Here is a 72,089-nt window from a genome sequence, read left to right as displayed (position 1 = left end):
ATTTAAAAACAGTTTCCTATTTTTTTGTTTTTAAAACAGAAAAACCAAAACAGAAATAAGTTGTTTTTGTTTTTTTATTTTGGAAACAATTGAAACACGGAGAACAACTTTTCATTAATGACAAACTTGTAATTACATGGTTCATGAGAATGAGAATAGAAAATATTATACACTTATACGATGTGGGATCCGGCATCTTGGTTGGTGGTCAATGGAGTAGGATTTGGCTGCGAGCTATTTGGATTGCTACCGTCCCTGCTTCTCTCCGACTTTCATTCCAGCCTTTTGCTTCCATGGTGGAGAGTGGAGACTACAACTTGGTTTGTGGCTCTGGTGCGGTGGCCACATTTCTTAGGGTCAGTCCGTGCATAACGGTCATGCGCTTGGGGAGGGCGGTGAATGTAAGGCCCTAAGTTCAATTTGGAACAATTTTATGAAAGTTTGAATAAAATTGGAGTTTTAGCTAATGTTTGATAACTGGAAGATTAGAATTGTCAACTTGTACGAATTTTTAGAGGGTCTTAACGACTTCATTTGGGAAAACTTCCTTCATGAGAGTTGTAGCCCTTTAAGTCTAGAAAATTCTCGAAGTAGAATCAGGTCATTCCGACCTCTGGAGCTCGAGATAGCCGCATTTTAGTGATTGTCGTTCAGGCTGTACAGTACCAGCGAACTAATTGAGGTGTTTTTATTTTAATTCCGATTTTGCTTCTGTTTTTACATAAAAGGACTTGGTTTTTAATTGAGTTTGGACCAGATTAAGAGCTAAATTGATGGGTCAAGGGTTTGGGCATGGTTCGGGCTTGGAAAGAAAATTGAAACCCTAGCCCACTAGGTTGTGTGTGTTGCGGGTTCAAGAGGGGTAAAGGGGGGGAAACTAGTTTCTTTTCCATTCAGTTCTGAAACAGAAACCCTTGCACTCCTTACGTAAAGAAAACAGAAGAGAAAAGAGTGAGAGAACCACCCCTTGCACCCTTAGCCACCGCCGACCAAGCCACCACCGCCACCTTGTGCGCGCGCGAGAGAGAGAGGGAGACCTGCGAGAGAGAGAGAGCTCGAGTAGGAGGGAAGAGAGGGACGTGGACAGCAAGCAACTGAGCTCTGAACCTGCATCTTTTCTCCTTTTCAGACCAAGAACCCAAGGTAAGGGCTGGTCCTAGGAATGGGTAGGTTCCTTAGGGAATATGCCATGAATTGCCATGAGAAACAACTTGAGTTTGTACTGTTTTTGCATGATTTCTTGTACATGCTTGCTTGCTGGAATTTTTCTCTTGAACAGCCATGAATATGATCCTGAACGTGGTTTATGATCTGAGTCTATGATTCTATGCGAGTTGCCATGGTATTTGTTAAGTTTTGTGCTGTTTTACACTTGTTATAACATGATCCTTGCTAAATGTTTGGTTCTGAAATTTTGAGTGGATATTTGGGTTGTTGGGGCTGTACCATGATTGCCATGATCAAGGGGGAAGGAAGGAAAATTATTTTGAAAACCATAGAGCCATGGGAGGGTTCGGCCGAGCCCTAATTCTTGGGGGTTCGGTGAATTTTCCTTCCGTCTTGATGATGTGAGTCGCATGGTACCTTGCCGATGAACTTGCCATGATATGCTATGCTTGAGTGAATGATTATGCGTTGATGGTTATGCGTTCTTTAGCAAACTATATTGTTTATTGAATAAGTGTTCAAGGCTCGCTCATCCAGCTGTAATTCCCTTAGGCGCTTGGATTGTTGTTTTATTTCTGCGACATGAAATTAAGACTCTAGGTTTGACTTTAAAGCCTTAAGAACAAAGAGAAGGAGAATTAACAATGTTGTGACTCGTTTGCAAGTAAAATTAATTAGCGGACATAGGTCAGGTAGACTATGGTCCATGAGAACGATGAGCTTGCACGCGAGGAAGTTATTTGGGGTTGACTGCGGTCTCCCGTGAACCTTGTGGGCCGGTGTGGCTTCACGTGATTTGGTCGACTGCGGTCACCGTGAACTTTTGTGGATCATTGCGGCTCCACGTGAATTGGTTGACTGCGGTCACCGTGATAACCGTGCCTCTGCGGAAGCACGAAGATGGCCATGGAAGTTTTGGTGGGTTGTGTGAAGTGAGGTTCCGTTCGGTGATCTACTAACTATAGGAACCCTAATGTGAAAGAATTAATTATCTAATTTGGAAGTTGAATCATTTTATTTATTTTGCTATGTGTTTTTCTTTTAGACCTGACCCTGCCTTTTGTGTTATGTGTTATTTGGGGGGGGGGGGTAGATGACGTCCACGACGACGACGCACGTCCATCACTGGACACTGAGACTTGATAGTCAGCTTGACGATCGGGCCTGGAGGGCCGACTCCTCCGGGACTCGAAAAGTCTATGTCGGGGATGTGAGCTTCATGGGGATGGACAGGGACGAAAACTTGGTGGAGGTCCGAACGATTGAAGGGGGAGTCATGGATATGCCCTATCCGCCTGCTAGATTCCACCAACTTGAGAACGAGGGATTCGGGGAGTCGCCAGCTGAGTTCGTGCCCTGTGACGAGTCTGATGCTTCAGTTACGGGACCACGTCGATATGGGGGAGGCGCACGGTGGATACACAACAACTTGGTTGGACCAAGACCAAGAAAGAGAAGACAGGCTGTTGAGGACGAGAAACCAAAGGACGACCCTGCAGAGCGACCCGGACAGTGATGGCATGACTGGGGGACCCTATGAGAGCGAGCATTCATTTTAGAACCTTACTTTAATTTGTTAAGCTTTATGGAAACTTTGATTACTTGATGTACACAGTTTACTTTCACCGTGGTTTTTCCCACACTTGGGGTGTGGACACGACATTTCTTTTATTTACAGTTGGTTTTATGACAGTGATAGATTATGTTCGAATCCGTTCATGAATTTAATTCAAACCGTTTTTCATTAATCCGTTGTTTCTGGTTAAAGTTGTAAATCGGAGAAACATTAATGAGGTTTCTAAAACGTGGTATTCAAGAGTTTTCTAAAGAGAAAATGATCTTTTATCACCTAATCAAGATAAGTAATGAAATCGGCGAAAATTATTTGTGAAAGTTGGTTACTGTGTGACACTCGAGAAATCGGGGCGTTACAGTGAAGAGGATCCAAAGGAGACTGATAACGGGTTGGTGGATTTGTCTCCTTCTTCGGTTTGACTGGTGTGGCAGTTGCAGCTTTTGGTGGCGCGCTTTTGTGCCATGGGTGGTTTGGTTGATGATGTGCAATGGTGTTAGATACGGAGGCCATCTGGGCATGCCTTGTGGGATTGGGCTTATCCTAGTGGGAGATCAGAGTTTTATTACCCAGTTTTTGGCTCTGTTGTGGTGTCGGTGGAGCCTTATTTCTAGTCTAGTGTTGGAATGACCGAATCTCTATTGCATCAAGGCATGGGGAGTACAGCTTTGCATTTTTGCGGTTTTGTTTATTTTTCACTTATCGTAGCTTTCTATGTTAGGGTTGGCATTTCCATGTTGTAGGGTTACTTTTTCATTATTTTCATTGTTTTTTTTTCTGGGAAGTACTTCATTCATAGAATCAAAGAGAATACATCCGCTAATAAAGCTGAACTAATAGCTGAGGGAAACATCTCCCACCAACACTTGATGAGATATTCAGAGGCCATTGATGCTAGCAAATGAGCGACTTTGTTACAATTTCGACTACAGTGGATCAAATCAAAAGAGACAAACTTGGAAGCTAAGAGCCTACAATCTTGCACGATAGGTTCCAGTAGAGAGTTGTGTTTCTTATTTCAATAGCATGAGTAGAGCTCCTTCGAGTCTGTTTCTAGCACAATGGTGTCCAACTCAAGTTTCACAGCAGCGTCCAGTGCCCAGCGAGCTGCCAGGGCTTCTGCAACCGCAGGGTCAGATCGTGAGGACAAGAAATTTGTGGCTGCACCCGCATACATACATTCACCGTAATGATCTCTAATCACTAAGCCCAAGCCTTGACCATTCTCCCCAGACCAGCATGCATCAATGTTAATTTTCAATACCCCAACTCGCGGTTTCAGCCACCCTTTTCACTAAGCGTAGGCTCCGGTGATCGTCTCCCCCCCTCACGGGTTTTCGCGCATTAGCTTCTGTCCAGTCCCTTAACATATCAGATACCATGTTCATGACCACCCTCCGTTTGTCTTAAAATAACTGTTCATTTAGAATTTTAAGAAAATATATTAAGAGTGTTGTTAATTTTATTAATTTTTAGAAAAGTAAAGATTGTTCCGTATTTTACTCTCTAAAATGTGTTTTACTCAACAAAATCAGAATCACTTTAAGTCCGAATCTCAAAAATCCATAATCACTTTTCAGATGTCTTCACCCCATACGTCGGCCACAACCATGAGAGGTGCGGAAACCGTTGCTGTCTAAATCGAAATCCCATTGGAGGACAGAAAATCAAGGTTTATCCAAGCAGCGAGGAGAGAGAGAGAGAGGGGGTTAGAGAGAGAATGAATGTGGGTTGTCTGTGTTGTTTGGAGAGTGAAGAGTGAGTATCTCTCTCTCTATGCGCTAACCTCTCTGAAAGATGAAGAATCAAAGATGAAGAAGTATGAGATTAGGGTTTACTGGTGTGTTGATGATGAACCAGCATCAATAGAATATGAACCAACAATGTCTGTTTTAATCTTCAAACTATATCTCACTCATGGTAAAAACTCATATTAACCAGAGGCAACTTTCTAACAAATTGCTAAAAACCCTTCTCAAAATTAATATCACAAATTATTTTGAATTTATAGAAAAAACAGAAATTGATGGAAAATAAAAAATCTGGTATAATAGTTACCACATATCTCTTTTCTTTCTGACATACCACATGCAGGGACCACACCCACATTTTGCCACTCACACGACAGAATTCACTAATTAAGTAATACAAATTACTTCTATTCTACGGATGCTAATGATAAACCCATTTCTCACACAAACATTTCATTACAAAATTTTCTATGTGGACAATTGAACCTCCCGGACTTAAACATCAATGATATATACACACATCGTTTTTTTAACACTTCATTTTCACATATTTTTGTTTCCATATTTATCACATCTCATACTTTCTCTCTCTTTTACTTTTTCTTTTCTTCATATCTCTCTCCTCATTCCACCTCTTCTACCTCTTATCCACTATCACCTCTATAAGAGGTGTGTAAGTAACATTTTCCGGATTTAAAACTAAAATCATCCTGAGCCCTCTTGACTCTGAACCACCAGGTTTTAAAAATTAGAAACATCATGGGGTTTTCCGGATTTAAAACTAAAATCATCCTGAGCCCTCTTGACTCTGAACCACCAGGTTTTAAAAATTAGAAACATCATGGGGTTGACTATGAACCAACCTCCACGTTTTGAAAACCGAAAACAATATCCTATATGCTCACCTAACTAGAAGCTAAGTCTAGAACCTACAGATTTTGAAAACCAAGCAAAAACATGACCCCTACCTACGTAGCTAATGGACCTTCAGGTTTTAAAAAAACAGAAAACAAAAGAAGTTTATATGCTCACCTAACTATAAATATCCAGGTTCTGTTAACCAAAATCATCATATGACTTGACTCAATGAATCCCAAAATTCCTGTGCCATCTTGACCTCTAGCTTTTAAAAACTAAAAACATCAACCCTCCATGTTAAGTTGACTATACAAGCATCTTTCCTGGCTGACTCATATTCTATTCTATTTCTAATAGGAAAACTTTCTGATCAGATTATGGGAGAACCTAATATGCACCATTTTTAGGTGGTGTAATTTTACACCACCTACTTTGACTTGGTATAGCAGGTCAACACATTATATTTTTTAAGAAAAAACATCATTAAAAATTTGTCATATATTAAATATCTTTAAAAAAAGATGTATTGACCTGTTATAGTAGGTTAAAAAAAGTGGTCTAAAATTAGACCACTTTAAAAGTGGTCCACAATAGGGGTCACCTCAGAGAGATTAAACAATACAAAACTTACTTTTCTTATAATTACACTTTGCTAATTAAATGAATTATCTTGTCTCTAGTCAAAACCCAAGTCTGAGGTACGGATAAATAACAGGTTTGGATCAACTTTTATTTTCTCATAATCTATTATGGCATTCCAAAACCATTCACCAAAGTTTTTCTCTAAAATTGATTTTAGCATAAAAGTCAAAAATACAGAGTTTACCTTCTCAGAGCAACTCCAACCCTTGGTTCCTTATCTGGTTTCTTAACACACTATTCAGCACTATTCTGCACTATTCCTGTGGGCCCGTACTGCCACATCAGACTTAAGAAACTCATAAGGAACTGAACCAGATTTTGCTCCAACCCATGGTTTCTTAAATTACTATTTGAAGGGTCCCACCCGTGTCCCACCATACAACATAAATTAATAATATTTATTTTCACACAATTTAGATTTAAAATTTAATACTAAATCAATTAAAAAATAATTTAATTAATATTTATACGAATTTAATTTAAATTTACTTAATATTTAAAAAACCGGTAAACTCAAAAAAATTAAAAAAAAAAGCCCAAACGGGCAGAAAACCGGGTCCAGCCGGTCAAAACCGGTCTGGACCGGTCCCAAACGGTTGGATGACCGGCTAACTATAAATACTTCCTTATCACTCCCTCCCTCATAACCCTAGCGCCGTTTCCCCTTTCTTCTTCCTCTTCTCTTCTTTTCTTCTTCCTCTTCTCTTCTTCCTCACCGCCTCCTCACCGCCTCCGATTCGCCACCTCACCGCCTCCTCACCGCCACCAAACCCTCCTCACCGCCTTCTCATCGCTACCAAACACCCACAACCTCAAACAAAACCCACCTCTCCGCCACCAAACACCCACAACCACAACCACAACCAAAACCACCTCACCGCCACTGACCCGCCACCAAACAACCTTCACCGCCACCAAACCCGCCTCACCGCCTCCTCATCGCCACCAAACACCCACCACCGCAACCAAAACTTACCCCAGCCGCCACCAGAGCTTCAATCTGGATCCAAATCGCCCCTCAAGCACTGGATCGGAGACATGCAGGCCTTCTTCAAGCGCCACCCTCCGCCACCGCCACAAGATCGCCCCTCAAGCACATGCAGGCCTTCTACAAGCTTCTGTAATTTTTTTTTTTCATTTTTCTTTGTAAAAATTTATTTTTCTGAAGCCTTGTAATTAATTTCTATTTTTATTGTTTGAATAAAATTGTGATAGTTCATACAATCTGTTAACACTGTTTCTTCCCTCTGTAATCTGTTGGAACTGAATGTGAGAGAAAGTATAGTATTTTATTTAAGAAACTGATAAAGCAGAGTTGCTTGCAGAAGCAACTCTGCCCATTTTTCCTTAGCTAAGGAACCGTAAGGACCTGTGCTCCAATGGGTAAGAAATTGGTCCTTGGTTTCTTAGCACCTCCAACCTGGTTAAGAAACCAGCGTTGGAGTTGCTCTCATGTTCAGTTGACCATTTCTCTAAGTCTCTGTCTGCTTCAACTACTAAATTAAGGTCATAACTCTCGCTTATTTTATCAGTGAACGTTGTAAAAGAATGGGAAATTGAGAAAAAAGTTTTTTTTTTCCATCTATCTTGGGTGAAGCTTCATAGAATAACAACATGCAAAGCATCTTGAAAAGTCAACTTACTTGTCAAAATAATATGTTGTCCAATGAAACTTCTTTTATATTAGATGTAAACGCTCATATTATTTTAAACTTGATAATTTAAGAAAGTTCAAAGGTTGTAAGCAATGCATTCCACAATATTGGAAAGTGGTAAAATATATGAGGGTTCGGAATAATAGATGAAACAATTCTTCAATGAGTTAAAGAAGTTGATAATAATATTGATTATATTGGTGGCTTGCATTTAGATGTACCCATTGAAAAACTAGCACTACTAGAAAAGTGTTGAGGTGAAAAATAAAAACCAAATTAGCATCAACAAAAAACCAACTTGTCCCCGAGGGTTAGCTCAAGTGGGAATAGTTATGGGACATAAAGGTTGGGTGTGATGAAGGGTGAAGAGTCCAGCGTTCGAACCCTGAGGAAAGACTAATTTACTAACATTAATAACAAATAACATTTGCCTATAAAAAAACAAAAAACCAACATAATGAGGTGAAAATTGAAACTAAAGCCAAATTAGTTTTATTTAAGCATCAACATCATAAATCATGTTAAATGACTTCAAGCTAATGATTTAGCATCGCTAAAGTGGTTGACGCCACATGTAGCATTGGTTAGCCAATTGACGCAACAAACTTGACACTAAGATGCTAGCTAATATATTTTCATTACCTTCAGTCGTATAGGTCGATCCTAATTTAAACTTGCATGTTAGTGTCAGCTATAGAATGCAATTGTTTTGTTTCTTCTTGTGTCGGCCTGGCCGACACTAACTTATTGATATACAGATTTGATCATCATGAGTATAATAACAGAATCTCATGAGGCTTGAATGGGTATAATAACAGAATCTCCTTAGCTCTATTAACCATGGTTGCCAGGATTCGGGAGTATTGAAGATACTATGGCATAGGGCTAAAGCAAGATTATCCACCTCAGTGTGAATTTCAGGGTGCCTTGTAATAGGTGAATTGAGACGCCTCAGAGTGTCAACAATCAAACTAAAACTACCCATATCAATGTGTTAGTAGATATTGACAACATAAATGAAGAAGCTTCCAATCCATAGGTTAACTGTTGGGGAGAGTCACGGCGAGGACTAATGGGTCAAGGCCGAGAGGAGACACCAAGGATATCTTGGACACCACATCTTAACCTAAAACCTTAAGACTTTAGGTTTATGGGTCACATCTCTTATAAACTCTCCCTCTCACCTTGACTTCTCCGATGTGGGACTTGACTCCAACACTTGATTCCAACAATCTCCCCCTCAAGTGTGAGTCCCTCAACCACATCACCCATGGTCCTCCCGTCTGTGGAAGCTATCCACCTTTTGCACCGTCGTTCGCTGCCAACGGAACCCGCCGCCTAACCACACTGCTAGGAAGACTTTCGACACAAGGAGTCGTCATGGTCCCACGAACCATCAGCTCTGATACCACTTGTTGGGGAGAGTCACGACGAGGACTCATGGGCCAAGGCCGAGAGGAGACACCAAGGAGATCTTGGACACCACATCTTAACCCAAAATCTTAAGACTTTAGGTTAATGGGTCACATCTCTTATAAACTCTCCCTCTCACCTTGACTTCTCTGATGTGGGACTTGACTCCAACACTTGATTCCAACAATCTATGGATTGGAAGCTTTTGCGAAAGTTGTCCAGCCGTTGGTAAAGCACACAACATATTTGGTCACGCATTTCGGCCAAATTTCCTACCTTTGCGACTATAGAGTAGCATATAGCTCCTTTGTATTACTTGTGGCATGAAGCATGTGGTACCAAGTACAACTTTTAGGGTTACATTGTTATCCTATTTATAGTGGATTCAATTGATCTCTATTTTACAATAAAATCCTAAGAAATCATATAACAATCCCTTAAAACCTTTTACAATCCACATTAAATCAAATCCTAATAAACTAAAGATTTTAGCCCAAAATATAATGAGCCAAATCTCAACAATCTCCACCTTGGCGAATTCCGAACTCCCCTATGAAGATCTGCTGCTTTAGTTTCCTGATTCTGATTTCTGGGATTGAACTCCACCTTGCTCAACACCCTGTTGCTTCACTCCTCCACCTTGGCATCCATCCACTTCTCCTTTCCTGGTGTGGTCATCGCCTCTTTAAAGTAGACAGATCTCCACCTTGTTCCGTGTCTTTCAGATCTGTCGGTTTCTCCTCTCACAACGACTTCTGCAATCATTGTTGACCTCCCTTCGCAGCGAAAGATATCAGCCGTCACTATGGTTACTAACCATCGGCCCCTCCGCAGAAGTTACCCGACCGTTACCATGGTTACTAACCATCGGCCCCTCTGCGGAAGTTGTCCAGCCGTTACCATGGTCCCACTAACCATCGGCTCTGATACCACTTGTAGGGGATTCAAGCACCTCGATTGCACGGAGTAGTAGAGCGAGAAATCACAGATAAAGCACACAACATCTTTGGCCACGCAGTTCGGCCAAATTGCCTACCTCTACGGCCATAGAGTAGCTATAGCTCCTTTGTATTACTGGTGGCATGAAGCATGTGGTACCAAGTACAACTTTTAGGGTTACATTGTTATTCTATTTATAGTGGATTCAATTGATCTCTATTTTACAATAAAATCCTAATAAATCCTATAACAATCCCTTAAAATCTTTTACAATCCACATTAAATCAAATCCTAATAAACTAAAGATTTTAACCCAAAATATAATGAGCCAAATCTCAACATTAACATTACACGAATAAGTAACCTGGATAATGAGCTTGAATCAGAATACATGACTGTTTCCAAAAACTGAACATATCACCTTAGTTACATCACAAATATTAGTAGATCACTTGTGCGAATGCATGGCCCAACCATAGATCTAACTCATTTTATTCTTTTCTCTAAGTTGTTAGGAGTTTACAACCGTGAGATGAGATGCTTGTATATTTTGAAAGTTAATTGAGCAAGCATCATCAAATATTTGCTCAATGAAGTGCGCTCCACTAGTCCAATTTGGTTAGCGAAAGTGAGAGATGATATTTTTATCTCTCTTAGACGAATTAGTTGTTGATCAAGGTGATCCACGATCATCTTTTTCAGCTTAGGAAACATATTCTACAAAAAGGTGCTAATTAGTATCGGCTTCTTAAGTAGGTGAAAACCGACGTTAGCGGCGATTTAACGTCAGCCTCAGGACTATTGTTGCAAGTAGTGAAGCTAACTGTAACTTCGGCCACATGGCCAAGGCTAATAGTTAGTGCCGATTTAATGATGCGTGTCAAAATTGTGCATGATCTTTCATATGTTTTCGGCATGATTTTGTACCTTAATTAATATTGAATCACCTCTATAGAACTTATGTGTTTTATGTTAAATGTGCAATAGGTCGGTCACATGGTGGAAAAAGTGAAAAAGAGAAGGAAAACAAGGAAACAGGGAAGAAAAAAACGAGCATTTGGTGAATTCTGCAAGTTGTGGGCTTTGAGCACTCTCTATAGAATGGTTATTCCATCGTTAGATCGGGAAGAAGATTTAAGATGTTGTTCACAACATCTAGATATTCAATCTGAAAGGTTGAATCGTCATGTAAATTTCTGAGTGAAGAGAAAAGGCCGATTAAAGTCAATGCGATTGTGTAGGATTTTGGTTGTATTTAAGCACGGTTGTGGTGATGTTAAGCATATGGCAGAATCATGAAACAACATCAAAATAAGCCCAAACGCTTTTTTAAATATAGGGAACGCTCCTAGGTCAAACAATTTCATTCTAATTCACTACACCCTAGTGCTAAGACCTTCAGAGTTTTGTGGAGGCAGAAGAATGAGGGAAGAAAGCTTCAAAGGTAAAGGAGGTCCAAGCTTTGTGTGCCTTCGATTTTTATCAGATTTTCAATTTATGACTTGATGTTTTAATCTTAACCATTCATTGTTAAATCCAATAGGCAAAATGTAATCATCTCATCTCTCATAAGAAATATTATTCTCACTTAATACGTTCCAGACTAGTTTATTTTAGCAGGCAAGTTAAATTGTATTTCAAAAAAATAAATTATTTTAATAGAGAAATAACATAATCTTTTTATTTTGATTTAAGTTAATTAGTAAGACAATGTAATGTAACAACTGGCAAAACCTGATGCGCAAATTCTTAGCATATGGTAGACCCTTGCAATCTCTTACTAGACAAAGATTCATGGTCATGTAGATGACGATGATAATGTTGGTTGCATAATTGCTTCCATATCAGGTGGCCCAAGAAGAAAGCTTAAGAAAATTAATGCAAGCTGTATTTTTGTCCCATGCTTAATTTGTTCACGGAATGGAACCCTTGCTCTCAGTGGGACCTGCTATTTTTCTTTTCTTTCACCCATTTAAAAAATGTTTTCTTATAGTGTCTTGACATTTTGTAAAATAAAATAACATTTTGTCAATTATTTTAACTCTTTTAAAATTAAAGTTTGTAGATATTTAAGCAATTGCTAATAACATGAGGTCAAGAAAAAAAAATACACAAAAGATGATGCTTTTTCCAATTACGGCCTACAATAAAGTCCTGCTTGATGTTAGTTAGATTCACGAAATGAATTAAACAGGTCGTTTTATCACAAAAGTTGAGTTTTAGTGTTTTACTCATTTATGCTACTATCGGCCTAAATGGATAAAGTAAATAATTAAGGTTTTTTTTAATAAGTAAAGAATTAAGGTTCCTCTTATAAAAAAAAATCCTTTTATGTTCGATACAGCTCATAATTGAAAGTTAGCCAAAGCTTTGTTTATAAATAAAGAAAGAGTTATTTGTAATACTCACAATCACAATCATAAATCAAAATACAAATTTTCTGCACTTTATTTTAATTTCCCGTTACTTTTACTTATTTCAACCTTTATTTATTCCTTAAATCATTTGCTTTAAGTTTTATACTTATTTACTTAGTCATTTCAGTTATCTCATTAGTTGTTTTTCTGTAGTTAGTACTCAACTAACTTTAACATCATTTCTCAATAGTAATAACTAAAAGGTTTTTGGAGTGTCTTAGGAACATGCATGCATTGAGGAACATAGTCTCTTCCTTGAGTAATCGTTTGTTTGTGAAATATTTACGTTGGTTTCTCAATCGAAACACGCTACTATCACTATACCTAATTTATTTGAATCAAAAAATTGACACTCCTAATAAGGCACACATTGTTATTTAGAAGTTTCATCTCCAAACCACGACCAACGTTTGCATATGCAACTAAGGTCTAGACGAAAAATGAAATCTACCAATTAATAATCACATGACAAGTAGCATTCTTACTCTTACATCTGGTATTACTTACACCACGGCGCAAGTGATGACTGTAGGAGCAGTGCTTGACGTTGCAGGCACATTGTCGCATCTACATTAGCTTAATGATTGTCCTTGCCTACACGGAAGCCTTTTACATGGATGAGATAGGGATCAACGAAGGTTCACTACTACAACCAGTGTTATTAAACTCGGACCGGTGATCGACTCGGTCGGGGTACTGGGTTGATGGGTCAATGGTCGAACCAGTGAGTCATTGGTTGAATCGTTTGACTCGGTATATGCTAAATTTCATTTTAAAATATTATATATGTACATATATATTAAACTATTAATAACATATATACAATATCTTTGTTAACAACAAATTTGTATACAATATTTGTTATATTTGAATCGTTCTTAACGGTGAAACTTTTTAAAAAAATGCTTTATATATATTTGATTGTGCCTCACGTCCCAATAGAATTATATATTTAATGGACTATATGTTTTTTGTTTTTGGTAAAAATGGACTTTATGCTTAAAAAACAGATATTAAATAAGATTGGGCCAAACAAACAAGCTCACAAAATTGAAAACCCTAGAAGATTGTGCCTCTCTTTCTTTCTTTTCCCTGGCTGCTGTCATTTTTCTGCAAAAGATCTGAAGGACCAAAGCAACAGGATTACTTTTCCAGCACCTTCTTCTCTTTCTTATTTTTCTTCATATATGACCTTGCACTAATGCCCAAGCCCTTTCTGATAAGAAATACAAGCAGTCTCTTCTTCTCCTTCGTTTTTTTGGGTGACGCTTCTTCTTCTCCATATGCGTTCAGTTCTTGGAGCTCGCCGAAAATCTAGTCTAGCTCAGAGGCGTAGATTCAAGTTGTAATTAAAGAAGCAGATTCAGCTGAAAAGTGGTGGTTGATTCCATGAATAAAAATGCAGGAGAGAGTAGAACCAGTTTCAATCTAAACCTTCCCCTCTATCTTTCTTTTTTTGTGGTTTATTTTTCTGGATCCATACAAGGGTTGAAAAAGATGCATGAATCTGAACCCATTTTGCTGTTAGAATTTGAAGATTTTTTTTATAAAAAAAAATTTAACCGGTCCAACCGTAGCTCCGGTTCGCCGGTTTTAATACCGACTCGGCCGGTTCATTCCGGTTCAAGATGAGTCGCTTGCATGGCCGATCCGATGCTCGGCTCGAACCGGTCAATGGTCCGGTTTCCGGTTCAACCGGTCGAACCGGCCAGTTCGAGCCGAGTTTAATAACACTGACTACAACGACTACCTCTTTCATACGACACGAAAATGAAATGTAAGTCAACGACATCATCTCGCAAGTATCTAGCAACTAGGCTGAAATTGTTATTGTCCATAGCGAGTTGCATTTTGCTAGAGAAAAGTCACAACAAAAACAACATGACTCATCATCTCACGTTGTACAAACAACACCCCACGTGGGGGCAACCTGTTATGGAAGGAGGAATTTCAGCACCATTGCAATTTCATCATGTTGTGTCGTGTTGGAGATTATGTCTAGTGTAGCTGTTTCGGGAGACGCTCCAGTCGATCACCCCTAGGTCAATCATGTTGTCTCATCACCCTATCAATTACAAGGACGATCAACCCTGACCGACCAACCCAAGTAACTAAGGACCAGCAACCAAGACAAAGACATAAAGCTAGAGAATTTACTAACTAATCATGACCGCTCGAACCGTGCAATCTCAAGCTCAATTAAAGCTAAGGCTTGGAGAACATGAGGGATACATTATCTATCTTATTTCTAAGGTCCCTAGAACCCACGTTCTGATTTGAGCGTCAGAATATCATCGCAGGGGCCTCTCCCGGGCATGACAGACAACAGAGCACCTAAAATCATTATCTCGCCGCCTTTCACACCGGAGTTTCATCGTTCCTCTTCAATCAACACCCTTCCATATGATTTCGTCAGATTTGTCTATAGCAAAGCACTTGACGTCCAATAATCAAAGAATTATAAAATCTTAATATGTGTATATTGAACATTATATAAATGTTGTCTAAGTTCGTTCGTCTAATTTTTCACTCCAAGCTTAGATGACAAGTTTATTTTCTATATCTTTTTGGGTACATCGTTCTATATAGGGATGGCAATGGGGCAAAAAAAACCCGAACCCGCGGGTACCCGCGGATAAAAATCCGTCACGGGTATAATAACCCGCGGGTTCGGGTACCCACGGGTTTGAAAAACGGATATTTTAAATATCCGTCCGAAAACGGGGCGGGGCGAATATCCGCGTACCCTACCGGTGGGTACCCGTTAGAGTAAAATTAGATAAATGCCCTTACTATTTACTTAAGCCCAAATTAAAATTTTAGGGTTTCATTCTTCTCCATTCACTCTTTCCCTCTCCTTCAGCCACCGTCAGCGCCGCACACCACCATCTCCTCCCGCCACCGTCAGCCCATCTCCGGCGACTGGTACTCCGCCACCGTCAGCCCATGTAAGTTTGTTGATCCTTTTCTTTTTATCTGATATGATGTTAGGAAGAGCTTGTGTAATCACTGTTTGGGTGTGTGTGGAGAACAAGAAAAATCTAATTTTGATTCTCTGGTGAAATGAAGGAAAACCCAGATGGGGGTTTAGAGATCATATGGGTTTGCTTCAAAATCGGTTTTTTAACCTGGTCTGATATTTAAGATCTGCCATACGACATTAGACAAGTATCCACTCTTAGTTAAAAATCAATGTTGGATCTTTTATCTGTTTTGGTCTCTTTGATCTCAATGTTTTGAATTGAAAGTATATTAAAAGACATATTTTTCATATGAAGTATATTTCCTCCTTCAGCAGTTTGCTTTTAGATCAATATTAATGAGATCTTATATGTTAACATTCTATTGAATACTGGGTAATGATCTTATGTTACCTATTTTTCCTGTTTCAATAGTATTATCAAAATGTACTCTGTATTTGATTTTCTTTAAGAAGTATGTTGCATAGGGTGATAAGTTTATACTTTAAATCAGAACTCCACTAAACCACTATCCCATTGTTCCAACCGTCAAACCTTAAAAATGATAGTCTATATATAATATATGTCGTTTCAAAAATAAAATATATAATATATGTCATATGCAGGTAGGGCTTGCAGATTCAATAGTCAAGAATAAAATTCTGATCCCAAACTAGAAATGTCATAATCCTTTAAACGTGAAGCAGTTCAGTGCACTTGAGTGAATGATTGGAATGAGGTTTAGAATCAAAGCATAATTTACAGTCCATTACCATATTTATGATGTAGTCATGTAGATGTTATGCTCCGTTTCTTTCTTTTTTAAGCATTATTTGTTTGAAAATCAACTTTGTGATTGTAAGTTGTAGCATACTCTTTATTTGGTGTTATTCTTTTCCCCAGTGTCCCTTTCTTTGAAAGCCTTTATTATATTTAGGCTTAATTGCACTTTTGGTCCCCCACGAATAACAAATGTGCATTTTTGGTCCTAAACGTTTGAAAATAGCAGAATCAGTCCCACACGTTTGTCTCCGTTAGCGTTTTTGGTCCCTCCGTTAAAATTCTAACGGAAGTTACTTATTGCACCCCCATTTTACTATTCTCACCCCTCACTAGGACCAGAAATGCACATTTATCATTCGTGGGGGACCAAAAGTGCAATTAAGTTTAAAAAATTAAAAAACCAAGAAACCCATCAACCACTTCTTCTTATTCTTCTTCTCCCAATTCCCATCTCTCCTTATGCTATGTTATCTATCCATACCCAGGTGTAGGTTCATCATTAACTTCCAATGAGAACCTGTAAGAAAAAATAAGTATAAGTTTGAAAACTAACACTACGTATCTCACATGTTTGTGCATGATGAGTACTTGCAGGCCCTGGCAATAAAGACTTGCAACCATGTGTGTGAATGGATAAAAGATGTGGAAAATGAAATATTTTTGCTAGGAGTTAGCCCCTTTTCATTGTGATTGCCATGCAAATACTGTAAACATGTACAATAATTTTAATTTAATACAGTGATGCCAACAAGAAGTGGAAGCCATTGTGGATCATTAAAAGGAAATATTTCTCTAATCATTTAAGAAATTGATGGAGAAGAAGAAGTGATTGGTGGGTTTCTTTGTTTTTTTATTTTTTAGGCTTAATTGCATTTTTGGTCCCCCACGAATGATAAATGTGCATTTATAGTCCCAGTGAGGGGTGAAAATAGTAAAATGGGGTGCAATAAGTAACTTCTGTTAGAATTTTAACGGAGGGGACCAAAAACGCTAACGGAGACAAACGTGTGGGACTGATTCTGCTATTTTCAAACGTTTAGGACAAAAAATGCACATTTATCATTCTTGGGGGACCAAAAATGCAATTAAGCCTTATATTTATCACACGTTACAAACATGCTTTCGGTAAGAATGTTTCACCCTAAAATGAGTATAGATGAGTATATAAGACAAAATAATACACTATAGAGGTAAAGAATAGAGACTGAGTTCTCCAAGCTATGCGTCAAGAACAATAAATGACCCTTTGTACCTCGAATAGGCGTTTTTAGCAATCGAAATCTATTATGTTCCTGATTTTTATTTATGCAAAAATCTTATTTTCCTGTTTAGTTTCTCATCCCCAATTCCACTCATAAAATTATTTGGCTTAATAGCATTTGTGGTCTCTCACTTATCACGATTTGACAGTTCTGACCCCTTAAAAAATTTATTAGCATATAACGTCTCTCACGTTTACTAACGGTTGCAGTTTTGGTTTTTTGTCAACTTTCATTCAATATTTAATAGTTATTAATTAAAAAAAGGCTAGAAGAACAGTTTTATGTTTTTTAATTAATAATTTTATGGTTTATAGTTTTTTTAATTAATTAATTATTTAATAAAAACCCAAAAATTGGATGGAAGTTGACGTAAAATCAAAACTGCAATAATTATATAGTAAACGTGAGGGACGCTGTAGGCTAATAAATTTCATGAGGGACCAAAATTGTCAAATTGTGATAAGTGAGGGGCCAAAAGTTCTATTAAGCCAAATTATTTTTGTTAGTTAAAATTACACATATAAAATTTTAATTATCATATTCATATTCTTTTTGTCCCTAAATAATAGTAACTGGTAAGAATTGAGTGACATATGAGTTAGTAATAAGAAGGTCCAAAGACAATAATAAATATCTATAGAATTCATTTATCTATAAGTGTGATGGACGAAAAAATTCTATTGGTGTGGGACATAGATTTCGATTGTTTTGGGCTTTTCCTGAATTTATATTTGTCCATTTCCGAGTCAAACAAACCACAATAATAATATTTATAATAAAAATGGATCAGGACTACCCTACCCACCATTATGAATCTTCAGTCTATTCACGCCCTCAAGCTCCCCTTTTCACCTGCTTTGATGCCAATCAAAATCAAAATTGCTATAATAATGGATAATCGGATTACGAATCTACAAATTCAATCTATTCATTGTACCCAAAAAAAAATTCAATCTATTCACGCCTTTCCTTTTTAACCAAGAAAAAAGAAAAAAATCTATTCATGCCTCCGGATGTCTTTTTTTTTTTTTTTTTTTTTACATCGGAGAGATAATTTGTATCCGTCTGAAATTGATCAATGGACCTCTCCTACCCAACCCATATTTCCCCAAACTCCTACTACTTGAGTTATCATATGGGGACAGACGCCCCCTTTTAAACTTGCTTTAACTAATATGATTAATAATAAAAATGTTGGAATAAAATGAGAAATATGAAAGGAAAAAAAAGCACGAGATGTTATATATATTATTATAACATGATAAGAAATAAAGAGAAAGATAAACACAAAATTAAAAAGAAATAAAGTGATAAAACAACAAGGAGTGAGTGAAGTATTGCTCCATCAATAAATGAGAAAGCAAATCTTTTTAGAAACATAGAAAATAAAATGAGGCAGCAAATAAAAATTAATAATAATATTTTGAAATTGTAGATAATAACTAGTAGTATTAGGCAATTTACTCAGATTTCACCATTCTAACTTTTTATTTTGTTTTTAATGTTCGTGTCACTTCAATTATCATATGATAAAATAGTAAAATATAATTGGATGCGTGTAAAAAAAATTTATACTATTTATTCTCTCTAAATTTTAGGGGTCCAAGCAAAGAGGGTAAATCTATAAGTTCAGGTTCTGGATTAGCATTAGTGTGAATGCCCCAAGTGTTGGGCCAAATTTTTCTTATAAAGGATTACTTTATCCCTTATGTTGTTGGGATTTTCTAAGGGTTTCATAGCCTATTAACGGTATTAAAATGTGTCATGATTAGTTTATTAATTAGGATGACGTCATTAACTCAGGTGGAAGTTACATCCGACATCCGCCCTCATTTATTGTGGAGGAGTTATGATATGCACATAACTCATAAGCTTCTGGGGATGGGATGGTACGGTACGTCGGCCTAAGTCGGGAGTCTGAGGTCACTTGGCATTACTATATTCAAAGGGTACATAACCCCCATAGTCCAAAGCGTTTAACTTAGTGGATTTGAAGTGTAGGTTGTCCTTTAGAGTTTGGGATTACTAAAGTTCGTTGGTACACGACTCCCAAAATCCAAAGCATTTAGCATAGTGTAATTGAATTGTAGGCTGTCCTTTAGACCGAGTTTGGGATTAATAAAGACAAAGGGTACATAGCCCCAAAAGTCTCAAGCATTTAATTTAGCTTACTGAACTTGAAGTGTAGGTTGTCCTTTAGCCTAGGGTTGGGATTATTATAGCCGACATTATACACTATGAATAAAAAATTTATTATTCAACCCTTTACTGATTAGTGCACTGATCATGAGGAGAGGAATTAGTCTCATGTCTATTAGCTGTGGGGATACCTTGGTCATAACAAAAAAAAAATTTAATGGTATCATCGATCGATTAAGATAAAACTCAAAGGAAAAATGACATTTAGATAGCTGTTTTATTTTAAAAAAATTGTAATCTTATCTTATTAATACTAATATAATTTAACTAACATATTATGTTTCGACTAGGATCCCCAGTTTGAACCTAATTGCACACTCTAACAGTCTGTTTGTTAGGTAAGAGATAGAGAAGAGAGAAATAAGGGAGAGAGAAGTTGAGAGAACTACCTCCGTTTGGTTGCCAAGTGAGAGAGAAGAGAGATTGATTATTACGTGGGACCCATAGCTTTTTCTCATCTTCTCATTTTGAGAAGAAATGGGGAGAGAGTGGGCATGATTTTTTAAATTTACACTAACACCCCTCACTAACTTCAGTTAATGCTTTTGGTTATTTTTTTTTATATTTTTACATTAATGGGTAAGTTTGTCTTTTGTGATAAAATAATATTATCTCTTCTCTTTCTCTACTCAACCAAATGAAAGGAGAGAGATTCTACATCAATATTTCTCTTCTCCATTCTATTTCTCATATATTTCTCTCTACTCATCTTCTCTTTTCTCTACTCTCTCTTCTCTGTTAGAATAATGCAATTAATATGGAATTAGGGCTAGGATTAATGCTGATTGATCCAGTATTAATGTAGCTGAGTTAGTGGGTTATTAAAAGCCCATGATTAACTTGTATAAAAGATATAATGGGTCATTAATGTGTTGACTACTCAATTGAATAAACAGATTACGTTTTCCCCCAACTCTCTATCTCTGTGTTTTACTCTGTCTCTCTCTAGTTTTCAGTGTGTTAAAACTCCAACAAATTGGTATCGAGAGCTATTGTTCGATCTAAGGGTCACGACGGCGGCGACGAGGGTTGCGACGGCGAAGAAGATTGCGCGGTGGCGATAGGGTGGTGCGATTCAAGTTCGCAGCGACGATATCGTCCTCTCCGGCAAACCACACACGGTGGTTGACACCATTCACCAGCACCGATTCTCAATCTTGAAGCCATTCACTTCTCATCTTCTTGCGATGACATCCACAGGGAACTCAGGTTCAGGGTTCTCAGCAAACATCCCAATTCTTGATGGAAAGAACTGGAACAAGTGGAGTGTCAAGATGAAAGCTGTGATAGGGTTTCAAGAAGTTCTGGAAATTGTGGAAGAAGGGTTCACAGCGCCGGCACAAGATGCTCCTGAAGCTGCGAAAACGTTGTTCAAAGAGCAAAAGAGGAAAGATTTCAAGGCTATCTGCTTACTTCACCAAGGAGTAGATGATGCACACTTTGAGAAAATCTCAAGTGTGAAATCCTCAAAAGAAGCCTGGGGGATCTTGGAAAAATGCAATGAGGCGTCAATATGAGTTGATGCAAATGGAGGCTAATGAGAAGATAGCACACTATTGCAATCGGGTAGTGAGCCACACAAATGCAATGAAGGCATGTGGTGAAACTATCACAGATCAATCTAAGATGGAGAAGGTTTTGAGAACCTTAACACAGAAATTCGATCATGTTGTAGTTGCTATTGAGGAATCCAGGAAGCTTGAAACCTTGACAATAGATGATCTTCAAGGATCATTGGAAGCTCATGAGCAAAGGCTCAGGGAGAGGACCACTGAGAAGTCTGGTGACCAGGCATTACAAGCACAAACCTTCAAGAAGGGTGGCAATGGAGGAAAGAGTGGTTACAAAGGTCGAGGCAAGGGCAAGGAGTTCTACAAGGGTGGAAGCTCAAAAGGGATTCAAAGCAATTATCAACAAGATGGTGGTGAGAAATCTGAGCAAAATCATCAGGACAACACTAAGAAAGGTGGAAACAAGAACTGGCGTGGTACAGGAAAGAAGATTGATAGGAAGAAGCTCAAATGTTACAATTGTAACAAAATTGGGCATTTTTCGAATGAGTGTAAAGCACCACCACAGCAAGCTGATCACAGAGGTATTCAACATGAAGAAGCACACATGGTGAAGGAAGGATCTGAGGTAAGTAGTGATGATCAACCCCTTACTCTCATGATGCTCACCAATGATAGTGATAGAAATATAAAAATATGGTACTTAGATTCTGGTTGTAGCAATCATATGACTGGAAATAAGGATTGGCTTGTTAATCTTGATTTCACTAGAAAAAGTTCAGTGAGATTTGCTGATGGGAGAATACTACATGCTGAAGGAACTGGTGATGTATGTGTTAGAAGGAAAAATGGTACTAATGCAATCATAGCTGAAGTCTTGTATGTTCCTAAGATGGAGAACAATCTCATAAGTCTAGGACAGTTGGTAGAAAATGGCTTTTCTATTGACATAAAGGACAAGTACCTAGATGTGTATGATAGATCCATGAAGAAGATCATTAGATCTCCTTTATCAAGGAATAGGACTTTCCAGGTTGATGTCAAAGCACTTGAATCCCAGTGTTTATCAGCTTCTGTTTTGACTGAAGATACTTGGCTTTGGCATCTCAGAATGGGCCACTTGAACTTCAAGGATCTTGCACTGCTCAAGACCAAAGGCCTTGTTACAGGATTGCCAACCATTTCTGTTCCTCAGAAGATTTGTGATAGTTGCTTAGTCAGTAAGAAACCTCGAAACTCTTTCAGTTCCTATACAACTTCCAAAGCAATGGACATTCTTCACATGGTGTATTCAGATGTGTGTGATCCTTTTGAAGTATCTTCCTTAGGTGGAGGCAAGTATTTCATCACCTTTATAGATGATTTTAGTAGAAAAATCTGGCTTGATGTGATACAAACCAAGGATGAAGCTTTTACAAGGTTTAAGATCTTCAGAAACTTGGCAGAGAAGCAATCAGGAAAGTTCATGAAGATATTAAGGACTGATGGTGGAGGAGAGTTTACTTCCACAGAGTTTGAGAACTACTGTCTTGAACATGGTATTATGCATGAGGTGACCGCTCCTTATACTCCTCAGCATAATGGAGTGGCTGAGAGGAGAAATAGAACCATTCTTAACATGGTAAGGAGCATGATTAAATGCAAAAATCTACCTCACTGTTATTGGGGAGAAGCTGCATCAATTGCAGTGTATGTGCTCAATAGATGTCCTACCAAGAGATTACATGAAAAGGTTCCGGAGGAAGTATGGTAAAAAACAAAGCCTTCTGTGAGTCATCTAAAGATCTTTGGTGCATTGGCCTATAGACATATCCCAGATCAGAGAAGAAAAAAGCTTGATGACAAGAGTGAGATGCTGGTTTTCATTGGCTACAACTCAACTGGTTCCTACAAGTTGTACAATCCTGAAACAAAGAAGGTAATCTTCAGTAGGGATGTGTACTTTGATGAGTCTAGAACTTGGTATGAAGTGAAAGGTGATAGACCTAAGCCTAACTCAGTGCATTTAGAACTTGAAGATAATGCAACTACTGGCCACTCACAAACAGAAGCTGAGGGGGAGAGATTACAAGTAGCACGTACTCCTCAATCAATTAACAATAGGCCCTCAAGGCTTAGGAGTCTACCACCAAGGCTGAGAGACTTTCAGATCTTCTCAGATGATGCTATTGATGATGATGGGGATCTTGTGCAGCACATGGCACTTCTATCTGACTCTGAGCCAATGAGTTTTGATGAAGCTATTGTCAGTGATACTTGGAAGCAAGCCATGAAAGAAGAACTCAACTCCATAGAGAAGAACAAGACATGGGAGCTAGTTGTTTTGCCTTCAGGAAAAGTCCCAATTGCTGTAAAGTGGGTTTACAAAGTGAAACTCAAACCTGATGGGACAATTGCAAAATACAAAGCTAGGCTTGTTGCCAAAGGATTTATGCAAAAGGAAGGCCTGGATTATTATGAAGTCTTTGCTCCAGTAGCAAGACTTGAAACTGTGAGAATAATCATAGCTCTAGCTAGTTGGCATAAGTGGAATCTGTTTCAACTTGATGTCAAATCTGCATTTCTGAATGGACCACTTGAAGAGGAAGTCTACATACATCAACCTCCTGGATTTGTGGTCAGAGGTCAAGAAGACAAAGTGCTGAAGCTGAGAAAGGCTCTATATGGGCTAAAACAAGCACCAAGAGCCTGGAACAAAAGAATTGATGGATTCTTGTCTAGCTCTGGATTTAGAAGATGTACAGTTGAGCATGGAATTTATGTGAAATTCTTTGCTGACAATAGTGTACTCTACATATGCTTGTATGTTGATGACCTCCTCATAACTGGCAATAATCCAGTTGAGATTGAGAATGTGAAACTACTGCTTAAAGGAGAGTTTGAAATGACTGATTTGGGAGTTTTGTCTTACTTCCTTGGTTTGGAAGTCATTCAAACTGACAGTGGTTTGTTCATGAGACAAAAGAAGTACACTTCAGAGGTTTTAAAGAGGTTTCATATGTGGGGTAGTAACTTCTCAGAGACACCAGCTGAAGCAAGTGTGAAACTTGGACTGTGTGAAGAAGAACAATCAGTTGATGGTACACAGTTCAGGTAGATTGTGGGATGCCTGAGGTATATCTGCCACACAAGACCTGAAATATCTTTCAGTGTTGGTGTGATTAGCAGGTTCATGAGTAATCCCAAGCAATCTCATCTCTTGGCTGAAAAAGAGTGATGAGATATCTGAGAGGAACATTGGATCATGGAATACTATTTCCTCATCAAGGAAGTGGAAGCAAGTTGAAGCTACTGTCTTATTCTGATTCTGATTGGTGTGGGGATATCATGGATAGAAAGAGTACTATGGGGTACATATTTCTCTTGGCTGGAGCACCAGTCTCATGGTGCAGTAGGAAGCAGTCAGTGGTAGCATTATCCACTTGTGAAGCTGAATACATATCAGCTTGTTCTGCTGCTTGTCAAGGGATCTGGCTCTCATCATTGCTTGAAGAACTGAGAGCAGGTATTGGTACTCAAATTGATTTGCTTGTGGATAACAAATCAGCTATAGACTTAGCAAAGAATCCTGTCTCACATGGTAGAAGCAAACATATTGAGACTAAATTCCACTACTTGAGGCAACAAGTTGAAGCTGGAAAGATTAAATTGGTGTACTGCAAGACAGATTTGCAACTGGCTGATGTGCTAACCAAAGCACTGAAGATTGAGAAATTCAAAGAAATGAGAAAGCTTATTAGAGTCACAAGCTTGGCTGATTTGAAGACTTAGGGTTTTTTTTACACAATTATAATGTGGTTTTTTGTTTCCTTTGTTATATTTCGGCTAAGTTGTTTTTCTAGTAGTTTTGTCATAGGTTAATTGCATTATGGGGGAGTGTTAGAATAATGCAATTAATATGGAATTAGGGCTAGGATTAATGCTGATTGATCCAGTATTAATGTAGCTGAGTTAGTGGGTTATTAAAAGCCCATGATTGACTTGTATAAAAGATATAATGGGTCATTAATGTGTTGACTACTCAATTGAATAAACAGATTACGTTTTTCCCCAACTCTCTCTCTCTGTGTGTTTTACTCTGTCTCTCTCTAGTTTTCAGTGTGTTAAAACTCCAACATTCTCTATCTCTCTCTTCTTTACCAAACATAGTGTAAAGTCTTTCATTAATTGGATAGGAGGGTATTTGAAAATATTAATGTATAACTTCCTAGTATATTCTTATTGAGGATGGAAATATGAGCTTGACTCAAAAAAAAATTTGGGTTGGATAAGGTGATCTCATTATGGATGGAAGGGAAAATCTCGCTGATCATTGTACGTTTGCAAAAACGAGAGGTAGAGAGAAGGATAATGGAGATTCTCCTCATCATAATCCCTCTCATTGAATTGAAAGGGGAAAGAGAGCCATAATTTGAATTTTAAAATTATGGAACGAAAGTGAAGATATGTACCTTACTTAATTAAAATGAGGGAGAAACTATTGCACTAAACGAAGAAAATCGTGGGCAAGTGGATAACTAAGGGAAAATGGATTGAGAGAAAAAATGAGAGTTTTGAGCGAAATTTTGAACAAAAGAGATGAAATGTGAAAATTGTATGTCACAGCACGAACATATTTCGGAACCTGAGAAACCAATCGGTGGAGCAACACTTTGAGTCTCTCTGCCAGCAACAGTAAAAATACCAGCCTATTTATAGAAAACAACCGTACATATTGAAAATCCTTCTAACACAAACAGTTAAGAAAAGTGGTTTTCCACAAAGCCGAATAGATGAAGCAACTCGTCTACAAGCTTGAAATGGTAAAACTTGACACGCCAAGCTGAGTGGCTCCTATTGTGGCTAACTCTTAAGCCACCGACTTGAGGACGTCTTAGCCGACCAAAAGACATGCTTCTAAGCATTCGCCATATGGCCATACTGAACGACCCAAGAAGAGTGTCCCACGCCCGACCAGTACATCCGGCCAGAGTCTGCCTAGTCACTTGAAGACCGACACATAACGAACCAAGGCAGGACAACGAAATGCCATTTTCTCGCTCGGAAGTCTAACTTAAAGAGTTTTTTTCACACTTGCAAAGACAATTACCACGAGCTCCGATATATAAATACAAGTTCTATTATTCATTTAAATAATATGCATGTTATTCATTCTTAGCGTTTACACTTGAGTTCTTACTAAGTTTATATGATTCTCTCCTAACACTTACTATGGCTTAAGCGTCGAAGTGTCTTCTACAAGTACTCATATTCACAATGGAACCTGGAGCTCCGCCGTGAACTTAGGGACAACAATCGCATCATTCCTTTGCGAACCACCATTGCGACCTCCGTTCAGATTACCCAAAACCGATGAATTACCTACATGGTTAATTTAAAAACCTTATTTTGCTATTATAACTTTTAAAATATAAAAAATATAATAAATGGAAATTACATTTATTTTACTGTAATTATATACTCTTCTTGTTCTTTTTCATTTAATAAAAACTTAACAGATTATTTTTATCTATTTATTAAGCTATCATTTTTTAAATTTCATTAATTATATTTTTCAATTATACCCTTACTTAAAATCTTTTTTAATGTTGATTGGAAAATTGAGGATTAGTCAAAATTATTGAATCAGAGAAACAGTAAAAAAAGAAAAAAAGTAGAATTTTATTAATTGGTAAAGTGTAATTGGAGTAACAAATGAGTATTTATACTGTAACAAAAAATGGGTATTTAGAAAGTGAAAATGAAGTGTTTAGAAAATGAGGTGTGTATATATCATTGTTGTTATACATGAGACTATTGACCATACTTAACAATGTGATTAATTATTATTTTTTTGAAATAATTATTAATTTTTCTTAATAACAGATAAAAAAGAATGAAATGAATTTTTTTTATAGGCAAAGAATAAAATGATTAATTGTACAAAAAAGAAAGAATAAAATGATTAATTAAATTCTAAAATTATTATGAATGATAAAGTTGTTTGTCCTCTTTCTTTACATATTTAATGCATTAAATTCGAATCCTAACTTTAATTATTTTTTTGAACAGGAATCCTAACTTTATTGACTAGAATAATAACTACTTTCAATTTTTTTTTGACTAGATTAACTTTTTTTATAATTTCTTTATCTTATCCTTAACCAAAAACACTGTTCTCAAATTAATTTCAGTATTTGTTTTTAATTTTTTTCCCTGTCATTTTCACAGTCTCTTCTTATCCAGTTATCCACATAGGAAAGCAAAGCGTAAAAGTTTAAACCAACAGATAAACTGACCCACTTGGTTGCCGTCGATCCAGTGGTCCACTATGCTAAAGCTATCCCAATCTTCAGACATATTAACACTAATTTCACCCATTTTCCATCTTATACTATTCCTTTTCTATTTATAAGGACACCACATCCGAAACTAATAAGACTAATCTGCAATGCTTTACAATTACGTTATGTTAAGTGAATAGACATCTGTTAACAAATCATTTTCTTAACACACCACCCCGAAGCGAACACTGAAGTAGAAAAACTTAAGAAGCTCAACTATCTATCAACTGTGTTATAATACAGTATATATTATCCTTTTATTTTCTTTCTGTCACATGATATTATATATTATCATATGTTTCAATTGTGTCAATTTTAATAATTTTTCCTCTCTCCTATTTGGAGCTAAATGGAAAAAAAAGAATCTTAGTTTTATTATATAAAGCAGCTCACAGCCACATTCCGAGAAAGTAACACAACAAAGAGAAAGGGAAAAAATCAAAATCAGAATCAGAATCTGAGAAGCTAGCATAGCATCGCAGTGATGGTGATCCACAGATTAGAATTGTGCATAACCCTAGTCAGATTAGCCATAGAATTCGTCGTCTCCGTCGCAGAAACCGTCGTCACCGTGCAAGAGAGAACCACAGAGCCACTCGCCACTCTGAACCGCGCCGCAAGTTCTCCTCTCCCTTTCTACGGGTACCTCCGTTGATTGAATTGAAGAAGAACATCATCAGCATCATCAGTAGTTGTTGCTTTTTGTTTTCATTTTTCTACCCTTGTTCATTTCCCATCCCAGAAGAATTTCTCAACTTGTATAGATCGAATCATCCAGATTTGAATTTGTTGTAAAAATGGAACTTCATATACCCTGTTTTTCGGGTTTTGATGGACACTCTGTTATTATATATGTGTTGAATCAAAGTTCCTATAATTGATTTCTAATCTGCTACTTTTTCTGTCGTTGTTCTTCATTTTCTTGTTAATTTTCTCTTTGGAATCGATTTTTCTACTTTGAGTCCCACATCGGGAACGTTTGTGCAAACAGGGTAGTCGAAACGGCAATTACGGGCCGTGTCGTTTGTGTCTGTGTGTTTAGCAGGGAATGATGGCTAGTTCATTGTTTTTAGCTTCAGGGGACAGGTTCGTTTGGGGGATAATGTTGTGGTTTGTTTTTTCTGGTGTGGTGGTGGAACACTCTGTTCACTTGGGATATACTCTCTCCGGTCATTTTTATAAGAAACATTTTAGCAATTTTTTTTGTCCTTTTTATAAGAAATACTTTTATAAAATTAAGTCAAATAATCAATTTCAATACAAAGAGATATATTCCCAGTGCAAAAATTTGGAGAGAAATTACAAGCACCCAATAGGCATAGTCAACATTTATGGTAATTAATGTGATTGTTCTTGTAAAAAGGAAAAAGCATCATTGGAATTAAGTATAATAGTTTATTTTATAAAAAATATATGTTTTCTTGGTTTGTGTGATTTGGCCAAATTTTTCTTATAAAAAAGACCGGAGAGTAGTTAAGATGAGTAATGATTTTTTTATTTTTCTTCTGAAAACAATTCATGAGAAAATAAAGGAAAAATAAATAATATTTTTTTGAAAATATAATAAAAGTAGCTTAATACTCCTATGTTCCTTTAATTAGAAGCAGAGCTACTAGCCTACTTTATTGTAAAAAAATGGGTTTCGTAAAAAGTGTAAGAAATTCGGTTGAAGAAGTACTATCTCGGAATGCGTGTCTGTATAATTAATTTTATCTTAAAGGTGACGTATACATAACATTTTAAATTATTTAATAGAAAATGTGTTGTTTGAAGGATAATAATACTATAATAGTATAATACTATGTTTCGAAGTTAGAGGAGGTGTTTGGTTTGCAAGATCCCACACATGGATAAGTAATCATTCAAGATGTTTGGTTATTTGGTTATTTGGTTATCTTTACTAAAGGAGCATATAACTTATACGTTCTTTTGACTATGGTTTTGGTAAGATTTTTATATTAATTTATAAATAAGTGGTTATACTTATTCATAATTTTTTTTAAATTATTTAAATAAGTTTGTATAATTATTTTGAAGTAAGATGTTTAAATTTTGAGGTTAAGAATTCTTAAAAATACATAGTTGTGACATTGAACCGCACGATCAATTTAAGCAGGTGAATAAAGAACGTCATTTAAGCCTCTTTCCTATTTTCCTTTTGTGGAGAAGGAGCCCCTCTAAGGACCAAGATTTTTATGTTTGGAAGAAAAAGAGATAGGCCTAGAAAAGTTGCTAAGAGGGGAAGGAAAAAACAAAGGTTTTAGGTTGTTGGTTCTGATGTCGTAGAGATATCAGAAAAGCGGTGAAATTGAAGGTTGATTTGGGGGTTTACCTAAGCATCAACAGAAAAGATGTTAATAAAAAAGCACCTAGCCTCCTGAAGGGTCCCCTAGTCCACACAACAAGTGTCATCCTAGATGTAGATCCCATGAATTTTGTTCCGCTTCCATGTGACTACAGTTTGAGCGTGAAAGAACTTGGTATTGCAGTCTCCAAGCCGAACCCAATTTTCTCGAGATTTCTGGTACCAAAACAGTCTTCCTGACGCATAATCTCATCATACTCTTTATGGAGCGATCTCTCTAGCCAGGAAAGCGCCTCAATTCCCCTCCAGTCAAGTTCTCGCTGAACTCCATGCAACCGTCGCTTCAACCTTATCTTCCTACGGTGTATATTTCCAAACACTTCACTGTTGAAATCCATCGCCGCTTCCTATACATTCTTCAACTTCCCACCATAGATGACGCATGCTTCATCCAATTTTGACTAACTAGGGATTCAAAAGAAGGGTGCGTGGACCATGTGGCCTAGAAGCAGAAAGGACGAATATCATGATCACCAGCCTCCACCTCAAAGCGTACCAGAAATGGGGAGTGGTATGAGAGGAAACTCGGGCTAGGACTTCCACATAAGCTTCCGGAAACAAGAGAAGCCATTTGGTATCTCCCAAAGCCCTGTCAAGCCTCTTGGCAATTATCTGTCTACCTTTCTCCACCCTTTTCCATGTAAATCTAGTGCTCGTCACTCCAAGGTCAATGAATTGGCAAGCATTCATCATGTTGAGCATATTTAGAGCACGTTGCTCACAAAACTCCCCACCAACCACTTAAAACGGAGAGCAAATTTCATAGAAATCACCAATAGCTATCCAAGGTTCCAAAAAGTAATAACCTTCATATATTTTTTTTAGAAAAGAGAAATATATATTGAAAAACAAGAGTCAACTTGAGAACAAACCCTCTCAAGTAGGCACCAACTACAAAAGAAACAGAAAAAAAAAAACAACCTTCATGAATTTAATGGGTTGATTATTATCCAATTATTATAAAAAAGAACAAGAAAATATTAAATTAGACTACGAGAAAAGTTATTATATACAGAATAATAAATGTTTCAGATATCAATATCAATATCAATATATATTAGAAAAGAAGAACTTTCATAGTGACATGTCAGCACCAGATTAATTGTCATAAAAATTATTCCACGTGTCAATTTGTTAGAGGGTATAATTTTCAATTAATATATGTTTTAATTTTATATATTCTATACTAATTAATTGATATTATTTTAGAAGATATAATTTTCAATTGATATATGTTTTAATTTTATACCCTACCCAGACCCTACTCATTGACATCCCTACTTAGAAGAGAAGTCCTTATGTCCACTTTACTCATCAATTCTGACTATTATATTTCATTCGTTGTTTAATATATTTTTAATAATCAAAGTATTAATTAATGTATCAAATACAATAGACATATTCTCCGTACAACGCGCGGGTAAAAAACACTAGTCTCTATTATTATTTTTTTGAAATTCAACATCAAATCTATTAAAAGCCAGAAGGCAAAGAGTTCACTAGTCTCTATTATTATAAGTTACACAACACTTGGAAATTTTATACTTGTACACAAGTTTTTTTGACTTAGAAATTCCGCATTTTTTTTCCAATACAAAAAACTTTTTTTATTTTTTGAACTTCAATACAAAATACTTTACATTTAAGCAATTGACATGTAAAAAAAAAAGCAATGGACTTTGACTTCATTACTTAATTAAACCAACGGTGATCATATTATAGGTGGAATGGCCGTTTTTAAGGTACGTTGCAATGAATCAAGTTAAGTTAGTTTTTTATTTATGGCTAAAAAGCATTTTTGGCCCCTGATGTTTCAAGTTTGTGCAAATTCTGCCCCTATCTATTTTTGTCGATGTTTCTACCCCTCATGTTTTTAAACAGTGCACCGTCTACCCCTGACGGAGGGGTAGACGATGCACTGTTTGAAAACATGAGGGGTAGACGATGCACTGTTTGAAAACATGAGGGGTAGAAACATCGACAAAAATAAAGTAGGGGCAGAATTTGCACAAACTTGAAACATCAGGGGCAAAAAGTGCATTTTAGCCTTTTTATTTTTATTTTCTTGAAATGGAAGTTAGATTCTTATATACATCTAATCTATTTTATTTGTAAATACATTATTTGAATTTGACGATATAAATTTGTTCGGTTTTTCCTAAAGTTAACGTGTCCTAATAGCCAATTAAGCTTAAAATAGGTGTGCCTATGAGTAGACTAACGGTTTAGTCACCGTCAAAAAGAAAAAAAAAACGATATTAGCCTTTATATAAGCAAAGTCAATAAAACAATTTATTTAAGGGTCAATGTTCTAATACTAGGATTCTCCTAACATGCACCACTTTTAGAATAATGCAATTTTACACCACTTACTTTGACCGGTTATAGCAGGTCAACACATTTTTTTTTAAATTATCATTAAAAATTTGTTATATATTAAATTTGTTTAAAAAAATATGTGTTGACCTGTTATAACAGGTTAAAAAATGGTGTAAAATTACACTACTCAAAAAGTGGTGCATATTAGGGTCACCATAATACTAATCTATTGTATAAGAATGAGTCTTTCCTCAGTGTTTTGCACGTAAAAGTAACTAACAAGCGTCCCATATAATTAATGCCTTTAACAAAAGGGTCCCATATAAATAGTATATGGATATTTCTTAAAGAAATTCAATTAAAATTTTATTTAAGTATTTTTTTTATACATTTGCAAGAGCAGGGCCGGCCCTGGCCTGTGCAAGCAGGCCCACAGCCCAGGGCCTCCAAAAAAAAGGGCTCCAAAAAATATTCGAATACTTTTTACAGCGCTTTTACTTAAAAAAGCGCTGTAAATAGTCAATCTTTTACAGCACTTCGTACCTGGTATACTATTTAACAGCGGCGAGATGTCCGAAGCGCTGTAAAAGGCCTTTTTTTGCCTTAGTTTTCCTATTAAACTTTCTCCAAAAAAAAATTTAGGAGTCCATTTTTATTATTAACCCAGGGCCTCCAAAATGTCGGGACCGGCCCTGTGCAAGAGTATAGACAAACTACACAATCAACACTTCACTAAGAAAAGAATTAACATTGCAAAGGAGGAGTTTCAAGCACAATAAAGTGAGTCATTTCTAGAAGCTTGCCCCGAACCAAAGCATCTCCAACCATAGATGAGAGAAAGACATTGAGGGATCGAGATCAAGAAATTAAGCTTACATGTAATATTCAGTTAATCACTAGGACATGTATAACCTCTAGGAAATCAGACTACCAATCAACCATTTTAAAGCCCCAATCTCAAACATGTTGTAAGCAAACTTCCACAGTGAGTAGCTCAACATGAAAAACATCTCCATTACTTAAACAACAAGAAATTCTAGATAACACCACACATCATTCTATGTTATTAAGTTAGAGGCCAACTATTATCCAAATTCAAATGAATCCCACCTATATACACACAACCTCTAGAACTATAGAAAATTAGAAACAATGCCCATTAGGCTTCCACAATGCCTAAAATCATGAACATAAACAAAAGTCTTCCTTAAAACAAAAGTAACAGGCCACGCAACTATAACAATGTGCTAATTTAGCGAATAAAATTAGCGTTGACCACGACACCGGTGCTATTTTTGACCCATTATCGTTGGAAAAACCGACGCAAAGATTACGAAAAATAAAAAAACCAATTTTTTTAGAGTCAACTTAGCCGACACTAACTTGTTTCGGTTAAGTTCAGTTTAGAGTTGAGCGAGCTAGGAAGACGCTAGATTCTCCGGAAGACGTTGTGAACCACCGCACTCCCTCTGTTATATCCAAGAACATAGAGATGAGGTACGGTACCTAGAGTGAAAGGATCGTGATGTGAGAATCTAGTGAGAGTAAGAGCGTAACCGTTTAGAGAGAGAAAGTAACTGAATTTCAATCATGTTATTTCTCAAATGAGCTAACAGTCCCTTACAATTGGTAACCGTCCCCTATTTATAGATTTGGGGGTTGGGCTTGACGCCCCTAACTTCTCTTAATGGGCCAGTCGGGCCTCCCGGGAGAAAGGCCAATTCCCTGGCTTGCACGTCACCCATGGCTGGCGCGCCTGGGCGAGGGACCCCAGGGTCTCGCCCAGTCCACCCTCCTCCTCCGTTTTTGTCATCCCCACCCTGTCCCTCGGCTCTTCTTTTATCCTCTGCCACCCTTTCCCTCTTTATCCCCCCTCAGCCCCAGATCCGCCTCCTTTCACCTTCGCCTTTATCGCACTCACCCTCGGCTCCTCCCTCACCCTGAGCGACTAGATTTGTCTCCCTCCACCTATGCCACCTGATAACACTCCGCAACAGTTATGTTATTTTAATTGCTTCTTCAAGATATGAGAAGAGATGACGCCTAATAACAGCTGACGAACCTTCTATAATTTCTTTTTATTAGAATTGAGACCTTAACTGCTAAATACAAGATCAATGATCAATGGGCAATGAGAGTAACCGCCGGTATCCTCTATATTTCAAGGGTAGTAAGAACCGACAAAACTTGATCCATTAACTGTATGATTTTTCAAATCAACAACTAGTACTCCTATATCGATTTGGATTAAAAATGGTTGATATTTCCTTTCAGCTGGTACAGACCAAAATACTTATTTAGTCTTCCTGATATGATAAGTTTTGAGCGTGCGTGATGTCGTGTAGTGCCTTCTGCAAATAAGTGCAAGGTCAAATAATGGAGATCAACAGACCATTATACCGTTATTTAATTTTCATTTTGCTTGCCAAGTGCCAACTAGCTAGAGATTCCTTTATTGTGTGATTACAATAAAAAATAAAAAATTGCCTGATCTGTGGACCAATTTGAGATTATAATATAATTTAATATTTTTCCTCAACAAAGTCATCAACAGCCAACCAACGGATTCCATCTTATGATTAAAGAGAAAAAAAATTAAAAACTTCGTTAATTATGATCACTTTAAAATCATATGAAGAAATTGGCACCCGCTGTGTGGGGTGCACAAATCACAATAATTATGTACCCACTACATAATATTAAATTTTCACTCTCTGGTTGCTCATTTTGTTTGTCTTTTGTTATTATATATATATATATATAGTAGGGGCTGCTATGTGCTTATATAATATATATATATATATGTATTCTTTCCATATAAAAAAACTACATAATATCATCATATAATTCATTATGACATGTGCAACCTATAGGTAGCGTTTGGTAGCGGAACGAAACAGGACAGAACAGAACAGAACGTAACATAATGGAACAGGACAATAATATTTCATTCATGTATCGTGTTTGGTAACTTCACATCATTAGAACATAATTATAAGTTAAATTACATATATGACCCTATTGTGCATCTTCTTCCTCCTCTCATGGTTTCGCTTAGATATAATTCAAAATTAATTTGTTTCTTTGGGCAAATGTTCAAATTCAATGTGTGCGTGATTACTTTCAATGGGAGTGAATTGATTTTTAAATACTTTCCCTGCAGTTTCTTTCTTTCATATGCTATCATAGGGCACGCTTCAAATTTATTGATTCACATGGAAACAGTGTGATATGGAAGACATATAATTGGCTTTTAATCGATGTTTTGTGGCTATGGTAATATGTGTCAATCGATGTTTCATAGGATTTACATGGAATCCCATTTTCCATTTTACGAAGAAGAACGAGGAATCAATGGAGGGGTCTGATGAGATTTCAAAATAAGTTAGGGTTATTTTTGTCCGTCTAATTTTTTAAAGAGAGTGTTTCGTTCTGTTCCTTTTCGTTCCATCATTTTTCATGGAACCAAAGTGTTCCGTTCCAGAAGCATTATGTCATGTTCCGTTTCATCTTAAAAACGTAACAAACACAGAACAGAACCCACATGTCCTGTTCCGTTCTCATCTGTCTACCAAAGCTACATAGTAATAGTATTCATCTGGTGATAAATAATTACACAACTCGAGCAATTCAAATAAAATAACATTTTTGGATAATGAAATTCTTAAAATTTTCTAAAAATAACATTATTCTATATCCAGAAATAGAACAAAATGATATCAATTTAGAACAAAATTATTAACATATACTATAAAAATCAATTTTCTATTCGATAAAAAAAAATTCTATATATAAATAAAGAGAGAAATATAAAGTTAAAATATAAATTTATTTTTCATACAAATTAAATAGTATTTAAATTAATGATTAATTTTATTCATCAATTATGCATTAGTTACCCCAACAATTTTTATTTTACGATCCTTTTCATTTACCGCATTCTTTTTTTTTCAAGTGCATAAATCAATGATGATATTATGATAAGAAGAAAGCATTATCATTGTATTAAGTAGGTCGGTACCAAATCAACTACTAACTGACTGTCAAAAAAAAAAATCAACTACTAACTTATCAAATGTGCATATTTATGATGAAAGCGTCACTCAATTGATAGCTGATTAGGTATCAAAATGCAACCACCTTGTGCTGTATATAGCTTATTCCAAAAATAGATTAAATGTTCAAAAAATCATTCTTGTGTTTAATTAATGTTCTATATATCTTCATTAGTCTTTATACTCACATCGTTGAAAAAATTTCTTTTTCATTGATTATTGTTAGTTTTTTTTTACATTGAAAAAATAAATTGCATTCTCTGGGAATTGATCTTGGACCTCCCCCACCCAACCCACATGTACTCTAACTTTTATCACCTGAGCTATCATTTAATGATAACTACTGTTAGTTTTTTTAGTACATCAGAAATATGAATTACATCATCCAGGGATTGATCTCTGGACTTCCCCCACCCAACATATATGGCTTCTAACTCTTAACACTTGAGCTATCATTCGGGGACTAATTACTGTTAGTTCATTATTAATGTATTTTTCTTTTACTGTACTGTGTGTGATAAAGCTAAGTGGGTCTAGAGTATGTGTTGGGGTATATTTAATGAGGGGATATATGTGTGAATCACTTTCATGAACTTTATTTGGATAAGGGGGGGGGGGGGATTTTATAAGTATTTTTTATGCTGCAGAGGATGTTTTTGTGTGTGATTGACTGGGTGGGGTTAATTAAATGATTTTCGGTCTTTGGTGTTCGAGATAGTACTCTTGTGGTGGAGAAGGCTTGTGTATTTTGATGTTTTTGCAGGTGTTTTAACCATGAGATGCAAGGCATGTGGTTTGATGCATGACATCATGAATACAATTTTGTCTGGAGGAAATTTTGCAAGCTAGAGATGTACTGATCGAAGCATTGCTGCTATTTGTGTGGAGGTGCAGGCCAATAGATACTTGGATAATGTCTTAGTTATGCTGGAGGTGTAATTTTCATTTGTTTTTGGGTGTTTGAAGGGTGGGTTATTGGCTAGGTACTTAGCTGGTTTTGACCCCTTTGAGAATTGGGTACTCTTTTTCCTTATTAGGATTTTTTCCCAATGGGTTTTTTCCTTCTAAGGTTTTAATGAGACCCGTTCTCAAAGTCTCTTAAATGTGGTCAATGGGTGGGGGTTTTTGTTTGTAGGCGACATGAACATGCGTTTCGTTACTTGCCTGTTTAGAGGCTTCTTAATAATATGTTATTCAGTTTTCAAAAAAAAAATAGTAGCTTTGTTAATGATCACAACATTTTTTTAGTCCAACCGAATATATCAACAAATTGTATTGTAAAATTTTATGGAGTTTTCATTATCTTGATCTTGCCTTATACGCAACCATTTTTCTATTCTTTTACATCACAATCACATATCACATTTATTGTTATCTGGCTCTTTTACATGGTTAATGTTAGTTTCACTACAAAAAACTTGCCATATAGTGACGGAAGAAAGCCGTAGGTAAAGGGTAAAAAACCGTCGCTATTGCTCAAAAAACTTTTACCGACGGCAAAAATTTTCGTGGTTTTTATTTCGCCGTACCCACGGTTTTGGTTCCGTCGGTATAACTTATAGTGACGGTAATCCCTCCGTAAGTTTAGCTCAATATGATATACCTACGGTTTTGTTTCCATCGGTATAGGCTTTCATGACAATTTACGGTTGCACTATACCCACGGAAATATTGCCGACGCTGTAACCTTTTTGTGACGGAGAGTCGTCGTTGGTATAGTACTTTAACTTATACCAACGACAATATTTCTGTCATTGTTTTTTTTAGACCTACGAATTTAATATCATTGCTATTGGATTTAGTGACAGTAGTAAATACTAACAAATGAAGATTTTAATTACACATTATAAATTGCAATTGTCAAAATTACTGAATAATTGTGGGTTCTAAGAACTTTTTTACTAATATAAGTTAAATATCCCTTAATTGTTTTAAAGGATAAAAGCACCTATACACATTCAGCTCACATAAAAAAGTGAAGAGCACATGAAGTGACATTAAAATGACCACCAGAAAGTACCATACTAGCTAGCATAAAGTATGCATATGAAGTAGCTTCCCAATTCAAATAATTCATAGCATATAATCCTAATTTAACCATGATTCACAAAAACAACATAAAATCAAAACAATGTATATAAAAATGTTGCAAACTCATGCATATTCAATCTCCAAGAACAAAGTAGCCTCTTAATCTTCACCATCTTCATCTGCAAGTATTAAAAAGAATATGTCAATAACATATAGAAACAAACATTGGCAAAAGTAGACTATCAATGAGTTAAGCTAACTGTGTATCTCGACCATCAAAGTGTTTGATCATCAAATTTAGTACATGCTAAGAAGATACATACCATATTCATCATCTTCATTAGCGTTTGAACTTGGAGAATTCAAATGGTTCGGGGCACTCGAAGCATCTGAAACCTATTAAAAGTAAAAGCATGCTTAGAGACTATAATCCACATCGGGCAAAGAAGACCAAAACACCTTATGAGAATATGATAACAAAGTCCCCAGTGCAGTACACATATATTAATTAACTGTCAAAAATAGAAAGAAAAAATAGCAACATACTAAGAGATAAGAGATTTTTGTACAAGTGTGAGTGCAACCAAAACTACAGAATTATTATTGTTGTATCCAATCTAATCTACATGTCAAAAGTGCTGAATTTTTAGTATCATAACACATTGTAACCAATGATCATTCACAAAATAAAACAAAACATTAAGAGATTATCCGGACAGAACAATTTATACAAATCATAACACAAACTGCAAAAGGAAAAAGGTTACCCGTCTTGCAGCATCCACAAGCTCATTAAGATCTTCTCCAGGAAGTCGATTTTGAATTAGTGTCAACACATTTACCAACAAGTTTTCCATATGCTTCATTCGATCACGTAGCTCTTCATTTTCGGATGAGGAAGCCTTTGTTTTTTTACATTTTGGAATCTTGCCCATGCAGCGGATACGCCCCCTTTTATCAAGACCTTGCACTTTAGAGAATATGTCTTCCTTCCAAGATGTATGCCTTTGTGTGTTTTGAGTTGATTGAGATGTTTCAGCCTCATCATGTTTCTTTAGTTCTTCCTAAAAATCATAGATATGCCAACAAAAAATAAGTTAACTATGCAAAAAACGTTTAAGCAAAACAAGAAAGAAAGTAAATCTTACAATTACTCTTGCAGCTTTTTCATTGACAATTGTCCCATCTTTACGAGTTCGAGTCTGAATGTATATCTCTTTACATTTAGGCGACACTCCTTTGCCCAATTTTTTATAAATTCATTTAAACAAGTTATAAGTAATTTTGCACAAATTAATTTACTCAATGACATGTACAAATAAATACAAACCTTTTCGTCAATCAATCTTGGAAGACTTTTTGTTCCCATACAATGAACATCTTCAAACTTGGCACGATTTCTTCGGTTAATCTCACTTGTTTTCTGTATATAATACAAACTAATATTAGTAAAGAAATGAAATTTGTAAAACATTAAGATCAATATGCATAATAATCTATTTGCTTTAGGACTTACTTGTCCTGATTCTGAAAACCAATGATGAACTAAATCACGATATTGACTTGGTTCAACTCTATCATCAGGCAATTTGGATGCAATTTCTTCTTCTGTTTTAGAAGGATTATATGCTAGTGACTTTATATCACTCTTCCATTGCCTCCACTTTTCATTCAACTCCGCTTTCAACATTTCTCTTATTGTGTCATTTATTGGAGGAACAAACTCAAATTTACTCTAAAACAATAAATGTTAAAATAAATATATTATAGTACAAAATAAGTCATAATACCATTTTTATTATATAAAAGTAATTCAAAAAAAAATTATGATACCTCTATTGCTTCCAACATGTCATCTATGTTCTCCTTTGGCATCTTTTTCCAAGAAATGTAGTTGATGGGAGCAAAATGAGGTCTTCTAACGACACTACCTATGAAACGAGTAAGAGTTGTTGCTTCTTCACCAACGGGTCGACCATATTTGTCTAAATTAACTATTATAAAATCACCAACTTGCATATCCCAAACATCTAACATTCTTGTTGGGCCTCTTACTCGTTTCGACTCTATGCATTCACATGTGGAAAAAAGACATAAGTATCCAAGACATTAATTTATTATTTAGAATAAATAAAACATATAAATGAAATCATGTATACCTTTCTCAGCTTGTATTTTCTCAGTTTCAATATCAGAAGGAATGGAGTTAGACTCCAAAGATCCATGTATGACCTCTTCTCCATGTCTGGGTTAGATTGGGTTTCTTCAGCATTTCTTGTGGAAGATTCTATCCCATCATTTTCATTTGGTTGACCATGTTGATTTGAGTTTTCCGGTCTACGATGTCCAATATTTAATTTTCTCTTCTTTCCCATTGCAACCTTGATACTAATTACATTCAAATAAACAAGTAAATAATAAATTATAACACTATCAAAAACATGATGCATTTAATCAAGCAACCAAGAACATCCATAACAAACTAAAAAACACTCTCAAAACAAGCTTAATATATATAGTCATCTTAAATAGGAACTTGAAAATTCAGCTTTCATTATTGTTAGTTCTAACTTCTAATTACTTAGCAAACCTTCTATATAAGTTGCTGCTACAAGTGTGGCAGCTAAGCTTCTCGTTCTAATTACTTTTAGGATGGAAAAGTGTTCAAGAGATCAAAGAAAAAAGGGCCAGGAGTTTATCTACAAGTGTGTCAGCTAAGCTTCTCATTCTAATTACTTGTACCAATGGTCATATCTTGGGAATTTTTATCTACTGTTTTAGTTTTTTTCTTTTATGGACTTTTGGTAGATCGATAGCTTCATCAACAGTTATGAATCTATTCAATTTTGATGCTTTGTAAAATGATCTATTTTGTTATGCTGTCCATTGCTAACATAGTAGTGTTTTATTTTTTTAAAAGCCAAGACAAAGAAAACAAGAAAACAGGACACAAATATAGGCATAGATACATAATATATACAACCATAGTCCATAACTTACACCTAAACCAGTAGTGTTTTTTTCTTAAAGGCCAAAGAAGTTTTTATTAAACATAGCACAAGTAGTGCTAAACTTTGATACATAGAAGTAGCAATCTAGTGCCACTAGATAAAAGAAACAAAAAATGAGAAGCCTCTAATTTAGATTAAGCCACAACCTGTAATAGCTAGTGTAAATAATTATATGAACTGATATATAGGAAAAAAAATACAGTGATTATATGACCTCTTTTGGGTTTATCCATTTCAATTATGTACCAAGTTTTAGTTCAGTATACAAATTTAGCAAGAAATAACACAACGGAGAGATATCAAATGGCGCAGAACATGAAATCACAAAGAGATATCTGTAAATAAAACCAGAATATCATAAAACCACAATACCACAATATCAAGTGGTGCAGAACATTGAATCAAAGAAGCACATGCTCCATTTAGGGCAGGGTCTGAAATAGGCATTTAAAAAAACCACCAGTTAAAGACGTTACCAATTTCGTACGAGCTCTGTAGTCTAGAAGAAGTGCCGTCGAGAAGAACAGCCAGTCGCGCGCACAGAGGTGGAGAGAAGTTGGAACCGCCGCACACAGGGGAGGAGGAGAAGACGGACGGCGTGCACGCAAGGGTGGAGGAGAAGGCAAAACGCGGGCGCACAGACAGAGGAGGAGACGGACGACGGCGCACAAACAGAGGAGGAGACTGACGACTACGCCATCAAGCAAAGCTAGGGATTTTGCAGAACAAGGGTCGTTTGCGTTTTCAGAAGAAGAAGGGTTTTGTGTTCTCAATGTCGTTTTGCGTTTCAGAGAGAGCAAAGGCTTTTTTTCTCCTATAATTTTAGTCTTTTATGATTATTTTATGATAAAAAATTAAAAATAACCTTTGCAAAAAAATAAGCGCTTAATAATGAAATTTTTGGCGGGCAAATTTTAGCTACGGCAAAAAAAAGCGTTGGTATATAATACTTATAGCCACGGTAAGTCAAATTCCGTTGGTATACAATGTCTATTCTCACCCTATTTATATCTATCACTATATCCTATAGCGACGAAATTATATTTGTAGATATATGTAATCTATACCCACAGATTTTATACTCGTCCCTAAAACATATAGTAACAAAATAAAATATTGGTTGGTATACGACGCTTTTACCCATGGCTGAAGTTTTGTCACTAAATGAATTAGTTACAGTAATAATCATCCGTAGGTATATCCTACTTATAGCCATGGTTAATAAGGAGTCTGTTGGTAAATAACATTTATACCTACGCTTTTTATTGCTGTCACTAAAGCTGTCCGTTGGTATATGACAATTTTTTTGTAGTGTTTTTAATTTTTTTTACCAAACTAGTTCAACTTTTGTTTTAATTACCTCTTTTTTTTTTTATTTTGGCTTAAATCTGTTGGAGGTCCCTCTAAAATAGGGGTCATTTGCTTAAGGCCCGTACAAAATTTTTTGGGTGGAATAAGCCCCTAATGTGAAAATAATACATATTGATAAGCCCCTGCCTTGTGGTTCCGTTTAATTTATGATGATTCTGCAAACGACGCTGACGTGGATTATATTTTGTGAAAATTATTCAATTAAAGAGGGTGCCACGTAAGTAAATGAGGGTTGAAAAAAATAAAAAAAAATAAAAACCCAAAGTAAAAAACCCAAGTACGTTTGAGGATTTTACTTGGGTTTTTTACTTTGGGTTTTTATTTTTTTCAATCATAATTTACTTACATGACACCCTCTTTAACTGAATAATTTTCACAAAATAGAATCTAGGTCAGCGCCTTTTGCAGAATCATCAGAAATTAAACGGAACCTCACGGCAGGGGCTTATCACTATATATTATTTCCACATTAGGGGCTTATTCCACCCAAAAAAATTTGTAGGGGCCTTAACCAAATGACCCATATTTTAGAGGGACCTCCAACATATTTAAGCCTTTTATTTTTTATCAAATCACCGCTTGCAGTGGCAACACCATAAATTTTGTTTTGATTCTTTAGTGACGGAAAAAAGTCCGTCACAAAATCCTAGTTTATAATATGTAAAAAAGTCACAAACAATATTTAGTCGCTATAATACTTTGCGACGGATTTATTTCAACTCTAATATACGTCGCTAATTTTGTTTTTCATTATTGACTAAGACTTTGTGATGAAAGACTTCGTCGCAAAGAAAATTCCATCACTAGACATTTTGCGACGAACGTCTACTCTCCTCAGTTCCGTCACTAATACCTTTCATAATATATAGTAGGATTTTGTGATGGATTGTTTTCCGTCACTAAAAGTGAAAATAAAAAAATGAAAATTGTGTGTCGCCATACTAGTGGCGGTATCATAAAAAAGAGGTATTGCCACTTTCAGTGGCGATTTTTACTCATTGTTCCGTATCGGAAGCATACTAAGAAATCAATGAATATTCTAGTAAACCCTAGCAAAATTAAACACAAATAAGGAAAGATGATGTAGATAAAAAGTATTATTCACTAATTCATCGAAAAACCCTTAGTACAATGGTGGGCCTCCTTTTTAGAGTGGGTGGTTCCTCTTCTAGAAAGCCCTAAGGGAGTTGAGTCTTACAACCATGGCCCAATTCCTAATAAAAACTAGCACCACTGGCCCAGATCCAATTACTCAATGGCACCCGACGGATCCCGAAGCTGCTCATCCTGGTCATAATCTCGCCATTGTGTCACCTTAATTTGTTGGGCGGGTATGAGGCTTGTTAAAGACCCGCCCAGACCACAAGCCCACAAGACATTGTGCTTGAGCATCGAAAGCTTCAATGTCTTTTGATGAGAAAAAAAACTCTACCTTTAGTTCTTCATGCGCTCGCCCAACCCACTGATTTTATAATTAAAACAAAAGTTGCACTAATTTGGTTTTTTTTTTTTAAATTGCACTAACCATGTAAAAAAGTACTTGTCTTCTTTCAAACCAAAGTAGTACTGTTCACACCTAATATTATTGCTAATTATTTAAAGTCGGTGGCTATGCTTTGTAGATGAAGACAAATACCTATGCTTGCACAGCATGACCTTCACAATCAGTGGACTGACGCTCGATCTCACACACCATTCAAAATCTGGATTGAGCGTGACACAATCTTTAAAGACAACAAAGACACAACGAACGAAAGATGCCCAATGTCTTGTTTACTCCTCTAGAGTTCAAAAATAATTGCGATGGAACTTGTCAATTTAAATTTCAACAATCCAACATGTGGAGTTGCCTATTTGGTTTGTTTGGTTATATATTCAAATTCTATTTTTATAATATTGAAATTATAGAAAAATAAGAAAATAACTTATCCAGATCTATACTCATATTTAGAGCACCATAGAATTAATTAAGATAAATTACTTACCTTTTAAAAGACATCTTTATAAGTTTTTTTTTCACAGAAACACGCATACAAATGAGACAAGATATGATCTTCTATTTGATCTTTGGTCTTTTGCAAATTGATTATTTAATTTAGCACTTAGCTGTTAAAGAACATGAGAAAATTTGCACTCTATAAATAAAATTAGAGAACACTGTGTTCATTTATCATGGATATTGGACTCATTTATATGCAAATGGCGGTTTCCAAAATAACCCAAAATGAATCACATTAATAAACGAGCTTACAAAAATATATATAAAGTCTTACATTCAACACACATTTTTAATAAAATAAATATACATCAATCAATATAAGCCCAAATAAAATTTTGATATAAATGACATTTTATAGTAAGAAATAATAACATTTTATAACTTGTACTAATTTTTGAAAGTAACTAATATGTTGAAGAGGTACATATTGGTTTCATTTATATATTGGTTTCCTCTTAAATGAAGTTAAAATTTATGAAGTTCTTGGGATCGTTTATAGATAAAAAGAAAATAGAGAAAGAAATTATAACACACTTGCATGTATGGAATATAAAGCAGGGCCGGAATCCAAGCAAAGGCTTTAAGCCTCTAATTTTTTTATTTATTTTATCAAGTAAAAAAAGGTCTCGAAACTTTTTTTTACCAAGTAAAAAAGGTCCCAAAAATTTTAATAAATAAATATTTATTTAGGTAAAAATGCCTCACTTTTAAAGTTTGTTTTAGATCTCATTTAGTGTTGGGCCGACCCTGATACAAAGATGTTAATATCCTCAGCTAATACGTTATATACGGAGATACCGAATTTAGGAGGGGGGGGGGGGAATCACATTTTTAACATTAACATGTGAGATCTCGTGCCGGTTTTGAAAGCCTCAGTTGCTCTTGCTCATCAATGTCGACGTTGCCAGATCCCAATCATGCCGGTGCATGTTGAAATCACCACTCACCTCAGTCTCTTTTGGACTCTGATATTGAGCTATACATTGGAGATAAAAAGAAACATAAAAAACCTTCACGCCAACGTTTTTTAAGTAAAAGGCGACTATCCTCGTGACTTGCGGTTACAACTTACAACTTACGGGTCAGATTTGCTCAACCTAATTTTATCTAATGAAATTACTAGTATTATTAGTTCAATTTTTAAAAAGTAACCTAATTTTAGAGCGTATTATGGTGGTGGCAGTGTTGTAGGGCAGTGGTGGTGGTAGTGACAGGGGTGGTTCAGGTGGTGGTGTTGGAAGTGCTGGTGGTGTTGAAAGGTGATGGTGGTGGCGTTGACAGTGGTGGTAGTGGTGGTGGTGGAGGGAGGTGGTTGTGGCAGTAGTGGTGGTCATGGTTGTATGTAGTGGTGGTGGCGGTGGTGAAGGCGGTGGTGGAAGATGATGGTGGTGGCGGTGACAATGGTGGTAGCAACGGGTGGTGGCGGCATTGGCAGTGGCAATTGTGATGGCGGCATCGACAGTCGTGGTGGAGGCAGCGACGACGGTGGTGGTGGTGATTTTGGCAATGGTGATGGAGGAGGGTGTGATGATTGAGGGTGGCGGTGTGGCGGTTGATTAATTACTTTCATGTAGCTTATAGATCACACTCTTATCATTGTTTATACAACATCTAATATATAAGAGGAGATTAATGTATAATGAAACGCCCCAACTTTCGGGGTTCACAATAATAACCTTTCTCGAAATAAATATGCAACATTGTTTACAAAAATGAGGATTTTTTTTTTCTTTTTTGAAATGAAAAGATTTCTCTATGCAATGCATAAGACCATACATAAATACTAACCCACCATAATATAAACATAAACACGAATGAAAAAGTAACCAAGTGTTAGCAACATCAGCGTAAGTACGTATTATTATAATGCTCAAAAAAATAGTTTTTCCAAAATGACCTCCTCTAGATCTCTACGTCCAACTAATCCCTGTAATTTATAACGAGAAGAACCACACAAGGGATAGAAGATCTAAGTATCAAAACTTATTCTATATGATGGATAGATAATATTATCCTGAAATATGGTTCTGTGAGGTTATTTAGTATTTACAATAGAAACTCCCAAAGTTTACACATTTATCAGTCTTTGATTCATGGACTCTAACTCTTTTACTGGGGAAGCTTGAAATGATAAATTTGGATGTTTTCAACATTGGATTTAGCAAAATTACTTCGCATTCTGGCGGTGCGGAACTGGCCCCAGTTAATTGCTCTATATATTGGAGGGTGTTTATCATCTGTCAACTCTTCTAATGGCTTGACATCAGTGTAGAGTGCAGGCTTCAGAAAGAATGGAATGGAAAACCTATCCTTCTCAGAGTTCACCATGACTCTGTGCTCTACACTCTCATAAGCGTCATTACTCCAAACCTGAATGCACAAATAAAGCAATTGTGTAATGGCCATAGGCCAAAGCATTTAAAAGTCAAAACAAAACAAACTACTCCAATTCCACAGTAAACCACTGGTTTGGTTCTACATATTTATTGTTTATAATAATAATAATTGAAAGACCACTATATTTGCAAAACTATTTTCTCCTTTATTAGAATTTGGATTAGACTACCCAGAAAACATCTTAGAGCTTTTATAGGTACTTCATTAACCGTATATTTAGTCAATGTGGACCTAACATCCACTCACGCATATGACTTGTTGACATCAATCAAAACGGCCATATCATCTTGGTATACATACTGGGTAGGTCAGATTAATGCTTTTATCCCCATCATGGCATATGTTACGGATGGTTAGGTCAATTCTGTAATTTTAGATTTCAACGGGTGACTAAACAATGGATTTAAAATTGACTTTGATATATTAGAATTCCAATTAGGTTTAACTATCTCGAAAATGATGTGAAGATTATCCTTCCATTTATAAGTTCTTCACTTACCATATCTCTAGTTAGTGTGGAACTTAGGAAGCTTATTTACACATCAGTTCAATTCCTACATCGCAAAGTATCTCGGCTATAGGTAAAAGAATGAACACAAAAACATAATCTAAATGTATGAATAATTATTTCACCATTGCTAATGGATGCTTGGAAAAAAAATGTTGAAAACAATCAACAAGGTTTCAATGTTTCATACCTGAATCATGTCACCAACATTAATGATGAAGGAATTGAAAATGGGCTTCACTCGAATCCACTCTCCATCTGATTTTCTTCTAACTTCTAGACCACCAACATCATCTTGAGCAAGCACAGTCAACACACCAGTGTCCTTGTGACGTCCAAGACCAAGAGCCAAATGAGGGTAGGGGCAAGGTGGATAATGGTTGAGCCGGATATTGCTGGTATTATGTTTGAAGAAACTGCGGAACCGTTTTGGTTCTAAGCCTAAGCTCAGTGCAATAAGTTCCATCAACTTGTAAGCTAGTTTCTCCACTTCCCCTGCATATTCTTGGCATGCTTCCCTGACATTAGATTGGGATGTTGCATACTTAGTGAGTATAAATAAGTGTTTAATGCTAGAAATTTTCATTACTGTGACATAAAAGTGTACATAGAAAGAGGGGAAAAGAAATAAAAGCAAGCGTTGACTCCATTAGGCAGGGGGCATCTACAAAGAAACAGATATTCATATAAATTTCTCCTCAGAATTGTTAGTCTAGTGTTCTGGACGGACTAAATTGTCAATAGGTCTAACATTGTCCTACTTGGCCTAGAGGATGAACAAGTGAATGTCATATTTGTCACATTGGTCAGTTAGTTAGGGCGAGGAAAATAAAGTCTTAACTCGTCCAATAGCAAGTTGAGCAAAAACAAAGCTAATCGAGTCAATGATCTAGAAATTGCTCAAGAACAAATCATCATCTCGGAAGCTATTTACAATAGCTAAGCTAACGTTAAACACCCCATTACTTTTCATATTAAACGTAATAAATGCATATTTGATCATTCCATAAATTATGCATTAGTCATTTGCTACATATTGTATTATTAGACTTTGAGATATTCTCTTTCTGGCTTTGAGTTAACTTGAGCGTTAGAGTGTCTTTTGCATTCTGCTCGTCATGCTCTGCCGTGGACATTCAATACACCACCATGCATTCTGCCCCAGCACCACAACACTTAATCAGAGGTACTTCCAACTCATTTTTCTAGAATAATATCTATCATGTTTGAATCAGCTTATTTTTCCTCATAATCAATTACGACACCAACACATAACCTTCTTTTCATAGAAGAATTTTCAAACATAGATAAAATAAGATCCCTTTGAATGGTTTATTCTTCTACATTTCACTCCTCCCCCAACACTACAAAAATGTAATTATTATTCACAGCTCCTCTCATTTAGTTTCACCTCCCATTTTTATACGCACTTGAAAGTGCGATGTTCACACACTTGAAAGTGCAATGTTAACGCACTTAAAATGGGAGGTGAAACTAGATGAGAGAAGTGAGAAAAACAATTACCTTACAAAATTAGTAAGGGTAGAAATATAGACTAATCAAGTTGTTCTGGGTATTTGATTAATTGTGCTACCTGAACTCAGGTGGATTTTGAGGCCACCGGTTATCCCATTTGAACTGAACATTTTGCTCATCATCTTCCTCAAGTGAGGGTGGTACAAAAGTGGGTTGCTGCACATTGAAATCATAAATCTCCTTCCAGTCCCTAACATTCTTGGTATGCTCTGCTTCAAAGTACCCAAGCACGTTAACTGAATCCCTTCTCACCTTCAGCTTCTCCTCCAAACCAAGTGCAAAAAACTTCCTTGCAGCTTCTTGAATCCTCTGCAGCTTATCCAATGGAACCTTGTGATTGATCACCTGAAAAAAACCCCACACCTTACATGCTCTGCCTATTTCTTTAACTAGACCTTCAGTGGAATCAGGGATGGTGTTTTCTTCTTGGTAGTTTATGGGTGAGAGATCGATCAGAGGGATGCCTTCAGCTACGATCACTGAAGATTTTGGTCTGTGTTCTGGGGCTTGGACAAAGACTTGGTCTACCTCTCCCATGGTGGTGTTGATGATGGTTGTTGTATTTTCCTGTGTTCGATTGAAAGATTGAGAAAGATACAAGTTTTATGTGATGCAAGTAGCAAAATATTCAATTCAAAGTAAAGTAAAAGTTGAGAGTGGGAGATATTGTATACATTGAATCGGGTCTTGTTTCTGTTATGTTCTCAGAAGTTGGCCGTGTTTGTTAGATGGCCTCATCTATTAGAGGAGGAAAGAAATCAAAGCAAGTGTTAACTCATTAGGTAAGGTCTTGTACAAATGAAGTATTCAGTATCCATATAAGCTTCTCCTCATAATTTTTAGTCTATTGTTATGGTCGGTCTAAATGGCGCCACTAAGTCAATACCATCCTCCCGGTCGACCCATAGGAAAAATAAGTGAATGTCATGTTGGTTGATTAGGGCGAATAAATAAAGTCTTAACTCATCCAATGATAAGCGCAAGCAAAGCTATCGGGTTTAATGAACCGCTCAAGCACAAATCATCATCTAGAAAGTTATTCACAATAATTAAACTAAGGGTAAACGCCTCCATTACTATTTATATTGACATAATAAATACATGTTTGATCATTCTATAAATTAGGCATCAATGAGAATTTAAAACTGAATTGTGTTCTCTCTGTGCCACTGCCCCATCTATTTTCATCTCCTCTATCGCTCACAATGTTTTTATTCTTCCGAAGGTACTAACACTCTTCTAAAGACATACACAAAGGTACTCATTGTGGTTGATTTATATTTACAAAAATCAACACATTTGTCTCACTTTTTTAAAAATAACAAAAAGTGTGTTGGAATGTGTTTTAAAAAAGGGAGTTCCTAACATTTATCTTCTCTCCAAATATCTTCATCTCCCGTGGATTCAGTTTTGGAAATACGTGATTGGGTTGTAGACATTAGTGAGGAGTATGAGACCAGTCAATTAATTAGTGCCACTTGCCATAGAGATTTGGCCATTTAGGAGACAGACAGAAAGGGTGCTGTGGTCATTGGCTCCAGAATCCAATATCCAAGGGTAAGAAGATTTACTTGAAGAACTGGGAGAAGTAGTGACATTATGAGCACTAACAAGATTTGAAACATGAGAAATGGAAGTTGGATTTGATTGTGGGAGAAGTGGCAATAAACCTCGGTACTGAACTCAAATTCTTGTTGAATGATGAAGGGAAAAACCTTATTCAGAAAAGGTAGAGGATCTGGCATAAGAATGTGAGATCGAACCGAAGAAACAGATTCATTCAATCCTTGTAGAAAACAATGACACAGTCAATGTCCCAATAATTCTGTACAGTCTTATAAGAAGCATTGCAACAGCATGCGATAGTAAATTGACATGATGGAATAGGATGAAAATTACACAACTCATCTCACAAAATCTTGAGTTTTGTGAAATAAGATGTAACTGATAAATCTCCATGTTCACAGAGTAGAAATCAGCACACAATTGACAGTTGTATCAATCCATATAGTGCTGGTTGCAACCTCAGGGCAAACCGAGTAATTCAACCAAGAGAGAACCAAAGTCTTGCAATCTTTCCAAGCAGTATGAAGAGGAGCACTAGAATCAGGTGCAGGGATAGAACCATCAACAAATTCATATTTCTTCATTTCCAACTCCATTGTCATGGAAGAACTAAATATTATTAATCTTTGTAACTATTCATACACAACGATAACTGAATCACAAACTAACATTCAAAAGCTTGCTTTCTTCTGCCTAACAGATTTGGTTTACTCTCTAACTGAGCTAATCTGCTAACTGAATTGTCATCTGGATTAGTTAACACTTGCAGCCAATTCATTGTTTATTGGTTTCAGACTCAGAAGCCCAACATAACGCCGTTCGAAAAAGTTCCAGAAACTAATTTTGGACACACTTTTGTTTAATCATAGGTAAAATTCAATTATGATTTGATGTACATAGATTTCATAAACAGAATGGAGTAGAAATTGTTAGTTCCTTCCTCCAATTTTAGACAAATGATGATGGAGAAAGCTTACTACTTTTAATTGAAGGAATAGTTTATACTCCACAAGGATCATGCACAATGGACCCTACTAATATACTCGATTGAAGTCACTCATGTCAGAAACATTGTCATTGGAATATTGGATCAACCATATTCTGAACTACACTGCAGCACATTATTACAGACTTCCAAGCATATTCTGAACTACACCGCTATTGTACAATCTTCAAGCTATCCTAAAATGATCAATTTGAAGGTTCTCCACATTTCTTTTCCTGAAATTTGTGCTTTTTCTGTAGACAAGAAACTTGCCCCATTTATATGGCCTATATTTTGAAGGGTTTTGCTCATTTACCAGCTCATCCAAAGGCTTGACTTCAGTGTCATGTGAAGGGAAGAAGAAGAATGGAATGGAATACCTTTGTTTCTCAGAGTTTAACATCGCTCTATGTTCCACACTCTCATAGGCATCATTGCTCCAAACCTGCAAAAACAGTTCCAATCCTCAACTAAAAGTACATATCTCTCTCAATTAAGGGATCAAATAACTTACTAACTTAGAAACAACATGTAATATAAGGGCAATTCTATGGTGGACAAGTAAAAATTTGCCTACCGGTTTCACAACTAACATTCAGCATAAGTTATTTATAATATGTTGAGTAAAATACACTCACCCCCCTCAAGGTTTGTGAGAATAACACTTAACTCCATTCTTATCCAAAATATACACTTCACCCCAATAATAATCTCATAATTACACTTAGCTCAATTCTTCTCTGAAATCTTCACTCCACCCCACCCCTTTAACACCATCCAAAAGATGCTAACGGAATATTCTTTTAACTCAAATTAATTAATTAAAATATAAATGATAAATAAATTACATTATCCTCTAACCAAATAATAATTGTACTATAATTTTGTAAATATTCTAAATATTTATAAAATATTTTAAATACCTCCAAATGAAAAATAATAATTAAACTTGATGTTTATTATGGTCAAAATATTTCTCTCTCGAATATAACTCAAATTTAAATATGGAGTATTTCAGTCAAAATATTTATCAAATGATGAGTTCTAATACCTGTGTATAACCTTAAACAACTTATATTTTAGAACTTAAAATGCCATGTGTTTAAGTGCTCATACAACCTAATAACTAAGGTAATCACATATCGTCATAACACAATTATATTTTGAAAGTTTAGTAAACTTATTGACAAATTTTTTTAGTAAACTTAGTGGTAAAGTTTTTGAGTTTTGATGGTTCTCACATTGAGTTAAGTTTTGCTAAATTTGTGATGGAAAATGTTGTTGCCTTGAAGAGGATGATCTCAAACTTAGCTGGAAGCTACGTAACTCAGATCCGGAAGAAGTAAAACAGAAGTTGTTCTCGTTTAAGAAATGTTCTAGTTCTATGAATTTGGAATTACACCAAAAAGGCCAGAACATGCTTTATTGTAAATCATTTGTGCTGCCCTCCAAATAACAAGGATTTTTTTACTTGAATAAGCAATGCTTATCTCGTGCTACTTTTTTTTTTTTAAAAAAAAGTATATTTATTATTTAGTTAGAAGATAATGTAATGTATTTATATTTAAATTAATTAATTTTGAGTTAAAAGAATATTTTGTTAGCCTCTTTTGGATGGTGTTAAAGGGGGTGGGGTGGAGTGTAGAATTTAGAGAAGAATTGAGTTATGTGTAATTGTGAGATTATTATTGGGGTGGAGTGCATATTTTGGATAAGAATGGAGTTAAGTGTTATTCTCACAAATCTTGAGGGGGGTGAGTGTATTTTACTCTAATATGTTTCTTATGTGCTTAAACATATTTGTAGAAAAACTCTTTTAACTTGTGAATCAGGTTTTTCTTAGTCCGACAAAGCCATAATATATTTCTAATTAAATCAGAGAAAATTCAATGTTTTGCGTGTTTATTTTGGTAGTGGTCACTGTTACCTGAATAATATCACCAACATTGATGATATAAGCATCTGGGGATGGTTCCACTCTGACCCACTGTTGATTTGCTTTATTTTTCACTTCAAGCCCTGCAACCTCATCTTGGCCAAGAATTGTTAACGCACCAGAGTCCTTGTGTCGACCGACGCCAAGAGCTAGGTCAGGGCAAGGGCAAGGAGGATAGTGGTTGAACCTTAAATAGGAGGTTTGATCTTTGATGAAAAATTCCTCAAACCTCTTTGCTTCAAGCCCTAGGCTCAAAGCTATAAGCTCCATCAACATAAAGGCCAGCTTTTCCATCTCTTGAATGTACTCTTCTACTAAAGCTCTGACCATATTATAAGTGTCAATTTTTAAATAAATATCTCGTTTTGAAAATCAGGGACCCAAATAGAACAATCGTAATAGATCAGAGGCGCGAAAATTGCAATTAATCCTATTCTATATGTTCCAAATGAAAAACATTGCTTTCAACTGAAATTATTCACTCTTTCATATCAATCAAACCAAACCAATTACTTTCATGAAGTGAGGATGAGTTACCTGAAATTTGGAGGGCAATGAGGGAATTTATTTGTCCACTGTGTGACTCTATCATCATGTTCATCATAAGTCACATGGACCAAAGTGGGATCTCTGGCTTGAAAATCCAACACTTCCTTCCAATCCCTGACATTCTTTGTGTGCTCTGTATCATAATATCCTGTTGAATTAGTCTCTTCTCTGTATATCTTCCTCTTCTCTTCCAAACTCTGCGCAAAGAACTCTCTTGATGCTTTATCAATCTTCTGCTTCAGACTCAGGGGAACACTATGGTTTGTAACTTGGAAGAAGCCCCATTCCTTGCATGCAGCTCCAATCTCCTTCACTAAGCCTTCAATGGCAGATGGGTCTGGAACTGTTTGGTGGGTTATTGGAGAGAGGTCGATAACAGGAATGCCCTCAGCTTTGATGATGGAAAGCTTTGGCCTGTGTTCTATGTCTTGGATGAAAGCAGAGTCTACTACTTCTCCCATGGCTGTTTGCTGCTAAATGTGTTGAGAACTTGTTTAGTGGATTGCTATGGAAGTGAAGAAAATGATAGATGTATTGAGAGTTGAGACTGCTAGAGAAACTCAGATTTTTGTATAATTTTCACAGGTAACAAGGAAATACATTGAATCTGGAATAGGTTTTGACGTTTTGTATAATTTGGACTCATTTGTGTATATGGTACAAATTGCACGAAAGCTATGAATGATTTGGGAAAAGATAAAATTACAGTAAAATACACTTTCTTCCTTCGAGAGTTCTAACACTTACTAACACTTACGCCGTATTTAATAGATAGTATAAGCAGACAAGATATAATAGTGTAATTGTATTCTGTCGCAATTTACTATTTGTTGCGCTAGTGGGATAAGATAATGCAATTCTGCTTCTTATTCTATATTTTTAGCTTAAAAGCGCATTTGGTCCCCCACAAATACGATATGTGCAAAAGGAGTCCTTAAACTTCAAAAATAACATTATTGATCCCCAACGTTATACTCTGCCAATAGTTTTGGTCCCTTTTCTCCTTTCCGTTAGAAAACTAACATTTTATGGAAAATCCAGCCAGAAAATATTCATCATCTTCATTCATTCATCCATCATCTTCATCATTTTGCCCAGAAAACCCAGAAAAAAAGGCACAAATTAGCATAAACTACTAAAGTGAAAAAAAAAGACCTAGCATACTTAAAACAAACAAGAGCAGCAGGTTCCAAATCAAAAGGAAGCTCATATACAGGATAAAAGGGGAAGAACAAAGAAACGAAATTAAGAGCAAGCTTTATGTAAGCGGTTTTAATTAAATTCCTGATCTGTTGAGTCCCTGCAATTCCCACACGGCAGAGAAAACACGGCGTGCCAAATCACTCAAGCTCAGCGCCAAGCCCAAACAATCTGAACTAGAAATTTCTGTGGCGAAGACAGAAACCTTACCCCGCTTGAGTTTACCCCTGTCAACCCCTTCTTCTCCCTCCACCACTCTTAACCTAACCAGAAGACCCATTTCTAGCAGCAGTAGCAACAACAACCCATTTAACCCATTCTCTAAGGTTTCCCCTAGAATCCCCACCCTTTCACTTCTCTAGAAAACCCGTTTTCACCCTCTAGGTTATCGAAGAACCACTGGGTGGTAGCGACGGTTGAGACACGATCTGAACCCGAGGGTGGTGACCGCGCAGTCTTGGAGTGGAGGCGACAGTGGCGTCGCGGATCTGGGTGGTGGCTGCGCTATTTCAATCTAGAAGAAGAGGTTGCAATAGCAGCGTTACTCATGGAGGAAGAGGCGGTCATAGTGGTTTGATTTAGGTAGAAGGGAGTCGCGATTTGGTTCAGAGAGAGAGGTGAAGGTGAGTTTACATTGTTGTGAGGAAAGGAACGGTGGTGGCTTTTGAGAAGAGATGGACCCAGTGGTGGTGTGATTCTGAGGGAGAACAGGTTGTCAGTGGTTGAAGCAGCCATGGGAATGGAGGATGAGGTAGCTAGGATTTCTGGAGAAGAAAGGATAGGGCCGGCTGCTCCTTGATGAACATTCATCGCATTTCTGGGTTTTAGATTTTTTTTATTATTATTAGCCTTTTTTTAACAGAAAATGTTAATTTATTGACGGAAGATCAAAAGTGCTAACGAAAGGTAACGTGAGGGACTAAGAATGCTATTTTTAAAGTGTAGGGACCATGTTTGCACACATCGTATTCGTGGAGGACCAAAAATGCTTTTGTAAAAGTCATCGTGAAGATGAGCAGGATTAGAATTTATCCTGACATAATAGAATAACAGTTTTATATTCTTTTTAGTACCCTAACTCAAAATTAAATTATTTCAATATTTATATTGTATATAATTTATAATTGTATATACTTTATAATAATATTAATTAATAAATGTAACATATTAATAAAAAGTCATTACAATGAAAAAAAATATTCTACTAAAAAGTCAATGAAATATTCTTTTCACATTTTCTCATCATTAACCCTAATTCCAACTCAACTATAAATACTCCCCTAAGTTGCCCCTCTCCTCCATCATTCCAATAGTTTTATAACCGTTTAATAAGTTGAATGTTTTTTCAATTGTAGATGATGATTATCAGATCATGGTTTGGAACTATATGCACACGTGAAGTCGATTTTTGACTTTTCATTGTTTATAATTTTCAAATCGATTTTCTTATCTCCCTGTAATGTTCACTCATAACGTATTGATTTTAGGGAAAAAAAAAATTCATGTGATATATCATGTGCGTTGAATGTGTCTAGGAATGTGAAAGGTAATTTTTTGGTATATCATATGCGTTTAATGTATCAGGTGGACGATGATGGACTCAAACATACAAATAATTTTAAATTATGAGTACAAAGTCTACAGAACTCCCCAGATCACAGAGTTCAACTACGACCCAGATTGCAGAGTACCAAATTATCAGCAAATTCACAAACATCACGTCCAGAAACGTTTTAATTTTCTGATTTGATTTCCTAATGCACAAACATCAACAATTTCCTATTATTAAATTTGTAGTATAAACTTCTGATTTGATTGTGTCTAATTAATTTTCAAATCTCAATATTTAAATTAATATTTGACTAATATATAAATATTTTTTTATTCAAATGTGTATATTTGGTATCAAAATATAATTACTTAATGGTTTCAATCTGCAAGAATTTTTAATTAGAATTTTTAATGCTGATATTCGAATTTTTATAAAAAAACCTTTTTACCAAACTTATTTAATGATTATTTCAAAAATTGAAGTTAGTCAAATATCAGCAAAATTAATGTTAGTCAAAATTAATGCTATATTCCAGGTTAATTTTTAATGTTGATATTCGAATTTTTATAAAAAAAACCTTTTTACCAAACTTATTTAATGATTATTTCAAAAATTGAAGTTAGTCAAATATCAGCAAAATTAATGTTAGTCAAAATTAATGCTATATTCCCGGTTAATTAATTTTATTCAAATATTATATCTCTTACATTTTCTTTTTTAATTTTAGTGATTAGTGCACTTATTTAATGATATTTTAATTAACCTATTTAATGATTATTCCAAAAAATAAAGTTAGGTAAATATCAAAAACATTAATTGCTGAATTAATTTCTCTTTATAATAAAAACAGTTTTTAGTACACTTATTTAGTAATTCTTAAATGCATTAATTTTTACTCAATGGTTTAATAAAGTTATTTTTGCTTTCGAAAAAATTGATCAATGAAGACAAATTTGATCAATGAAGACAAATTTTAAAAATAAATATATGAGAACATGTCCCAAATTATGAGAAAATATTAATTACGATAAATAGACTTTAAAAAAATAGTGAGATATTCAGTTTAGGAATTTATGTTGTTTTTTATGGTATTATTTTTCACTACAACCTAACATAAATTTTGAAAATCATAATAATAGTAAATAATTTCGATGAGATATTATCAAGCTTAATTTCATGTTTTTAATGTGCAAAATATTTAATAGGATAACAAAGGTTTTTGCATACGATTAATATGCTTTCAAATGAAATTCTTTAATGAAATCAATTATGATTAAGCTTCAAATTTGGCATAATCAAACAATCTATGCACATATTAATTATGATTTGTTTTCTTAAATAATAACTAACGTTTTTACCCCGTGCGTTGCACGACGATATTTGATCTCATTATTTAGGCACGTATTAATAAATTAAGATATGAAAAAATGAACATTCAACCAAACAAAATCACAATGAGTGTCACATACACACATATATATAATAGTGTTTTCAATTTCAATTTATCATACCGTTACTTATATTCAGGGCCGGCCCTAGGCCTGTGCAAGCAGGCCCACAGCCCAGGGCCTCCAAAAACAAGGGGCCCAAAAAAAAATCCTTAAACTTTCCTCTAAAATAAAATTTAGTTATAATAATTAATGTTCAAGATGTTATTAATGACTTGAGCTGGTCTAGTGGTTAATAACTGTGTATGTTACTTTTATGTAACGGGTTCGAATCCCACCTTTTGGCTTTTAACATGTTATTTGTTAATTAATTTGAATTGAAAGAATTCAAAAATTAAGGCAAAAGGTCGCATTGCTTGGAATCGAACACGCAACCCCTGACGGGTTGCAAGAGGTCAGTTGCTAAACGAACCAACATAATGGTTCTGATGAAATTTCGAACGTTAAAATTATTAGGGGTCTATTTTTATTATTTGCCCAGGGCCTCCAAAATGTCGATCGGGACCGGCCCTGCTTATTTTTACTCTTAGTTTTAAAAAAAAAATACTTAAGTAATATGAAAAATTATTTTGATAATCACACAAAATTTTACAAGTTGTGTGACACTCATTGATTTTTTTTGTTGAATGCTCATTTTTTTTTATATCTTAATTTATTAATACGTGACTAAATAATGAGATCATGTTCACCGTGCAACGCACGGGGTAAAAACGCTAGTTTATGTGTAATTTTTTAAATTTTGACAATAAATCTTAATAAATGAAATTTATTTTTAGAATTAGCTGCACATGTGTCATCACATTATTGATAAAGTTGATGAAATGAATTTAAGGAAGTTGATATAAGTTTCTCCCAAAATTAAATGTCAATGAAACGTGTGATATATATATACTCCCTCCGTTCCTTATTATAAGGCAATTTTTTAGTGTTTTTCTTGTTCCTACATATAAGTCCATTTACAATATCAATGGAGCATTAATTATTTTTTTCCCAAAACTATCCTCATATTTAATATGAAAGAGACAATGAGATTTTGAAATAATAACTTGGAGAGAGAAATTTATAAGAAATTAAATAAGGGTAATCTAAAAAAAGTGAATAAATTATTTTCCAAATTTATTGTTTGTAACTACTTTTCTTAATCTAAGAGAATTGGGTAAAATTGACTTATAAATATGAACGGAGGGAGTATAGTACATACCAGACATGTCGCTTTTATTATGGTATCACCATCATGACCGTGGAAACCTTCATCGTCGACCATGGAAAGAAACACATCCATAAAGTCATATTCACCCTTTTTTCATTCCCCTGAACCATTATTCTTTCTCTTTTGTTTGTGTTGCTCAAGCCAAACCGTAGCATAGTCATCTAATTCTTTAGATGTTTTTCTCATTTTCTTCTCCTCACCATCCAAATCCAACCATCTTAAATATGGTAGAGCATCAGAAATAGTAAATAACCCCATGAGACGAAAGAATTCCCTAAATACCTTCCGAATATTTTTGTTCTCTTCCTCATCCCGATCACTACCCATTCTCGCAACTAAGCGTTTTCCTAACACCGTTCTGAACACCACATTCAGTGTTATGTCCGCAAACCATTTCTCCATCTCAGTAACCACCACTTTTTCAGTACCACTCTCCTTCATCTTTGCCCAAGAATCATAGCTATCTTTCATTGCTGCCTTCACCTCCGATTCCATCACATGCTTCAGCATCTCCGTTCGTTTGGCGGAAAGGACCTCCACTGTGGCTATCTTTTTCACGTCACGCCAATATGAACCGTAGGGTACGAAACCAAAGTGGTTTTTGGCCAAAATTTCATTGGCTAGAGTTTTGGGACGAGTAGCAAACGCTTTGTCGTTTACGGTAAAACACTCTTTAGCCATTTCCCAGTTGCTCACAACCAGAGTTCGGTGAACACCTAAACGCAAGGTGAAGATGGGTCCATATTTATCAGCAATATTACCCAGCGTGATGTGAGGTGGTTGGGAACCACCTAAAAGGTGGAGGTGGCCGATCAAAGGCCATGCACCACCAGCTTCCGGAGGCGGTGTTGCCTTTGTGGGTGTGTAAGTGTGGCTTCTTCTCTTAAGTGACCAGAAAAGAAGGAATAAGAAAAACAACAACGTGGCTGCGATTGTAAATGGCTCGGTTGACCATGAGAGGAGGATATCCAAAGCCATCTTGTTGGAAATTCTGGTGCTGTGAGGATATGGGTTTTAGGAACAACCAAAGGTTCCAATGGTACAGGTACGTAGCTGAGATAACTCTCGGATATATAATATAGGAACAACCACAGGTTCGAATGGGGTAGTAGAATATTTTTTTTGGATAGCTAGGCAATGGTAGTAGAAGATAACAGATTATCAGTAATAAGTTTCTGATTGGTCCAGCAAAGGGTGAAAAGATATCGTAGGGTTGGCAATGGACCCCGTGGGTGCGGGTTTAGCTATTCCCACACCCAAACTCAAACTTAGCACTCAAACCCAAACCCAAACCCAAATTTAATATGGGTGCAAAAGTTAAACTCAAACCCCTGGGTTTCAGGTTACCCGAAACCCAATGTGAGTACCGAACTGACAAAAAATCAAAAATATCAACCCGGAAACAACATGTACATAAAAGAACAACATGAACATAAGCTGATTAAATCTCATTATTATTCCAATACGGAAAAAATATAGTTCTTGAACATAAGCCTACTTAGTAACTTTTAAGAAAACTCTACTTAGTAGCTTTAATAGTATATATATAAGGGTTGGTAATTACATGCATAAGACTTCGAGTTTGGGTTTGGGTGCGGGTTTAATCAATCCCACACCCAAACTCAAACATGTTTTAAAATTTGAGTGGAACCCAAACCTAAAGAAATTGGGTTTCTCCCATAATTTCGAGTTGGGCCCCACAGGTTTGGGTTTTCCTGCCATCTATACTCTCTAGGATATAATATAGGAACAACCACATGTTCCGGATAGTAATTTCCTGATGATTTGGCTCCTCTCCAATTAGCCAAATCTCCATCCCTATGCAACAACAGTTCTGTGTGTGTTTTTAACTAGTGGATAGTAAGTAGAATTTTAAATATCTTAGATAGATATGGTAAAGATATCAATGTATTTTTTCTTTCATTTTTGTTTACTTTTTCATTTTACATTTTTTTTATTTATTAAAAAAAATTTAGTTCAATTTATAAGAAAATATATGGTTGATGTACTAATACCGTAAACTTCTTTTACACATGCATTAAATTCATTTTCATTACTTTAAGAATTTTTTTATTTTAATTAAAATAAAAAATAAATATAAATGTTTATTCCTATTGTAGGAGTCCTATAAGATATTTCAGCACGTATCCATTAATCTCTTAATTTATTTTTAAAATGGTTTTAAAAAATTGGGTTGTTTAAATCACCAACACAAGTCAAAATATTATTTAACCACTTTAACTATGATGATTTTATTAAATATTTATCTTGAGTGATTTATATAAAAAAAAAACTCCATTGGGTAATGCTCTATTGCACGACCCCATAGCCCAAATGTGTGTTTTTTATCTTTTCCTGACAATGTACGTGGGTGTGACCATAAATGTATTTAGGCTTAATTCCAGTTTAGGTCCCTGATGTTTCATAAATGTGCGGTTCGCACCCCTTATGTTTAAAACGTGCGGTCAAGGTCCCTCATCTATCTAAAACGTGAAAACGATGCCCTTCCGTTAACTTCCGCTAGGTTCCGTCTGTTGACCAAACGGAAATGCTGACGTGTCACTTATTTAATTCATAAAATATAGACTACTAATTGGTGACGGAAATAATTCGTCACAAAACCCTTCAGCCAACAACACCTCACGTGTTTTTCTCCTCTCCCTCACAACATCATCTTCTTCATTTTTTTTTTACCCTTTCCTCTGCCACCCAACACACCATGGCAGCACCCTTCTCCTCTATTCATCACCCTCATCATACTACTTATCCTTCCTTCCTTGGTTGAACCATCATCTTCACGCACGCAACAACCACCGTTGGCCACAACCATGAAGCTCTGCCACTGCAAATGGTCCAACGACCACCACCGGAGCCGCGACCACCGCCTGTCAGTCGCGTGCTCCTCCCCCTGCCCCAACAAACACCGGCGCTCCAACACCACCTCCCGATTCGAAGAAAATCGACACAAAACAGAGTAGATGAAACCCTTGCCGCCGCTACCTTCTCGTCCCGATTTCGACGTCGTCCGACCTCCTATGGAAAAATCAACCCCATGGTTAGACTCCCCTTGAAGCTAGCTTCAAAACCCCTCAACCAATTTGATGATCGGCCGCCGTCACTCCGGCGACCGCCGCCGCCACATCGTCACTCCGGCGAACTCGTTCGCAATGAACTCGCCTCCAATGACCCCCTTTCTTCCCAGGTCTCTCTAGTTGCTTTTCAGATGCAAAATCTCCCCTTTTTGATTTGTATGAACTGGTGTTGTTGATTTACTTTGATCTTACCCATCCGCGTCAATCAATGAATTCATACAAAATAGTCTTAAAAATTTGTGCTTTTTGTGAATTGTAATACTCTGGAGTGAAGCTCCGTCAATAGTGATACAATTATATGATTCCAAGGTACTAGATTATCCTATGTCAGGTGTTTGATTTGGCCAAGTGGGAAATCATGTGATCCAAAGTTTGTCACTTGTGTTCTGGGATTTCAAATCCATCTATTTGTTAGAGCGTAGTAATATCTAGATTCTTATTGTTGATATAGTTAAAACACTAATTGAAAATTCATACTTCAACTTGTTGACTTTTCTCTGAATGGATCTGAGTTGTTAAAGCCATTTTTAATTGTTGAAGGACTGATTTTACGGCATGTTTGTTGACTTTTATAATTGGTTGTTAATTTTTTTCTTGATAATCTGTTCCGGATGTAACTGAACTTAAGATTTGTTGATTGTCAGCTCATTAAACAATTTAATTATTGATGATACTGTAATCTGCCATTTGACAAAGGAACATGCATAATTGCAGAAGGGAAACTTTAAGATCCTGAGCCTCCTACTATGGTGGGGTGAGGGTTTCTGGGTTTTTGAGTTTGTTGCAGCCAGATCTGAGAAAGAGAGAGGTGGGGATGAGGGTTGCGGTGGGGTTGGGGTTAGTGGGATTTTATTTTTGATTCCACGCTTGTGTTTATGTATTATGTTGAAGGAGGTTGTATTTCTGAATCTAGTTGGAAGATGCATGTGTTTGTGACGGATTATTTCCGTCACTAATTTGCTTTTTTCAGAATTAATGCATTGTCAGCGAGTTCCGTTTAGTCAACTGACGGAACTTAACGGAAGGGCCTCAATAGATCGTTCTGAAATCATGAGGGATGTTGACCGCACATTTTAAACACAGGGGGTGCAGATCGCACATTTGTGAAACATCAGGGACCCAAACTGGAATTAAGCCATGTATTTAATATCACAATTATGATATATACACACCTCATTTTTAAAACACTTCATTTCCACCTCTTTTTGTTTCTATCTCTCTCATCTTATCATCTATCACATCATATACTTTCTCTATCTTACTTTTTCTTTTCTTCATATCTCTCTCATCATTCCACCTCTTCCACCTCAAAAGAAAAAGAGAGGTGTGTAAGTAACATTACTCTTAATATCACGTTTAATTTCCAAAGATGGACATGACATTGCATAGAAAAGACAAAATGTATTGAAAAATTGGAAAAAAAAAATTGGATCTTTCCTCAATTTGTTTCTTGTCTCTTTCTTTTAGATTTTTTTTTATGGGACCACTGACCACATTAGAGCATCTCCAATGCATGGTTGCTTGTTGGGTTGCTTAAATGCTATTCTGGTGAGCCCAGACTGCCACATAGGATTTAAGCAACTCATAAGCAACCCATGCATAATTCACTCCAGTGTATGGTTGCTTATTTTACTTTTAGTTGGACCCCACTGTACCTCATATATTTATATTTTTTATTTCCAACTAAGCATGACTTAAATTTAAATATTAATATTTATAACAATATAAATATATTTAAAACACAATATAACATAACATGGTATTTAAAACAAAATTCAAACAAAATGCATTACATTATATTATATAATTAAATTCGAAATAAGATAAAATTCATTGCAAAATAAATAATAATGAAAACTCTCACAAAGATTAAATTTCATTATTCCTACTTTTGGAGAGCTCCCAAATATGCTCCACCAAGTCTGCTTGAAGTTGGCGATGGATTTCTCTTTGACTCATATGACCTCTTCTTTCTAAGAATGTTGCAAATGAAGGGATAGGACCATTAGATACTTCAGCGGTTATGATGGCATTGTCTACTTGGTCGTAAACAAAATTACCATTATACCCATCACGTTCATCTTCAACAATCATGTTATGCAATATAATGCATGCATACATTAAATGTTTCATGGTATTCACATGCCAGAAGCGTGAGGGGCCGCGAATAATTGCAAATCGAGATTGGAGTACTCCAAATGCGCGCTCAACATCCTTTCTTGCTCCTTCTTGTGCTTTGGCAAACAATTGTCTTTTTTCTCCTTGTGGCATTGGGATTGTCTTGACAAATGTAGCCCACTCGGGATAGATACCATCCGCTAGATAGTAACCCATATGATATTGTGTTCTGTTCACCTCGTAGTGCACTTCAGGAGCTGTGCCATTCAACACATTGGTAAACACATCAGATTGGTTTAGCACATTGATATCACTGTTAGAACCTGCAATGCCAAAAAAAATCATGTCAAATCCACAAGTCTTGTGATGCCACTGCTTCAAGCATGATTGTGGGTTTGCCATGATCACCTCGAGAATACTGACATTTCCATGCAACTGGACAATTTTTCCATTCCCAATGCATACAGTCAATGGAACCCAACATACCTGGAAATCCACGAGACTCCCCCATTTGTTTTCCTACTTCCCCACACACTCATTTATTTCCCTCCACATAAAGGCCGGTTTTCACGTGATGAGGAAATGATATTTCATGAACAAGTGATGTTTTAATGTGGTAGCAACTAGGCAGATGAGAAACAAGTGCTCCAACCAATTACATTTATTTTTATTGTTGGCTAACAAATGCTCTTTAATGAAAATCAATAACTACCAACTACTTTTATTTTTCTTGTTGGCCAACAAATGCTATTTAATGAATATCAATAACTCCATTCTTATCAACATTGGTTCCTGCTCGTGCAAGTTAGCTGATTACATTTTAAAAACAATAATAAGAAACATAATAAAAATTGACTTTTAACAATACATGACTTATTGTAACGTTCAAGTCTTGACTAAAAATACAATTACCCTAGGCAAGGTGACTCAAATAACTGGTGCCAACAATTACATGCATGCATGCTCATTAAATATTAGAACCAATTGTAACTCCTTGGCTAAAATACAATAAAAAGAGTAACAATAACTGGTGCCAGCAATTAACTTTTTGTAATTAAAACCTAGGGTAATTGTAACTCCAATTATAATATTGGCTAATTAAAATACATTAAGAATTAGAAACATTACATTATAATATTAACTAAAATAAAATAAGAAATAGAAATATAACAATTATTCCTTAAACAAGTCCTCTAATTGGCGCCTAGTGTACACATATGTTCTTAAAATATGCTAATTGTTCCTCATTCATGTTAGATGTGTCTTGGAGAAGGATATCATTTAACATCTTCAGCTGGTCATTCTTCTTTAAACGCTCAAGTCTTGCCATCCTTTCCTCTCTTCCCTTGACAAGAGATTATGCATCTACCATCCTTTCTTCAGTGTTGGAAGTCGTTGTAGCCTTTGCCTTTGCCTTAGCCTTTGCCTTTGCCTTCATATCTTTCTGCCCCGGTGGGCGGGAATATATTTGTACTACCTCATGTCCTGAACCATCGATTGATGTGTGCACCCCATCAGTAGAATGTTGAGACTGTTGAGTATAGATTGGCATTGCTTCTCCTTTCCATTTGGGTTCATCTTTCAACACCCGCCATGCATGCTCAAAATTGAATATTTTAGTCTTTTCCATTGCATTATACAATGAACATGCATCAGCCATGATATCTCTCTCTCAGAGTAGCCGCTCTTCGGAGGGTTGGTAACTTTCTTGTAGCAACCAACAAAAATTGAGACCGCTTTACTCAATGTATGATAGCGAGACTTCAGTTGAGACCATTTCCTCTCAGGAGAACCTACTTTGCGGTACTTGTTGTATTGATGTTCAACCTTCCGCCAAAAAGCTTCAGCCTTTTGATCAGTTCCTGTTACCGAATCCTTTGAAATGTTGAGCCATGTCTGGAGAAGAGTTATATCGTCGTTTTCGCACCATTTCAAGCGTTGTTTTTTGGTTTTCTGGCCATCTCCTTTAGCAGGGGAAGTAGTCTCATCAAGCTCATCGGGCATACCTTCAAATTGTGTTTCAGGTACGTTTTCACTACTGCTACTAATTTGAGGGTTATAGGAGTTTGGTGGTGGTGGTGATGGATGCACAAAATGAGTTGGATTTTGGGAACCATCTCCAGCATGTGGTTGGTAAATGAATGGTTGTTGTTGATACACTACATATTGTGGATTTGGAGAATTGTTACCGGCATAATGTGGTTGGTTTTGGTAAAAGATTGGTGGTTATTGTGAGACTTGGTTTGGAGGTGGTTGTTGTGAGACTTGGTATGAAGGTGGTTGTTGTGAGACTTGGTATGAAGATGGTTGTTGTGAGACTTGGTTTGAAGGTGGTTGTTGTGAGACTTGGTTTGAAGGTGGTTGATACATTGAGGTTTGTGGATTTGAAGAATTTTCAAGAGTAGTAGAAGATTGATTTTTCAAGTACTCAAAGTAAGCTTGAAAAGAAGGATCCATGGAGTATATGGGAAGAATGAAATTGTGTGAAAGTGAAAAAATGCAAGTAAAAAAAACTGGTACGAATATCTTATTTATACCAAGATATATTGGCATTTAATTAATAATGAATTAACTATAAAAGAAATGACATTTAATTAAAAAATCATGGTAAAGTCAATGAATTTTTTTTTTCTCCTGATATTGGGCCCAACGGTCACATTATAGCCCAAAACGACAGCACCTCTATCTCACCTAAAAGGCCAAAACGACAGCAGACCCTCTCATTCACTCAAACTCTCTCGAAGCTTCCTTCTCATTCACACACTCATTCAAACCCTCAGACTCTCTCGAATCCTCTGAAACCATCACCCTCTGAAACCCTCTTCCTCTCTCTCACTCTCTCGAAGCCACTCACAACCGCCCCGTCTCAGACCACAACCGTCGTCTCCAGCAACTCTCTCGAAGCCTCCGCCTCTCTGAAACCCTCTTCCTCTCTCTCACTCTCTCGAAGCCACTCACAACTGTCGTCTCAGACCACAACCGCCGTCTCCACCCACTCTCTCGAAGCCTCCGCCTCTCTGAAACCCTTAAAACCTGCTTTCTTTCTTGCTCCCTCTCACTCAATCGAAGCCCAGATCACCCATGTGGCCATGTTGCTGAAACCCTCTCGTTCTCTCTCACCCTCAGTCTCTCAGTCGAAGCCCATGCTGCTCTCTCGGTCTCTCTCACTCTCAATCGAAGCCCATCGCGTTCTCTCGGCGTTATAGATCGGAGATCGGAGGACATGCAAGGTTCAGAGGACATGCAAGGTTCCAGATCGGAGATCAGAGGCTCAAAGGTTCAGAGCGAATGCAAGACTCCAGCCATTTTTGTGTAATTTTTTTGATTTGTTTCAAAAATGTGTATTTTAGTTGTTTAATCTGTGTTCATCTCTGCTAATTAAAAAAAATCTCTTCTGCTTCCATTGATCGGTTCTTCCCTCCCCTTTTAACGATTTTCTGTTGCTGAATGGAAAGAGAAAAAACTATTTTTTACTGCCTGCAGCAAGCTAAGGAGCGTTGCTTAGCGTTGCTTATTTAAGCAACGTTGCTTAGCTTTGAGCTATAAGCAACACCACCTCAGCAAACTCCAATGGAACAGAAAAATAAGAAACGTTCCTTAATTTAAGCAACCCTGCTAAGCAACTCCCGTTGGAGTTGCTCTTAGGGGGACTATGGAAAATTGGGAATATATATAATACTACGTATAGTACCCCGAAGATGTTCCAGGGGGACCATGGCCTCTTCAAGTCTCCCCCCCTTGGCTCCACCTACGGTTGTGTAATATTATTATTTTTTTTTATTATTTAAAATAACTAATTTGGGGTTAAAAAATATTCTGTGAGCATCTTTTAAAATGTAATTAACTTATTAAAGTAGGTGAGGTGAAGTATAGATTTTGGTTAAGAATGAAATTGAGTGTCATTTTGGTAAACTTTGAAAGTGTGGAGTGTGGTTTACTCGATTTAAAATTATAGTACAATCTATGGCATGCTTAATTTTTCCTAATCTAACCCTATATTTTTTTTCAACTCATCTAACCCTATATTTTGCTTTTTCTAAACACAGATTTAGTTCATAATCATGGGAAAGAAAAATCACAAAAATAACGACAATGGAAGTCCTTAAAAGCTCAAATAATCATAAATGGACATCATTAGTATTGAGCCGGGGCCATGCGCGAATGGAATAAGAGTAAGAATAAATGAATAAAATGATAAACTAAACTTAATTATAAATATGTAAGTTAGCAAGTGTTAATTCATCCCTGAAGTCAAATTCTGAGGTGCACAACCCGACGACGTTGGCAAGACCGGCTCTTCCGTCTCTCGAACAGGACCTTGCGGTGGTGAAACCGGTGGCCCACTCGGTTGATATTTGATAATGTTAATTTTCTGATTGGTTTTGTATATTGTGGGAAAAGCTAAAGAAAATGGACAGCGACAACATTTAAGATTTTTTTTTTTCTCTTTTAAGGCTGGCATTGCATCACAGGTCCATTTCCTATGATGACAAGATATCTCGTTCATCAATAGGCCCCGCACATTACGTCGCATGGGAATTGGACGAGGGCCTTAATTGTTTCCTTCTAAATTAACATCATTGGTTTGTTGTCAGATTAACACTTCAGTCACAAGTCTGCCATTGAACAACCATCTACCATTGAACTGAACCACGTGAATTTGTTCCATCAGATTTGCTTCTTGGGTAAAATTGCATAAATGTACATCAGCCTGAGCCTGAGCATTTAATTGCCCCCTGATCCAAGCTTGGATATTCTGATCCAGAAGTTCCAGCCACATAAAATGTACCTTAGTTTTTTAATCACACTGAACCCTCAAAAACATTTGCCTTACACACGTACACAAACATAGAAGTCCTCCTGCACAGCTGAAGATTTCACCCATTCATACTCCATATGAGGTGAGGATCCTCTCAGGTGGGGAAAAACTTGAGGAAATAATGTGTGTAGATCTCAACCTTCAATTTCTTTTAAAACAGATCAAAAGTTAAAATTAAGAGAAGATTAGATAGTGTTTTTTATGTGTGATGTACCCATTCATTTCCTTTCTCTACCCAATCCTCATACCTTAAAATTAACACAGCCTAATTCATTTTCGTATAGTATTGTACTGATACGGGCGTATCAGCTTTATGATGTATTGGGCTTCTCATTATTTGTACAGTTATTGGGCCGGGCGACCCATGATCCCAAGCGGGTCAAAACCATGTTATAAATATGAGACACCACCCAAGCGGTGGAGGATCCAACTCTTTTACACAATTTCTGACTTTCTCTCTTTCTCTCTTCGCCCTTTGATTTGCTTAGCCCTGCTTCTTGAGTTCTATACCGGAACATTGGCGCCCACCGTGGGGCTTCTGTAAAACAAATCCCCACTACCACGAACAAGAGGCTATGTGATTTTTACTTCTGAGAGAGGAGGGCGAACGAAATTGAAGGGAAAGCGATGCAATCAATTTATGTCAAAATGTCAGTTTCAAAAGGATGGTTACATCAAACCAAAAATTTGCTCAACGCACTATGAGAACGGGAGTTCATGGTAGACACAAATCATTCATGGTTGATGAATCTGCTTCGCCACTCAAACAACGTCAGGAAACAGATAGAGGAAGCGTGAAGGAGAGCAGAGAAGAGAAAACGGCGGAACTCCTTGGTGCTCGCGGGCGTCGACGACGAAGAGGACGTAAACGGAGGCGGCGGAACTCCTTGGTGCTCAAGGGCGATGCGTTTTGTGGGCGGTGGAAGGGTTGAACAAACTGGCTCGCCTTTATCATCGTCCATGCTCCTTCTCTTTCAATCCTTTTTCAATTTTGCAGTTCCTAAACTTCACAAATGACAGAGGTCAAGTAGATTGAAGGTTGGAGGATCACAATTTGGGGTTTGGAAATCAAGATGGAGAACCACCTCTGTAGCCGGACCTGGTTCAAAACCATCAACAGATCCCAATTCATTCATTTTGGAACGGCACAACCGCCACTTTTGAGTTGCAACCGCCCACTCAATATCAACCGCCAACTCTAAATTTAAACTATCATTTTGTCTCAACTGCCACTTCAGAGTTGCAACCGCTCATGTTGTCTCAACCGCCACCTCTGAATCAAACCAAATTGATTCAGGATCACTAAAACGGATCCTCGTTCCTTCAAAATTTTCTTTTACTTTCTGTTTCGGTTTTGTTTCCTTTAGATTTGTGATTTGATTATCATTAGTTCGAAATCAATTTCATCATTCTCTTCTTTGTGTTTGATATGAGACAGAGAGAAGCATGGCAGATCAAGAAGAATGAGCCTATGAGTTGGAGCACACCAACTGTTCGACGAAATGCTTCAGCCAAACTTTGCATCTTCAAATGCCATAATGCTTGTCAATTCTGTCATCATGTGCCAGGGCAGTGTTATTTCCTTTCCACTAGATTGATTTGCTAATTTTGCATATGTGAATTCTTATCTATCATTTAAATTGGGGTATCATGACTGAAATTGTGGTATTGATTGGCATAATTTTACTTTCTTTACTGTTTGACATCCCTTGCTTTGAAAACTGGTAGAATACATGCTAGTAGGGTTAACTGCCTCACATTTTAAAAAAAAAAAGTTGTTATGTTATTAACGGATGATTTTGGTCTTAAGCATGGTTTACCCTTCTGTTCATTGCTTGTACTTATGACTTGTTTTTCTGAATCTGAATTTCAACTCAGAAAGGTTGCAGTCATGTAATTTATGCACAAAGAACATTACTTTTGTCTATTAACTTGGATAAGCCCTGATTTTTCAAAATTTGAGCTAGCTTCAACATCAGTGCCCTTTAATGCAAAATTTGAACTTACCATAAATGGTACCTTTCCTTTTGATCAACTTGCTATCAAGAAAATTATAATTTCAATGCTGACTTTGCTATATATATCTTTAGGACTTCAAACAGAATTGGTAAAAACCAAAGAGAAGGATACTGACTTTTGAAAACATAATTATTTTCTGTTTGTGATTTTCGTAACTCCATAGCAGTGGCTTTCTTTGATATTTATTGCTTCCTCATACATGGTTTTACCAGCATCCTTGGTCTCTGAATTGTTGAGCAAATGTGACTCAGGAATCTTCTCCCATTCATCCTTATCATAACTTGTGTTTATACAATTTTCTACTGTCACTGTTCTGTCTAAATTTATTCGCTTCAGAGTTGTGATCATCATCCTCATCCTTTTCTGCATTGATCTTGTCTGTGATATCCGGTTGTACAATTACCTGCTTTAACATATGCAGTACCAAAATTGAATTCGTATTACAAATGAAGAAAATAATTGGTCAGTTATTTGTTTGCTTGTGAGGACGCATACGCATGAGCTGTTATGTGTATGAGTCAGCATGAACTGATCTGAGAATGCAAGAGTC

General features: G+C 36.3%; 5 protein-coding genes across 6 annotated transcripts; all 5 read right to left on the bottom strand.

The window, feature by feature from the left end:
• Positions 1–38,164: 38,164 nt before the first annotated feature.
• Positions 38,165–40,282, bottom strand: LOC130714677 (uncharacterized). Its single transcript, XM_057564600.1, has 6 exons — positions 40,057–40,282; positions 39,740–39,958; positions 39,554–39,646; positions 38,991–39,287; positions 38,547–38,619; positions 38,165–38,402 (listed from the first exon to the last, which is right to left on the bottom strand). The coding sequence occupies exons 1-6, from the start codon at positions 40,258–40,260 to the stop codon at positions 38,383–38,385; spliced, it is 906 nt and encodes a 301-aa protein (XP_057420583.1). The 5' UTR covers positions 40,261–40,282; the 3' UTR covers positions 38,165–38,382.
• Positions 40,283–46,574: 6,292 nt separating this feature from the next.
• On the bottom strand, positions 46,575–49,857 carry LOC130716286 (jasmonate-induced oxygenase 2-like). Its single transcript, XM_057566495.1, has 4 exons — positions 49,720–49,857; positions 49,104–49,612; positions 47,700–48,027; positions 46,575–46,974 (listed from the first exon to the last, which is right to left on the bottom strand). The coding sequence occupies exons 2-4, from the start codon at positions 49,580–49,582 to the stop codon at positions 46,714–46,716; spliced, it is 1,068 nt and encodes a 355-aa protein (XP_057422478.1). The 5' UTR covers positions 49,583–49,612; positions 49,720–49,857; the 3' UTR covers positions 46,575–46,713.
• LOC130716285 (protein DMR6-LIKE OXYGENASE 1-like) lies at positions 49,719–60,550 on the bottom strand. Its single transcript, XM_057566494.1, has 4 exons — positions 59,483–60,550; positions 54,070–54,551; positions 53,524–53,854; positions 49,719–52,041 (listed from the first exon to the last, which is right to left on the bottom strand). The coding sequence occupies exons 1-4, from the start codon at positions 59,561–59,563 to the stop codon at positions 51,784–51,786; spliced, it is 1,152 nt and encodes a 383-aa protein (XP_057422477.1). The 5' UTR covers positions 59,564–60,550; the 3' UTR covers positions 49,719–51,783.
• On the bottom strand, positions 59,585–60,469 carry LOC130712240 (cytochrome P450 82A1-like). The gene has a single exon (XM_057562073.1). The coding sequence runs from the start codon at positions 60,467–60,469 to the stop codon at positions 59,585–59,587; it is 885 nt and encodes a 294-aa protein (XP_057418056.1).
• Positions 60,551–64,347: 3,797 nt separating the features above from the next.
• LOC130714663 (uncharacterized) lies at positions 64,348–65,274 on the bottom strand. Of its 2 annotated transcripts, none has more exons than XM_057564586.1 (2): positions 65,188–65,274; positions 64,348–65,024 (listed from the first exon to the last, which is right to left on the bottom strand). In XM_057564586.1, exons 1-2 carry the CDS (start codon positions 65,210–65,212, stop codon positions 64,453–64,455), a joined length of 597 nt encoding a protein of 198 aa, XP_057420569.1. In that variant the 5' UTR covers positions 65,213–65,274; the 3' UTR covers positions 64,348–64,452. The 2 variants fall into 2 exon arrangements, with proteins under 2 accessions (XP_057420569.1, XP_057420568.1); XM_057564585.1 differs by having other exon boundaries at positions 64,349–65,024; positions 65,110–65,259.
• Between the last annotated feature and the right edge of the window lie 6,815 nt (positions 65,275–72,089).

This window comes from Lotus japonicus, chromosome 4, assembly GCF_012489685.1.
Source record: "Lotus japonicus ecotype B-129 chromosome 4, LjGifu_v1.2".
NCBI lineage: Eukaryota > Viridiplantae > Streptophyta > Magnoliopsida > Fabales > Fabaceae > Lotus > Lotus japonicus.
The sequence above is the reverse complement of the archived record's forward strand: the minus strand, read 5'-3'. Positions and strand labels throughout refer to the sequence as shown.

Coding starts and splice junctions, on each gene's coding strand:
- LOC130714677 (XM_057564600.1), bottom strand. CDS start 40,260: ATGTTAGATGTTTGGGATATGCAAGTTGGTGATTTTATAATAGTTAAT. Junction 38,620..38,990: donor TTGTGGATGCTGCAAGACGG/GTAACCTTTTTC, acceptor TACTTTTAATAG/GTTTCAGATGCTTCGAGTGC. Junction 38,403..38,546: donor TAATGAAGATGATGAATATG/GTATGTATCTTC, acceptor TAATACTTGCAG/ATGAAGATGGTGAAGATTAA.
- LOC130712240 (XM_057562073.1), bottom strand. CDS start 60,469: ATGGCTTTGGATATCCTCCTCTCATGGTCAACCGAGCCATTTACAATC.
- LOC130714663 (XM_057564585.1), bottom strand. CDS start 65,212: ATGGGGGAGTCTCGTGGATTTCCAGGTATGTTGGGTTCCATTGACTGT. Junction 65,025..65,109: donor GAAATGTCAGTATTCTCGAG/GTGATCATGGCA, acceptor TTGGCATTGCAG/GTTCTAACAGTGATATCAAT.
- LOC130716285 (XM_057566494.1), bottom strand. CDS start 59,563: ATGGATGTGTTTCTTTCCATGGTCGACGATGAAGGTTTCCACGGTCAT. Junction 54,552..59,482: donor TAATAAAAGCGACATGTCTG/GTATGTACTATA, acceptor CACATTTAGCAG/CAAACAGCCATGGGAGAAGT. Junction 52,042..53,523: donor ATGTTGGTGATATTATTCAG/GTAACAGTGACC, acceptor CTGTTTTTGCAG/GTTTGGAGCAATGATGCCTA.
- LOC130716286 (XM_057566495.1), bottom strand. CDS start 49,582: ATGGGAGAGGTAGACCAAGTCTTTGTCCAAGCCCCAGAACACAGACCA. Junction 48,028..49,103: donor CAAAATCCACCTGAGTTCAG/GTAGCACAATTA, acceptor ATCTAATGTCAG/GGAAGCATGCCAAGAATATG. Junction 46,975..47,699: donor ATGTTGGTGACATGATTCAG/GTATGAAACATT, acceptor TTGTGCATTCAG/GTTTGGAGTAATGACGCTTA.